This window comes from Daucus carota, chromosome 2, assembly GCF_001625215.2.
Source record: "Daucus carota subsp. sativus chromosome 2, DH1 v3.0, whole genome shotgun sequence".
NCBI classification, from domain to species: domain Eukaryota; kingdom Viridiplantae; phylum Streptophyta; class Magnoliopsida; order Apiales; family Apiaceae; genus Daucus; species Daucus carota.
The window spans coordinates 21,607,309-21,679,397 of NC_030382.2; the positions used below are offsets into that span (position 1 = coordinate 21,607,309).

General features: G+C 34.2%; 2 protein-coding genes across 4 annotated transcripts; one reads left to right on the plus strand and one right to left on the minus strand.

The window, feature by feature from the left end:
- Nucleotides 1-33,237: 33,237 nt before the first annotated feature.
- LOC108197260 (uncharacterized) lies at nt 33,238-38,717 on the plus strand. Of its 3 annotated transcripts, none has more exons than XM_064086968.1 (10): nt 33,238-33,929; nt 34,092-34,125; nt 34,203-34,278; nt 36,106-36,227; nt 36,316-36,676; nt 36,985-37,226; nt 37,427-37,630; nt 37,711-37,803; nt 37,885-38,001; nt 38,101-38,717. In XM_064086968.1, exons 5-10 carry the CDS (start codon nt 36,349-36,351, stop codon nt 38,140-38,142), a joined length of 1,026 nt encoding a protein of 341 aa, XP_063943038.1. In that variant the 5' UTR covers nt 33,238-33,929; nt 34,092-34,125; nt 34,203-34,278; nt 36,106-36,227; nt 36,316-36,348; the 3' UTR covers nt 38,143-38,717. The 3 variants fall into 3 exon arrangements, with proteins under 3 accessions (XP_063943038.1, XP_063943039.1, XP_063943037.1); XM_064086969.1 differs by having other exon boundaries at nt 36,991-37,226; XM_064086967.1 differs by having other exon boundaries at nt 33,241-33,929; nt 36,982-37,226.
- An 18,259-nt stretch (nt 38,718-56,976) lies between these two features.
- LOC108192576 (oxoglutarate-dependent flavonoid 7-O-demethylase 1) lies at nt 56,977-58,717 on the minus strand. The gene is made up of 4 exons (XM_017371993.2): nt 58,326-58,717; nt 57,935-58,182; nt 57,519-57,843; nt 56,977-57,405 (listed from the first exon to the last, which is right to left on the minus strand). Exons 1-4 carry the CDS (start codon nt 58,572-58,574, stop codon nt 57,163-57,165), a joined length of 1,065 nt encoding a protein of 354 aa, XP_017227482.1. The 5' UTR covers nt 58,575-58,717; the 3' UTR covers nt 56,977-57,162.
- Nucleotides 58,718-72,089: the final 13,372 nt, after the last annotated feature.

A 72,089-nucleotide genomic window follows, 5' to 3' on the forward strand; every position in this document is an offset into this window, starting at 1 on the left:
GGCTGTGGATCTAGAACATGAGGAGCTTGTGAGAAAGTTTAAGCTGGAAAATGAAGTTAGAAAGAGAAAGCTCAGGGACTTTCAAAAGCTTCTGGAGGACAAGCTTATTACTGAAGAGGAGATCAAGAGAGAAAAACATAAAATCTATGATGCTGCCTGTGTGTAGAAGAATCTTGATGTTAAGCACAAAGTTCGTAAGAGTCGGGACATTGCTAGAAGAATATTTAATGGACCTCAAAGGGAACCCTTCGACGATAGGAAGTTCATGTCTCTGATTTATGATCTAAGCGAGGTAAACCCTGATGAGGATTTATTTATGCATGCCCTTTCTCTTGAATTGTGGTACATTACAGTTGCAGTCAGGAATCTGCTAGATGAATGGGAGTTCATCATATACACAAGGAGAAACGGAACATTCAGACTCTCAGTTGAATTTCTAAAGTCATTCACTGTGACTGAGCTATGGGTGCTTCGTATCAAAGTCAAACGAAGCCCTAATTTGAATGAACTCTTACGAGACAAGCTGATGGAACATGCTGAATTCAATAGCCCTCAGATTGTCAAGAATCCTTATTGTCTAAAGTTCATCAATGACGACGTCATAAACACTATGTATCTGAATGATGAAGCTTTCCCAAAGTATCCCGTGAACCAACTGATCCTTGCATCTACTCTCCTGAGAACCAAGGGATTCGCTTCTAAGGAGAAGGATGATGCTGATAGTGTTATCTCTGACTATTGTCTTCGGTATGCTATTTCTAAATACACAAGGAAGATGAAGCAAGTCACGAAGACTCAGCCTGCTGATTTTAAGGAGGACCCGGTGGATCTGGAAGTAATGCACCAACTGGCTCAATCTAACGAAAGGAAGAAACGTGGTGAAGCCACTACTGCTGAACAGCCAACCAGGGAAGAACCTTCAACTCCTGTTCTTCATAGTTCTGATACTGAAGAAGGAGAAGTTGATTTGTAGATTTAGTAGGGTATTGTAATATTTGTTCTAAAAAGAACACCGCTTTTGTAATCTACTTATTATGTTTGAATCTGGTGAATGTTTAATGAATACCAGAAACTTTTCTATTTATCTTTCAAAGTTTAATCCTTTGTCTTATCAGTTAGTTGAGTTATCCTCTCGATAATTTGCATGTTATGTTAACAAACAAATAGGGGGAGATTGAAAGGCATATATTTAGCCTATTTGTATTTAAGAGTATCAACTCAACTCTGATAAGAAAGCAAGTAAATAGCAAGTACTGTTATCCGGAATCTGTACGAAGAACGTCAAATGATTTATTGAAGATTTTATGTTAGAAGAATTTCAGGATGCTGCTGCAAACCACTGGAAGAAGTTCATTAATATGATCAAGCCTCAGTGTAAAAATAATCTTTTGTAGCACGTCAAGAAGATTAGAAGATATAAAGTTTCAATACTTTATTTATTCAGAAGATTCCAATATTGTGTCTACAAATGAAGAAGAACTCAGAAGACGAAGAATCGACGAACAAGCCACAACTTATTTGTTTAAATGACAAGGAATACTTAATTGAGCTAGTTACAGATGAACCAGATAGTACATTTGTGTATCAGCTTATCAGATTAAATATTCTACGTCAAAAGAAGGTGGCTGTTCAATCAAGTTGAAGATCTTAATTGTTTAATGAAGACTGAAGACTCTGCTGATGAAGAAAAGAGATAATTGATTATCTAATTATTTTATTCACTTCTCAAAATAATTATATAGGATGTGTAATTTATTTATTAAATTAATTCTATCTCGAATTAATTTAATTTATGAATTTATGCATTTAATATAATTAAGTGGATATTAATTGGTTAATTAATTAAAAGAAATAAGGGATTGTCTTGTTGGATTACAAGGTAAGACAATCTGAAAGATTGTCTTGCAAAAACAACAAGGTATTGTCTTACTGTGTTAAATCACTTCCAACACACGGTAAGACAATCTCTATGATTGTCTTACCGTCCCTCATTGTCTTACCTATGTTTCCGTCCAAGACAATCTTCAAGATTGTCTTGCCGAATGGCTTGTAAGACAATCTTGAAGATTGTCTTACCGCTTCCTCCCAATTGTCTTACCGCCTAGGATTGTCTTACTTGGCTATAGACAATCGTTCAGATTGTCTTGCCTTGTATTTTTCAGTAAGACAAAGTGCTTAATAGTCTTTGCCATCTTTGCATTGTCTTGCCTTGTTCTTGGATTTTGCCTATAAATATGGCCATCCAACTTCATTTGTAAGTGTTCAAAGTATTGTAAAGCTTTCAAGTTGTGCTAAACTTGCTATTCGTTAAATCCACAGTTTACTATGCTTTGATGATTCGGTTGTTTTGTTCCACTAAGTTAGAATACTTTCTGTCAAATTTATTCTACGAACTAGTGGACATTAAAACGAACCATATTAATTATATAACGACTTTCATGTTGTTATATAATTAATTAAAATCTGATTAACAAATTTATATTCAATCAGATTATTCCGCCGCGATTATTTTTAAGTGACGATTGTATTCAACCCCTCCCCTTCTACAATCGTTCCAGGACCTAACAGTAATGATTAGAGAGTTATTTCCTTCTTCATGTAAAAACCAACATGGTATGACTAACATATTCGACTCCTGTGACATCCCACAAATCCGGGAGGCTAGATTTGATGCCACTAAAAGAAAAACAATTTAAAACCCGTATTTGCGGAAGAAGGTAAAACAGATATTTAAAAATCTAGAAATTTTAAAAGAGATTTAAATAAAAATCACTTTGACCCCCTAAAAACAGGATCTCTAATAGGTTATAGCACTGAAATCAGAAAACAAACTAACAATTCTTATCACAACTTAAAAATACATTATCAGTTAAACCTCGATAAGAAGAGTAACTGATAACCAAATAAATAAATCTATTATACAAATGAATTGAAATAAAGCAATTCTAACCAGAACTATTCTCACAGAGATCTCCATGGGAATCTCGCCTTGCATCAATCTTACGTGCAGCTCAATAATTGAATCATCTTAATTCCTAACTGAAAGATATAGAAATAATAGCAATGGTGAGCAAAAGTGCTCAACAAGATAAATTTTGAAAGCATAATAACGTAATTCCATAATATGCAGGAAATTTCAAATCCAAAAGATATTGGATTTCTATTTAAAACATTGATAATGCAATTCCAAACTGGAGAGACAGTTTCTAAACATGAGAAACATTTGAATCAAATAATTGATTCACTTTAAAATCTTGAAAACCATTTTGATTTGCATTGCAGCAAATCTCATAAAGAAGAAGATCTCAACTCATTATTGGCTCTAAAAACTTGTTCACACAAAATCACGCAAGTGTACATGGTCAAAAGTAATATAGAATTTAAATTAAGTTCGTTCCCACAGAGACTGGTGTATTCAGAATATGCAATTATGCAACAATGTATGGATATTATTCACAGCTAAGACAAGTATCAAATTGGAGGTTGTTGACTACTTTAACTAATTTACTCGAATTAATGAAACTAAGAATTATTAACTAAGTGATTAATCTTGAAGTACTTATGAGAATTAAAACATGGGATTCTAACTTCATTAACTACTTCATTCATAGTTATGTTGTTAGGTCCAGATACGATTGTAGAAGGGGGGGTTGAATACAATCGTCACAAAATAATCGCGGCGGAATAATCTGATTGGAGTTTAACTTGTTAATCAAATTTAAATTAATTAATATAACAATTTTTAAGTCGTTATATAATTAATATGGTTCGTTTTAAAGTCCACTAGTTCGTAGAATAAATTTGACAGGAAGTATTCTTACTTAGCGGATTAAAACAACCGAGTGATCAAAGCACAGAAAACTGTGGATATAACAATAGCAAGTTTAGCACAACTTGAAAGCTTTACAATGCAATGAACAAGAACAAATGAAGTGGTGAAGCCATATATATAGGCAAACCCTTGAACTAATATGACAAAGCTAGGCATGACAACTCTTAGGAAGCTCTATGACACTTAAACAAGTGCTATGACAAAAGGTATGACAATTAGAAGCATTGTCATGGCACAAGTGAGAAGGTATGACAATCTAAGGGAAGGTATGACAATCAGAATGACAAACCAAGGGAAGGTATGACAATTACAAGCATTGTCATGCTCTCTTAGAATAGGTATGACATCCGTATGACAAACGGTATGACAATCAGTGGGAAGGTATGACAATTGATACTTGGTGGCTAAGGTTTCAAGTGGCATGACAAACGGTATGACAAACCAAGGCATTGTCATACCTTGAGACTTCGGTATGACAATGACCAATTGTCATGCCTAAGTCATTCGGTACGACAAACCAAAGGTTTGTCATGCCTCCTGACTATGGCAGGTGACAAAGTGCGGTATGACAATCAATTAGATTGTCATACCGTGCTCAAAAACCATATAAAATGTATTTTCTTATATATAATTAATTCAATAATTATCCACTTAATTATATTAATTATATAAATTCATAAATTAAATTAATTCGAGTGTGAATTAATTTAATAAATAAATTACATAACTTATATAATTATTTTGAGATGTGAATAAATTAAAAGAATAATTATATTGAGCGCTTCTTCAGCAGCAGGTCTTCTGACTTCCTTTAAAAGATCTGATTCTTTGTCTTGATTGAACGACCACCTATTGTTGATGCAGAACATTTAATCTGAGTAGCTGACACACAAATGTACTGTCTGGCTCATCTGTATCTAGCTGAATCAAATATTCTTTATCAATTAAACATTTGAGAAGTGGCTTGTTCATCGAGTCTTTGTCTTCGTAGTTCTTCTTCATAAGTAGAAATAGTTTGGAATCTTCTGAATAAATAAAGTATTAAAACTTTATACCTTCTGGACTTCTGGACGTGCTACAAAATATTATTTGTACACTGAGGCTTGAACATATTAATGAACTTCTTTCAGTGGTGTGCAGCAGCATCCTGAAATTCTTCAGACATATGATTTTAATAAATCACTTGACGTTCTTCGTACGGATTCCTTCAATAGTGCTTGCTAATTTACTTTCTTTCTTATCAGAGTTGAGTTGATACTCTTAAATACAAATAGGCTAAACATATGCCTTTCATATGTCTTTATTCGCTATGTGATTATTGATAACTAATCAGATAACACGAAACTGATACACATTATCTTTTGATAAACGTATACCTTGCTATTCGACATCCACAATTCAGATAGAAGTCGAACAGACACCAATTATTATTAGACCCTATATGTCTATAAGATTTGAAAACATAACGGTTTACGATCAAGTTATCTATCAAGATTACATAGGGCGATGCAAGATGGTTAAAATCACACCACGAATCATGTATGTCGAATACATAAACCTATGCTCGCATGACAAGTTCTAAATCTATATATCCACTTTCTGTTCAATAAAGATTAACAAACAACTTAGATGTTAGCTACACATCCAAGACGAATAAGCACAACCATACGAGGAAATGAAATATTCATCACATAAATAGTTAAGGCAAGTCAACTACTGAATCCATAGATAAATCTGTTATAATATCATGACAACAATTAGTTCATAATCGAACGACTCGTCATCATGGCTTCGAATGTAAACATGCTAGTAATAAGTCTAAAACAATATCAAAGTACGAGAATCGAAGTTGAGAAACAAATCCGAAAACGAGCATCCAAAGTTATACCTACTTTGAAGAATTAAAAAAGAAAACTATGATACTAGATCTTTTCCTTGTAGCCGTCACGTGTTCTCTGACTTGATTCGATCTTCTTTTTCTTCCCATAAGTCATACTTTATGTGCTCTAGCAACCGAGTCATCAGAAACTCTGAAACGGGCCAAAAACGGGCCTTTTCTCCATCGGGGCGGCGCGGGCGCGCCACTAGGCTACTCACATGGCGCGGGCGCACTACATAGTGGCGCGGGCGCGCGACATAGTGGTGCGGGCGCACTACTAGGGCAGCCCCGTGCCATTGGGCAGCGTCTGCTCGCACCCTTCCTTCGCTCTTCGCTCAAATTCTTTGCCTTTCATTCACCATTTGCACTTGAAAACATCCATGATCCTCCCTATAGATACCATACACATATCAACACAAAACATATCAAAAACACCACATGCTTGAGGCCAAATCATCAATTTAAGTAGAAACGAAGGCTTCCAAGTGGATATAAAATCCAGTTATCAGCTTTAACTATCATTGAGCAACAAATTCTTTAACGACATCATGAACTTCGAATTGATCTATAAAACTTTATGAAATTCAATGCTAATAAAGAATAGCATTAGTCCGTAAACCATTTCACAACACTTTTAGGGTGTAATTGGAATAGTAACGTTATGCTATAGCCGATGATCAGTCGTGAGATAGCACCGGATCATGCATGAAGCATGTCACCAAATATGAGGAATTCCAGGCACACATTGGCCTATTTCGCTGGACCGGCGTCTCGGCCTCTTACGCATACGTTCCAATCACAAAATAGCAAGGTATCGAAATAATCAACAACCTTGTTTTATATCAAAATCATAATAATATCTATTAGATTAACGGTTCAGCATTTCTAATATCTTAACCAAAAGTTGTCTTCAGGAGAAACAATTTTAAAAAACAACATTTCATAAAATATTGTAGACAGTATGTGAGTGTACACATGCTCAAAATAATGATGTAAAACAGCTTTCATGCTCGATATATTTTAAGGCAATTCATAAAATATAAGTCAAAGAAAATGAGGTAGTCATGCTTGAGTCATAAATAGAAAACTTGTGTTATCAAAAGAGGGAGTTGGAATACTTGCTCTTTAAATAAAAGAGAAGAATAGGTTTAGTTGCCTTTGACAGATAAACATGTGACAACTTGGTCACTCTACTCAAGGTTCTTAGATTTCCATCAATTGCTAATTCTGAAATCACTACACTCAATAGACTATCTTACGGCACAATATCGCCTTATCAAAATATTCAAACTTGACCTGCAATAATATTGTCTTGCTTCTGAAAGTCGTTGATGTAGGCTTCTCGATAACTATATACGATAACAAAGTGATACTTCAGTTGGAGAACAATCTAAAGCGTCATCTAACTTGTAGAATCGAAATTATATTACTACCCTTCGTGATATAAAGATATAATATATACAAATCACGTACAATTAAACACGTAGTCACATTAACACATATCAAATAATGACATGCTTTAAAATTTATTGATATAATCAAATGAATCCTGTATAAAATCTTATATCTGATTATATACAACCACTAATCACAGCAAAAATATATCATGGATATAATCCAAATCTGAATTTCAAGTCCAATTATAATCCAATCATATCTCAACCACTCAGAATCTTGTCAAACTAACTTAATAAAATAACATAATTTTGGACATCATACATTTTAAAATCGAGAAATTCCACACAATAATCGAATTCATATCCTCACATGTATAAAGTTTCAACCGGTTGATTTGAAACCCTAGTTTCTTCTCTCTCTATTTTCCTCTCTTGATCACCGACTGCTAAACTGATTGTTTGTGTTTTCTGTGGTAGAAAATAAGTACTTTTTAATATAAAACGATAGTCCCACGTACTGTCTACACCGCTGTAAGACTTGTACTAATGCTGCTGAAAAAACAATAAATCATAGTTGGTAAATAAGATGTTAAAAATCTATTTATTTAAATAACATATTCAATCCCGAATCTTGAAAGCAAAGCAGTTTTGGCTTTAAAATTGTTTTGGGGACTTAAGATAAAGGAGCAGCCTTTGAGAAACCCTAAAAACGAGCAGTGTTTATGTTTATTTGCTGTATACACTTGCACAAAGAGTTCACAATAGAGGAGGAGAAAGAGATCGTAAAGAGGGATTAAAAATTAGAGATAAGAGGCAAAGGGGGAAATGAAAATTTAGGCTGGGAGATGAATCGGGGGAATGAAATGGATTAGCGGGAAACAAAATTGGATGTGAAAAATTATGAAGATAAAACATACAGAAATGAAAACTAATTCATTTTTTTTTTTGAAAATAAAGGTGTTAATCTAATAATAAAAAACCATACGGCATATACACCAATGATCGAGTCGAACAAACAGTAAATTGCAATCGTAAGTCCTCACAAAGAGACAGTGAAACGATAATTTGAAGAAAATATATATACAAATACAAGTACCCGCTTCCTGCATTCTCGTTGAATTACTGGTACCCTCTTAATCATGCCCTGGTAGAGCTATCGTTTGAGCTATCGACCAGAACTGTGATTCCATACAAACTTTCATCACCAAATCAAACCCCGCTTACAATTAAGAAGCAAAAAGAAAATCTAATTCAAGTACCCGCTTCATGCATTCTCGTTGAATTACTGGTACCCTCTTCATCATGCCCTGATAGAGCTATCATTTTAGCTATCGACCAGAATTGCGATTCCATACAAACTTTCATCACTAAATCGAACCCCGCTTACAATTAAGAAGCGAGAAACAAAGCTAATTCATGTACCCGCTTCATGCATTCTCGTTGAATTACTGGTACCCTCTTCATCATGCCCTGATAGAGCTATCGCTTGTGCTATCGACCGGAACTGAGATTCCATACAAACTTTCATCACTAATTCAAACCATTTTTTATTAATAATATTAAATAAATTGGTGAGGTATTAATTATAATAATTTTGTTTTCACATGTTATATATGAAAAGTAAATTTTTTTAATTTTTTTAAAAGACTAGAACTAATATATCTTTACATCCGTATAGTTGGATCGTTCAAAATATCATTTAAGAAAACTATCTTGTCAATCGGGAACTGATCTCATTTAAGGGAGTAGAACTTATCCTGGATTTTCCTTATAAATTCATGCAAGATAAATTTGTAAATTTTTAATTATTTTTTCAGACAACTTGAAGCAATATATCTTGACATCCTTACGGACGGATCGTCCAAAAAATCATTTAAAAAAATTATCTTGTCAATCGGGAACTGATCTCGTTTGAGGGAGGAGCACTTTTCCTAGATTTCCCTTATAAAGTCATGCAAGATAAATTTGTAAATTTTTGATTATTTTTTTACAAGACTAGAAACAATATATCTTAACATCCATACAGCTGGATTGTCCAAAAATCATTTAAAAAAATTATATTGTCAATCGGGAACTAATCTCGTTTAAGGGATTAGCACTTTTCCTTAATTTTTCTTATAAATTCATGCAAGATAAATTTGTAATTTTTTTATTATTTTTTCACAAGACTAAAATCAATATTTCTTGACATCTGTGCAATCGGATCGTGCAAAAAATTGTTTAAAAAAATTACCTTGCCAATCGGGAAATAATTTTCGTATTTCAAAGTATTTTCGTCTTATTATAAAAAGTTAATTTTTTTTCATCTTCTGTAAAATAGATAAAGATTTTCTTAAAAACCGTGTTGTATGAGTTTAAAGTAAACAACGGTTTTGCACCCAAATCCGGTTTAAAATATGTATTCTATGAAATAACACACACAATAGTTTGAGAAAGAAACCATTGTATGAGGTTTATAAAGACAAGGGTTTGTATTTTAAAACCTTTGACTGTTTCTTTATGTTTTTAAATAGTTAAAATGATTCATTTACTAGTTGTAAGTTAATAATTTTTTGGGTCGAACAATAGGTTTAGTAGTTTATGGATCCAATAAGAGTATTAGTATCCTTTGTTATTTTAAAAGTTAGGATATTAGTATTGAGGCTTTTCGAAAAAATATAAGTAGCTTTAGATTAAATTAAAAATGATTTTTTCGATAATCCAACCACATGGATGTTAAGATTTTTTTATTTCAGTTTTTTATAAAAAAATTAAAAATTTACAAATCCATTATGGGTGTTTTTTTAACTAAACTAATAAAATATGTTCAAAAGTATTTTTCATCGTATTATAAAAAGGTAATTTTTGTCATCTTTTGTAAATAGACAACAGTTTTCATAAAATTTATGTTGTATGAGTTAAAGGAAGATAATGATTTTGCACTTAAAAACGTTGTAAAATAAGCATTAAACATGTAGAAACCCTTTTCTCTTACATTATAGTCACACAACACTACAATCATGAACCCTTGTCTAAAAAGAACTCACTCATTAATAGGAAAATATACTTGTCTCATTACAACAACGGTTTCCAGAACCATTGTCTCATTTTGATTCTCACAATACTAACTAAAACAATTGTGTAATCGTTCACCTAAACACAACACCACTATTGAAAATAATTTTTTGACAAAAACCTTTTGACAACGCGTTTAAAACTATTGTCTGAATGATTGTCACTCAATACAACGTAAACCGTCATCCGAGCGCAGGGGTTAGACAACACCACTGTTAGAAAAACACTTGTCTGTTTTGGTTTACTAGACAACAGTCTTAAAAGTCTTGTCAGAATCATGGTTCAGACAATACTTTATGAATGCTGAAAATTAACAGTTCTTTGTCATTTTCAGGCAACACTTTTTCAACCAGGAGTTGTCTGATGAGTGTTGGCTGATTGTGTTTTTCTTGTAGTGTCATATCATATAGGCTATTTCATCCCATCATTCAAGGCCACGTAATTTACTTCTTTGAATTGGAAAGAATGAATGAATTTCTAGAGGATAATCCGTCCGTGTCAATGCAAACAATGGAGCAAATTATTAACTACCATACTCTTAGAAAAAGGGAGTTTGATGAGAGGTATGGAAGAAATTGGTTAATGCATGATGACTCAGATTATCCTGAAGAAGAAGAGGACAATCAAATTGGTGAGTCGCCTGATGATGTAATTAATCTGACTGCTGGTGATGAAAATAAACAACCTCAACAAACCTCACAAGGTAATCCTTCTACAACTCAACAACATCAATACAAACCTCCCAGCTATCAAGAACAAAGAAAAGAAGTGATAAGTCTGCACAGAGTGCTAAACAAGGATCGCTCAATGAAACCTGATCACACCTCTCGCGTTCTTGATAATCCCATAAGGTACAAGGATTTTTATCTAGAAATTCACATCAATAGTCTGAAGAAATTGAAGACCATTATTGTGAAAGGATTGTACATTAGGGTTGTTGGATCTTTAAACAATTAGGAAGCTCGGTTTGCTGAAGAGTGCGAAGTTGTACTAGCAAGCAGACAAAATGAAGATCCAAAGCTGGACGAAAAGAGAAGAGAAATCTTATACAGTGTCCCTGGAAGGAAATTTCGAATGAATCGAAATGAAATGGAATTCAGATTTTGCAACAGTGGACATCAGTTATTGTGCCTTGAAGCTAAGGATTGAAGAAATTGAAGATTTTATTGAAACTCCAGAAAAAGCTGCTTTGATTGCTGATTTGAATATCTTAGTGGATGAACTAAAGAGAGAAGAACAAAAAACCAAAGGAGTAAGGAAAGCTCAAAAATGAGCTAAGGTAAAATTCTTTTGATATGCTTATTTTAAAGAAGCATCTATCCCTCTAATTGTTCCATTTGATTGATCAATTGCTAAATTTTATGATCAAATGATTCACTATATCATAACATTTTTCGGAAGTAAAGTTTTAACTGTTTTCATCTATGTTAGTTAAGTTGACAGCATGTTTAGATTGTAAATTTGTTGTTATTGTCCATAAAAACAAATTGGGGGAGATTGTTTGGATTTATGAGGGATAGACAGCAGTCAACTTAACATTTTCATGTACTTAGATTTATCTAAGTAGAACATACAGTCACAGCCATAGTATGTCTTTGTAGTGTCGTTTTATTACTGTCAGTTGTAATGTTTGTACACTTGGAAGAAGTTCAATTCATAATTTTTCATGCCCCAGGGCGCGAAGATAAATGACAGCAAGAATAAAAGACTTCTATTGTCAAGATTGTTGACATCAGTGCTACACAAGGCAGACAGTTGCAAGGTCATGACAGCAAGTTTCTATTTGACAACAACATTGGCTGAAGCTCCGCAGACAGCAAGTTTCCGCTCTTATGGCAACAGAACATTGGTGTTTTTATCTAAAGCGTATTCAGGAAGCTACTATCATTCCAATCATCGTTTGACAGCAAGTTCTGATGTCTCAATGTCACTGTCGCTGGAGATCTTGGATTGATTTGATTCCACATCAAGTCAATCCTATGGCAGATAAAGATGTTCAACCTTAGGAATGCTGCATAAAAGATGTTTTATAGCAGACCTATCAAGCCTACAGCTTGAAGCTCAAGAATACAGAAAGTCGTGGATAGCTACCTGGAAAGGAGACAGTCACTATTCATTCATTTCTGTGTTACTCAAATTAGTATGTTCCTAGGTTGCTTTTCATACAATGTAACAAATGTTGAATAGCATTTTAGGAATTTCACATAGGATGTACTCTGTAAAGTAGCCGCAAAAGAGAAAGTCTACTTTATAGATCTGCAGAACCCGTGGTGGCCAAGTTAGGTTAAACTCCGATATAAGTATAGGAACCAAAGCTTGCGCCAAAAATGCGAAGTTGAGTGAATCTGAGAAGATCAATCAGAGAGAACACCAAGGGAGTGAAACACAAGTGTATTACTTGAGAACGAAGCTCGAGAATTATTTTTCGAGGTTGTAGCAAAACAACAAAATAAATAAACCATTTATTTTGTGAAGTTAAACTACAACTATTCATAACTTACTTTGCATCTCACTCTGCTGATATACTTAAATCTTTAATTGGTTGTTGAATTAAGATTTAAATTTATCAGTATTGCATTCAACCCCCCCCCCCTTTCTATAATACATTCGAGGACCAACAGCCACTTGAATATATATATATATATATAGGCCCATGATCAAATAGAAACCGATCTTAAAATAAAGACTAGAAACCAATACAAGTTAGTGATATTCTCAGTACAATTTAGTGATATTTTCTTTAGGATTTAATGATCTGTGTTGCGGGAATTAGTGAAAACTTAATCTCCAAATATGTTCCAGCTTAGAATCTCCAGATCTGTTCACATTTTCGATTCAGATGGTGGTGATAGTGGTGGAGATGGTGGAGGTGAAGGTGGAGATGGAGGAAGGATGATTTTAGCGGAGGTTTGGGCAGCTTGAAGTAAGGGGTTGGAGCGTTGCCGGAATAGTGGCGGCTCCGCATTTGAAGTTGAGTCGAGGTGGACAAAGGAGTATGAATGGGGCTGAAGGAGGTTGAAGCGGCGATTAAGATGGGGCTGGTGAAGATGGAGGTGGAGGTTGTGTTGTTAGAGAAATAATGGAGGTGGTGGTTATGGAGGGGGCGGGCGACATAGACGTGGTAGTGGTTATGAAGGAGGCGACGACGGAGGTTGTGGCAGTGGAGGTGGGGTTGGTGAAGATGGAGGTGCGTTTGGTGAAGATGGAGGTGGAGATGGGGTTGTTTAAGAATTTAGTGGTATTTGCTTTAGGATTTAGTGATATTTCAGCTTGATTTTTAGTTTCTAGGATAAGGAGGTTTCTAGAGTAAGACTCTCTCTCTCTCTCTATATATATATATATATATATATATATATATATATATTCTAAGGTAAAATTTATTATCTGCATGCATGGAAATATACTTGGAGCCACTTGGGTTCTTTAACCATACTTGGTTAAAATTCTAGTGATCCTGGATCACTATAATTGTTAACTACACTTGGTTAAGTCTACACTACTAGAATTTAGTTAATAGACATCGGTTTTTGGCCGATGTCTTTGTGCATCAGCCTCCGATGTCTAGGTCGGTGATGTTAAAGGTCATATACAAAGACATCAGCCAAAAACTAATGTCCTTGTGGCTTTTATCATTGGTTTTTAGCTTAAATACTGATGTATATCAATCTTTTTTGTGGTTAAACTAAATTATTTAATTATGCATAATGTAATATTATCTCTATAACACTAATTTAAACATGCGACTCATAAGGAATTAGATGACATAAACATCGGTTCCTTATAATTTCCGTTGTCTTAGATTCTTCTATACATCAATTTTTTGTTATGACCGATGTATATGCTAAGAATAACATTGTTTTCTTAAAAATTACATTGTTTGAATATGAAAGGCATATGTTTAGCCTATTTGTATTTAAAGAGGTACAACTCAACTCAAATAAGAGAGCTCAGTAAATAGCAAGTCACTGGAATCCGTACGAAGAACGTCAAATGATTTATCAGGATTTTATGTCAGAAGAATTCCAGGACGCTGCTGCACACCACTGAGAGAAGGTCATTAATATGTTCAAGGTGCAGAAATAATCTTTTGTGGCACGTCCAGGAGTTCAGAAGGTATAAAGTTTCTATACTTTATTTATTCAGATGATTCCAATTAATGAAGAACAACTTACAAGACAAAGACTCGATGAACGAACCACAGCTTAATTGTTTTAATGATGAAAAATAATTTAATTATTCAGCTAGATACAGATGAACCAGGCAGTACATTTGTGTGTCAGCTACTCGGATTAAATATTCAACGTCAAGCAAAGGTGGTCATTCAATCTATTGACAATTCAAGACGAAGATATTAAAGTTTCAAAGAAGACAGAAGGTCTGTTAAAGAAAAAAAGTGATTAAATATTAAATAGATTATATATATATTCACTTTTAATATAATTATATTAGTTGTATATTTTATTTAGTAAATTGATTCACTCTTGAATTTATTTATCTAATGAATATATTGAACTAATTTAATTAAGTGGATAATATTATATTTATTATTTAGTAAAGAAATCACTTTAAAGCACTACAACATTAGTTAGGCAAAGAAATGCTTTGTCTAGCTCCTTTAAAGGCACTCCAAGACATTGAAAAGTTTTGTCTAACCTTGTTCATAAAGCGCATGGACAAGACAACTTTTTTTCTTGCAAAGACAAGCTTTCTCACTCCAAGACAAGTCCAAGCATGCCACTTTTAATGCTTTATTAGAATGGTACAAAGACATGATATGTCTTTCTTGCTTTATTCAAATGATGACATCACAAGGAAGCTTCCTTGTCATTAAAATCGATGGGCATGATGTCTTGGAAGGCGACAAGTTGTCATGTCTTACTTTGCTTTGTCTCTCCTTTCTTTACTTTGTCTTGACTAGCACTAAAGTAGTCATACTTTGCTTTATGTTGTCTAACCTTGTCTTGTTTTGTCATGACAAAGCTATTAGTTTGTCCTAGCTTGCTGTACTTTGTCATATCTTGCTTTAGTTATCAAACCATTAGTCATCTTGTTAGTTCAAATGGTTTTGCCTATATATATGGCCACCATTCTTCATTTCTGGTTGTTCATTCACTTTGAAATTCAAAGCACTTGTAAAAGCTTTCAAATTTTTCCAAACTTGCTATTGTTACATCCACAGTTTTACTGTGCTTTGTTACTCAGTTGTTTTAATCACTAATCTAGAATATACCATGTCGAATTTATTCTACGAACATTAGTGGAGATTAAAACTGAACCAATTTAATTATATAATAACTTCAAACATTATTATATTAATTAATTAAAATCTGATTAACAAGTTATATTCAAATCAGATTTATTCTGCGATTATTTTGTGACGATTGTATTCAACCCCCCTTCTACAATCGCTTCCGGACCTAATAGAGTATGTTTTATACATCAGTTATTTGTAATAACCGATGTATATGCTAAGAATAACCTCAGTTTTACATCAAAAGTAATGTTAGAGTTGGCTTTTACATCAGTTTCTGTTTTAATAAGTACTCGAATTTTTTGCAAAAAAAGACAAAAAAATTAGTGCTGCCAAATATCTAATTCATTCATTGAAATCGCAATCCCAATAGATCCAATATTCAACCATATAATATACAATCAATATACCAAAGGCCAAACTACCAAAATCTAAAGTTATGCAAAAACTCCAAACTACAATAATCAGCCATGTCACACTTGAAAACAACAGATTTGTGGTGAGTCTCTATTATTCCTGCCACAACTATTGAAATAGCTAAGAGAACGAGCTCGGGTCCTATCCGTTGGAGGTGAGTGACTCCAGTACACAATATCCAGGGTCCTGGATTGTTAACAGTAGATGAATCTCTAGTCTCGATGACTGCATCATAAACTCCCTTGATAAACTCTCGAATTTTATCAGCATTGCTACAAAAGAAAAGATACAACTAATATCATATACGTAGCATATAAGAAAATTAAAGGACAATGAAAGAACTAAAAATAACAATATACCTGATTTCCACTTTTTGAAGAGCTTCAACTTCTTGTGAAGTAGATTTAGACATAGAAGCAGACTTTACACGGTGAGTAAACTCACGGCTGCAAACCACAAAACATGAATAATGAACAACATTTCTCCATTAACACAATGTTTCTACCCAACTTAAACACTTATTGAGCATCCATATACCATGTGCGGTTACGATTGCACCTGAATCTTTTAAAATTTGAACTTTGTGGATCTTAAAGGTAAAACATAATTTAGCTTCGGCAATAGTACAAGGATTAAAGAAACGGTTATAGTAGGCAATAAAATAGGTTATGTACTCACTAAATCCTGTTGCATGTTATGCAAAAAAATATCCAGAATGTTGAGCAAACATACTTGGGTCCCTGAGAATAGTTGATAACATATATTAGATGCTTGGGGTTGAAAATTTTGAATAACAGCGACTTAAATCAAATAAAGTTTACACTGATTAGTTAAGTTATATCAAAAACTAATAGCACTCTTTTCCCTAATATCAAGTAATATCACATATTAACAATTTCACATAGGCCTCACTTCCCAAAACACAACAATTTCTCTTTATAGATATTTCCCAAAAACAGTATCTTAAAAGTAAACATAAACTACAAGCAATACTCCTGATAAATAAACAACCTCTGAGTAAATTCGAACAATATGAAAAGATCTCGGTTAGTTAACATTGTCATCTAGACTTGTAAATAAGGTTGATGCTTGCAGCAATTGCAGAGTAGAATTTCCTGAACCTCTGTGCTTCATCGTTAAATAGACCAATCAAGAATCATGGCTACTTCCGAAACAATAACACTTGAAACAAATAAACAGCATCAGGGAACTGATTCATCCCTAACTATCTTTTTCTAACTATTATATGACAGTCTGAAAACTACATCTTAAAGGCGTCACTGTGAAACTCTAACAAGATAGGTAAAAGATAGTTATAATTGACTACATACATTGAATCATCTTGAGGAAGTAACAAACATGGTATTGCTTCAAAGTACACTCTGCTAGACATTCATTCACAAGAGATATCTAGTAATCCCGATCCACCTAAGGTTGAGAGAAACATAATTAATATATCCATCTGCAATTTTCATTGCTAAACATGATATAATAGTAATTAGAATCTCACTTAAGTCCATAACCTCAGCACAAAGAGGACACCTCTTTCCTTGTTCAGTAGTCCTCATTTCCTGAGTACACCAATACATGAAACAAATAAATTATTTTCACAAGAGTAACTTCAACGAAACGACAAAACATAAATTCACATAAAAAAGTCAAAAAATTCCGCAATAACTTCAACAAAATGAAAAACACCGACTCACATCAAACACCAAGCAATTAAGAAAAAATCCCAATGAGTCATATCAAACACGAAATTAGGGTCTAAAATATAAATAATTAAGCCCTGAGCGCAAAAAACATAGAATCAAAATTACTTAAAACTTAAAAATGACTTACAGTGATGTGAGATTGCAAATGTAGGCAAATAAAGAAATAAAAAATATATGTATGTATATGTATCGCAGAGAGAAACGAGAGAGAGAGAGAGAGTGCAGAGAGAGTTGAGAGGGAGAGTGTAGAGAGAATGAGAGTGCACAAAGAAATGAGATATTGAAAGAGAAAGCAACAAAATTAGACGCATCAAGAGAGCACCAGCGAGAGAGCAACAAGAAGAAAGCTAATTAATTACCTATGTAGAGAATTAGGGTTTCTTCGAAGCAACAAGACATTGAGCAGCACTTTTTGAGAGCAGCATAAATGCTTTGAGAGCAATTTTAAAGCATCGAGTACAATGATTAATTAGGTCGAGCAAAAGATTTTTGGAGGAGCTGGCTTCGACTGATTAAGGTTCTAAGCGTGAAATGAGTGAAAAGTGGCGAAAGAGAAGTTAGAGAGAAAGAGAGAAGTGAGAAAGAATTTTAATTGGGGTTAATATATGTTTTTAAGTGAATAGTGTTTGTATGATTTTGGGCTTAAAAGAAATTGGGGGGATGAAAATCTGGCTAAAGGGGGAATATCTTTGGTTTATATCCGGGAAATATTTTGGGGGGATCAAATAGGCTTGACGCGCATTATTTTTGTTTTTAATTCAAAGAAGTTAGACATCGGATGTGATATTACCCGATGTCAAAATTAACATAGACATCGGTGATTTTTAAACTGATGTTAATACACTCTTTTACATGAGGACCTAAGTCGACCGATATCTATACCGTGATGTCTATTCTACTTTTTCTAGTAGTGCTAGTGATCCTGGATCACTTGAAAAGAGTTAACTATGCTTGGTTAAACGTTACAAAACCAGGATCACTATACAGATTCAGGATCACTACTCAGAACTGGGATTACTTGACTAACCATGGTTAGATGTTGAAGCCTGAAAATAGAGCCTTGTGGTTTCATTTGAAACTAACTACACACTTTTTAAAGTGCACACACTATGCACATACGACAGCAAGAAAGAATATCTGTGATTACGAACGTATGTGTTTGGAGTGATATGTAGTCTCTGTAGCTGACACTTGTGTTGAAATTTGTAGCACCCGAGGATTATTTCTAATACAAGAATATTCCCCGAACTTGCTAGAGTTGTTTGATTATGATTGAATTAAGAACTGAAAGAATTATATTGCGTAATCGAATTAGTCAACGAATTGGTATAAGACGTATTTAACCCCCCTTCTACGTCTGATTGGACCTAACAAATGGAAAAGAATGGTTGCTCTCCATCACACAGTCCCGAATCCCCCTAAGTACCTGCCGGAAGAAGAATACGGCATGAGTCAAATGCCCAATATAATTTGGAAACATTTATGAACAAGAAACATTTAAAATATTTTTCCAATAATTTAAAAATAATAATTTTCAAATAAACAGGCTGCAACGAGGGGTTGGGATATTTCGTACCGAGATCAAACAGAACATATACAAATACACACATCATAGGTTACCCAATGTGTGCAACAAATTGGATAACGTGTACGGCATATACAATGTCACATCCAAATCACAAATCAAATCAAACTAGGTGCACCCACGTATCCTGAACAAATAATCAAAACAGCCAAACTCCTCATGGCAAGAGCTTTGATACGCCGTGACCAATCAGATTCCCACGAAAGTGTCATGTCGCCGGTGCCGCAATGACATGGCTGTAGTATCCCTACAGCTGGTCAACTCGGCATACCCCATATCTCTCCAAAGGTCAAATAAAAAAATTTTTAAAATTCCAAATATCACATGATACAGATATTTTAAATATTATGAACAATGATAAATTATAAAAAATTGTAGTCGCAAAACAAATATTTAAATATTTCAAAACAGTTTTTTAAAGTATTTTTCGGAAGTCAACACAGTCAAATGAATAGCACCGAACAAACTTAACGAACAATTGATCATAGCAGGGCAGATCAAATATTTTTAATAATGAAAGGAGTAGCTCGGAATAATAGGAATAGAATCCGTATCTCGAAATTAGCACACGAAACATTCAAGAGAAGTCGTAAATAATTCACTAAATTCCCGTACCCCGATCTAATCATAAAAGAAAACTTATTATTAATCCAGATAATATATTAACTTTAAAATCAATCTATCTTTATATATTATTGATATCATTTTTTTAAAACTACTAATTATATCATTATTATTCGTGTTAATATTCTCCACGGTGTAACCATTAGTTTTAAAATAAAGTTATTCAACTTGAAAAAGAGATTTTTATATTACTTTTTTTAAACAATCAATCAATATACTTATATAAAGGAGAAGCGAGGGGCGTGTAAGTGGCGCCTCTCACATCGCTCCGTTTTATTTTTCTAATTTTCTGGAATTTTTAGATGAAAAATATCAAAAATTAGAACTACCTTTTTTAGTTTCGGGTATATTAGAAGCAAGTTTCATAATCTGATTTTGTTTCAGATTATTTATGGAATATAGCAGCTTGAAAATTTTAATCTGATTTTGTTTCAGATTATTCAATTATGGGAAAGACATATTATTTATGGAATATAGTAGCTTGAAAATTTTAATCTGATTTTGTTCAGATTATTTAATTATGGGAAAGAGTAGCAAACAAGTCTCTCTCCACCTATAAATACCCGTATAGATCGTAGGATTTTGGATCATCTAAACACAACCTCCTCTATCAATACCACAAACCTACCTGATAGTTCTCCTACTCGATTTTTAAAGGAGAAGCGAGGGGCGTGTAGGTGGCGCTTCTCACATCGCTCCGTTCTATTTTTTAATTTTCTAAAATTTTTGGATGAAAAATATCAAAAAATTAGAAATAACTTTCTCTTGCTCGATTTTTAACTCGGAGATGTCGTTCTTCTGCAACGATAAGTGAAGGCTGTTACAGTAAAGGTTGTTGCAAACAAATGTAGTTATAGACCGTTATATTGGAGTCGGCAAATCCAAACACGGGAAAAGAATATAGTCTTGACAGGATATTGATGGTTGATGTCAATAAATTAACTATTAATGATGTATGTTTGTTGGTTATTTTTTTATAATATTTGTTTTGTTCATCGGACATGTTTGTTGTTGTTAATTTTTATATTATTTACTTTGTATACATGAAAAAATTATTCATGATTATCTGTTTGCTCCGTTCAAGCAACTTTTCCGTTCAAGCAACTTTTAAGAGGGTAGTTATACTTAAGTTAAATGTTTTTGTGCACAATCAATCTAAAAAAATTGGAGGAAGGTGACAATGAAAGAAAATGATTACTTTTCCAAAAAAACAAATAAAATTAAGATTCGTCATGCTTTAAATTGTTAATCACGTGTATAAATTTATTTTTATTTTTTCACCATGAATTATAGTCCAATTTTGCAATTGTATATATTAGTATTTGTATTACATCAAGATTTTTATAATATAAATTTATTTTATCCTACAAATATTAACTTGAAACATTAATATATTTTTTATAGACAGTCATAAAATTATTTTATCCTATAAATATTAATATTGGATCATCGATATAATTTTTATAAGCCGCCGCAACGCGCGGATTCTCAACTAGTTATTATTAAGATAGCCACCGCTGTATTTACAAAAGAACTTCAACCAGCGTCACGTATTAAATTTACCTATTAGACTTTTAAAATAATTATAAATTTAAAAAATTCAAATTTTGCGAAAAATTAAAGAACCTACATCAGTTGCCTGATTTTCTACATCTCCCTAGAAATCATAAATCATAAAGAACATAATTATTTTGTTAAAATAAAACATATCAATGAATTCATATCATAACATGTTTTTGAGAATAATTTTTTTGGGAAAATATAAAATTTAAAATCGGATCAAATGTCGATATATCCAAAGTTTTATAGCACATAACGATAGTGTATATAAATATATTAAGAAAATAATGATATAATCAAATAAAAATATTATAATTATAATTAAAAACAAATTTTAGAAAACATTTTTAAGCCAATACTGAGTCATAAGTAGTATTTATAAATTATAATTATTAAGTTGATTAAAGTATTCTAAAACCTGAATTACACCTTTATCATCAATTGAGTGTGCCTCGAGGATGTTTGAGAAGGCTAAAAGCTGTTATTTTCTATTTGAAATGAAAAATACTTAATGTGTATAAGCACATAACTTAATTTGTGCTCTCTCACTATTTAACACATAACAGCAAATCCAACACTATGCTAAGAGGTTCCCTAAAAATATTATAAAATAATATGTCTTAGTGATTTGGCACAAGATTTAGCACATGAGCTCCAATAGTACTCCCTATATCCATTTTCTATTATTATAATAATATTAAAAAAAGAGGGAAAGAGGAAAAAGGAGAGAGGGAAATGATGTGGAGTAGAGAGAGAAATGAATATTTTAATGATAAAAATAGTTTAGAAGTGGCATATTCTAAAAATAGGGAAGGGGAGGCTTGTGCTAGTGATTTAGCACATCACTAGCATAGTGTTGGAGTGCAATTTTATCTCATATTCCCTATTTTTGGATTTAAGACTTGATTTAGCACACCTATTGGACTTCCTCTAAAGTCAAGTGCAGCTAAACCGTCTCCTAGTCTCGCTCTGTCTTGTGCTTGCTTGCCGTAACGAAGCTCGTCCTTTATCATGTGATCCAAAACAATCTCTACGTGAGAAACTACTGCACGAAATAAAATGTCTCATCTGCAGTTTCTGCAATCAATCCAGTGCATGTTCACACACAAGCATAAATCTATACGCAGCTAATTAATCATTGCATCAATCAACTTTTTGACAATTTAGGCTTATATACAAATGAGTATATATGTTCAAATTATTCTCGGAGTGAGCCAGAATCGAACAGAGTGTCTGGGGACAATAGAAGATAAACTCACCACTTGAACTATCCGATCGTGCTAATCATTAATCAAGCATTAAATGCATAATCGCACTACTGGCCTTTGATTTTGATTTATGTTACTCTCCTCCTTTGTTGAGTAAAGATCTTGACAAATTGTTAATTACCGTATCTCTACAATATGTTCTGTTAGGTTGTTATTAGGTTTTAAGAACTTAAATTATGCAGGTTTTACCCTCTTAATATTTTGGAAATACAAGTAGAGATTATAAAATCGCTGAAGTCATTCTATATGATTATTAAGACCGGTGTGGATCAGTTTTTCTTTAAGATAAGATCATCAGCTTGACGAGATATTACATGTGTCAGAGGTCTTGATCTTACACTTTTAATAGTTTGCACAAGGTAAATCAATTTTCCACCGACACGCTGCAAACAGAGGTGTTGGTATTTATGGTATCTAAAGTTTTGAGCTACCCCGTAACAACTACATGGAGATATCAGACACAATGGGGTCGGTGAATGCATATGTAGCACCATTCTGTGGTTCTTAGCATTTGGACGATTCATAATACATACCATTCTGTGGTTCTTAGCATGTTTCACTGCCATGGTTGTTGTAGCTGATAAGTTACGATAAGGACGTGTTATCAATTTATATACGAAAACAACTCAATTTCGCACATTTTAATGTCAGTGTCATGCTATTTTATTTTAAGTTGGTACAACATCCACAAAGTGGGAACTAATAATTTTTTGGATGGTCAAAGTTTGAAATGATTTTTTTTTATTCACTTATAATTAACGGTTACAACTTACAAAATTTGTCGATTAAAAAAGATTTGTAGTTTAGATTTGCCCTAGCTCGGCAAACCCGGCACTTTATAGCATATTTTAATGTCTTTCTAAAAATAAACTTAGAAAAGAATAATCCGAATGTAGTAGGCAAATATAGACACTATGAAATATCTGTTCGACAGTCTAGATGTATTGGCGTGTAAACGTTCGTTCCTGATATATTTTAGAGCCCCAGTCATTTAACCTGATTTATAATGTGATAAGCTTAAAGTTTAAAATTATGTATGATTAGATAATATTGACTTATTAATGATTTATAGATTATTAAAATATAATTATTAAAATATAATAATAATAATAATAATAGTGATTTATGAGTAACTTATGACTTGTGGATATTTTTTATAGAAAACAAAAGTTCAAAAAATATAAGTTATCAAAACAAATACCCCAAACTAACTTTTTGCTTTAAATCAGTTTCTGAATTGTTTACTTTAACTGAGTTCTAATTTGTTACACTCAAACACACATTTTTCAGATTAAAATCAAAAATGAGTTAAAACCTCTGCTTTAAACTCTGGCAAATGGACTCTTAGTCTTGTCGAATGAACTATTGTATAGGTAGATAGTTGCTTGTAGAATTGCAATTCAATGACGTAATTGCATTATGTCAAAGTAAATGTTTAGTAGTGATATTGGAGGAGTTAATTATCAGTGAAAAATAATTAAATCTTATTTGCTCGGATGATATATATAATAATAATGTATGGGGTTTAAAAATTATTAAAAAATTTATACATTATCTTTTTTGTTGGGTTCCGTCCCAAATTCCTAAATAAGTCAAAAATCCTAATTGGAGAATGTATTTTATTTATGATAATTGTGGTAATCCGATTGTTGGTAGAATATTAATTGTGGAAGGATTTCTATCCAAGATAGGAAAAGATGGTAACTATCATAAATAGAATTTTGAAGTAAATTAGGATTAGAAAATTTGTGGTGCCTATAAATATAGTTATTTGTAGGAGTTTTATGTATTGCAAAATTTAAATAGTTGTGTGAGAGATACACAAGAGGGAACTTTTGTGATCAAGTTGAGAGATTTGTATTCAAGAGTGTTGAGTGAGGGAGCGACTCCAATCTTGTAATACATTCATATTTAGTGGATTAGTTGTTTTACCCTCCCTTCAGGGGTTTCCACGTTAATTGATTGTGTTGTTTACTTTCGTGCTTGTTATTGTGTTTGATTAATGTCAATCTTTAATGGATGCAATCCAAACAATCTGGTATCAAGAGCGTAGGTTCGAGAATTATATTCGACGTTAAAGAGGAGACAATCATGAAGTAGACTGTTTGCATTGTTAGTTGGTCCTGTATTTATTTTTTGGCTTGATGGAGGATCTGAAATCGTTGAGGATTGATGCACCCAAGTATGGTGGGAAGACGGATTTCACTATGTGGCAATTAACTGTCAAGGATGTATTAATTCAACAAGGACTTGATGGTGCTGTTACATATTTGATGATGTCACAGGTGCCTAACTTGTTTAGTGTGCAGAAGTAAATATCAGAGTTTAACTGAAGATCAGAGTTTAACGACTGCCAGCTGGATCAGAGTTTAGCGAAGATCAGAGTTTGCAGGCGGCTGATTTTCAGGAGCAGATCTGTATAAACAAGGAAGATAAAGATCAAGGAAGATTGTGCAGATCAGGACAGCAGAAGGATAGCTACTGATTAGATTATTTTAGGAAGCTAGATAATTATAAATTAATCAGTAGATATCATGTAACTGTGTATATAAACACAGCTTAGGGTTTACTCTATAGGAGTTAGAATATCGAGCATATTGTTCTTGTAACCCAGCAGCTCTTAGTGATAAATTATAAATCACTAAGAGAGTATTTGTAACCTACTGTGTTTTGTGAATAAGAGTTTACTTGGTTTATTCTCTTATTTGAGTGTTCTGCTATTGATTGTGTTTACTATATTCATTAATATAGTGAGTTTAATCGGCCTAACAAGTGGTATCAGAGCTAGCTCTGTTGATATACCTACAGTGAGATCTTAATCACACAATCATGTCTGAGAAATCACAAACTTCAAACAGTAGATATGAGTCAATTAGGGTACCGATCCTTAGGGCATCTGAATATCCTGTCTGGAAAGTCAAGATGGTTATGTTTCTGGAGGCCACAGATCCAGAATACTTGGATAGCATTTATGATGGTCCACACATGCCAACAAAGCTCTCTGTAGCAGTTGAAGATGAACCCCAGAAGATGATTCATAAAGAAAAAAGGACTGTACTCCTGAGGACATCTCATCAATCAGTAAGGATGCAAAAGTCAAGCACTTGTTGCATAGTGCTCTAGACAATGCTATGTCAAATAGAGTGATTGGATGCAAAACTGCAAAAGAAATTTGGGATGCTTTGAAAATCAGATGTCAAGGAACCAAAGCTATCAAGAAGAACAGAAGGACCATACTTACTCAAGAGTATGAACACTTTGATTCAAAAACTGGTGAATCTTTGACTGATCTTTATGACAGGTTTGTCAAGCTGCTGAATGATTTATCTTTAGTGGATAAAGAATATGATTTGGAAGACTCAAATCTCAAATTCCTACTTGCTCTTCCTGAAAAGTGGGATTTGAAAGTAACCACTATAAGAGACAATCATGATCTTGAAGAAATGTCTCTGGATGATATCTTTGGAAGATTGAAAACCTATGAACTTGAGATGGAATAAAGGAGCAAACGACATGGAGGGAAACCTAAGCCTGTTGCTCTAAAAGTTCAAGGAGAAACTGTTGTGAACAACAAAGGAAAATCACATGTCCCAAAGTCTAACACTGAGTCATCAAACTCTGATAATGACTCAGACTCTGATATATCTTCAGACTCTGAGGACAGTGATACTGAAATGATGCAGCTGGCAGCCTTGATGGTTAAAAGTTTCAAGAAAATGGCTTACAAGAACTTCAATAAAGGAAAGAAGTTCTCAAGGAAAGACGGAAACTCTGATAAGAAGGTCTTCAAAAAGAATGAAGGCAAGGAAGGAAAATCTGGAAAAGCTGATAAATCTAAGTATACCTGCTTCAACTGTGGTGAGAAGGATCATTTTGCACCTGAGTGCAAGAAAGCCAAGAATGAAAAGGGACAAGCTTTTATCACCAAGAAAGGGAGCTGGGCAGACTCATCAGATTCTGAGGAAGAAGTCAACTATGCCTTGATGGCAAACACAGACAACAGCACTGAGGCTGTTGAATCTAAGGTACCTCATCCCATTCTTGCTTTTGACACTGAAGATATAACTGAGTTAAGATTGTTTCTTAAAAACTTGCATGTCAGTTATAGAGATCAGACTTTAGAAAATGAGAGATTAAAATCTGAGATCTTAGATGTTAAGAAAAGGACTGATTATCTTGAAAAGAACTAGTTCAAATGCTAGAAGTTCAGAAAGAAAGAGATGATTCTATTTTCATAAAGAATGAGCTTTTAAAGAAAACTGCCTCTCTTGAATCAGAACTTGCTAGAGAAAGAGAGATAATCAGAACATGGACTAACTCAGGTAAAACCACTCAGAATATCTTAGAAAGTGGAAATTGGAAGAAAGGACTAGGATACACTGATAAAAATGAAGCTGAGTCAGTTAAACAAGGGACTACTAAAATTGAAAGACCCAAGGTTGCACCAGTTCGATTTGTTGCAGAATCAAAAGTTCTTGACAAATCAAAGACTGATAAACCAAAACAGGTCAACATAGGTTTAATGACTTAGAAACAGCTTAATCATAAGCTCAAGGAAGTCAAACAAGAAAACAGGATTAAGGAACCTAGGAAAAACAGAAATGGAAAGGTAGGAATAAAAAAAAGCAATAATTATATGCCTGTTCCTAATGCTCCCAGGACGACTTGTCATAACTGTGGAAATCCTAATCATCTTGCTTCTTTTTGCAGGAAGAATAAGGACATAAATTCTATGTCTCCCAAATCAGAAGTTATGACTAGGAATGTTAGATTTAGACCAGAAAATCTTTGTTTTCATTGTGGAAGTTTATGGCATTGTATTTACACTTGTAAGGAATACCGTAGTTTATACTATGATTATTATGAATTGAAACCCTCTTTGTAGAAAAAGATTGATTCTCCTGGTTTAAACTCTGTTAAAAAGTCTGTTAGCATAAACTCTGATTTAAACTCTGATAATTCATCCGCTGCCAGTGTTAACAAACTTAACAAGAACAAAGGATCCAAGCAAGTCTGGGTCCTTAAAACTAACCATTAGTTGTGTATGTGATTGCAGGGAAACAGGAAGAACATCCTAGTTCTGGACAGTGGATGCTCAGGACATATGACAGGAAATAAAGCCCTGCTATCAGACTTTGTCGAGAAGGCTGGCCCAAATGTTTCTTATGGAGATGGCAACATAGGGAAAACTTTGGGATATGGCAATATCAATCTTGGAAATGTCATCATTCAGTCTGTAGCTCTGGTCTCAGGACTTAAGCACAATCTGCTCAGCATAAGTCAAATCTGTGACAGAGGATATCATGTTGATTTCTTTTAAGAACACTGTGAAGTGATTAGCAAAAGCACTAGAAAAGTTGTTCTGAAAGGATACAGACATGGAAATATCTATGAAGCCAAAATCTCTTTAAACTATGATAACTATGCAATCTGCTTACTGGGAAGAGCTAGTATTGAAGATAGCTGGAACTGGCACAAGAAACTCTCTCACCTGAACTTCAACAACATAAATGAATTAGTGAAGAAAGATCTTGTAAGAGGACTGCCCAAATCAGTATTTACAACAGATGTTCTTTGTGACTCCTGTCAGAAAGCAAAACAAAGGAAATCCTCATTCAAAAGTAAAACTGAGTCCTCAACTCTTGAGCCTTATCATCTGCTTCATGTTGATCTTTTTGGACCAGTAAATATCATGTCCATTGCAAAGGAAAGATATACTCTGGTCATTGTTGATGAATTTACCAGATATACATGGGTATATTTTCTACATAGCAAGGATGAGACATCTTCTCTTCTGATTGAACATGTCAAGCAACTGGACAAAATTTCTAAAGATGCAGTAAAGATCATCAGAAGTGATAATGGCACTGAGTTCAAGAATTCAAAGATGGAAGAGTTCTGTAAAGCAAATAGAATTAAGCAAGAATTTTCAGCACCTGGAACACCTCAGCAAAATGGTGTTGTAGAAAGAAAGAACAGAACTTTAATTGAAGCTGCTAGAACCATGATGGAGGAAGCAAAATTGCCAACCTACTTTTGGGCTGAAGCTGTGCAAACAGCTTGCTTCACACAGAATGCAACTCTGAAAAATAAGCATGGGAAAACACCATTTGAGATGGTTAAAGGCAGAAAACCAAATCTGAAATACTTCCACATATTTGGGTGCAAGTGTTTTGTTCTCAAAAGTCATCCTAAGCAGTTGACCAAGTTTGACTTAAAAGCTGATGAAGGAATCTTTGTTGGCTATCCTCTTTCAACAAAAGCCTTCAGAGTTTACAATCTGAGAACAAGAGTAGTCATGGAATCCATCCATGTTTCCTTTGATGATAAGAAAATAACTGGGATGGAAGATTTTGATGAACATGAACAACTGAGATTTGAAGATGAAGATGCATTCTCTGACTCAATAAACTCTGATTCTGAGATCATATCAGAGTCTGTAACTCCAAATCATCAACCTCAAGCACATGTTGAGGGGGAGCACTTTCACAATGAACATCTGGACGAAAATGCTGAAGACTCAGCAGAAAACACAAACTCTGATACTGATTCATCAAACTCTGAAAATTCTACATCACAAAATCATGAGACTACATCTTCAGGGGGAGAATCAGAAACTCAGAATGCTCATGAAAACAGCATGAATCATGGGGGAGAAGCATAAGAGAATCAGAATGACACTGGAAATAGCATGGATTATGGGGGAGGATCAAATTCCAGAAGTCAACTGCCACATGAAAGAAAGTGGACAAAGTCTCACACACCAGATCTAATTATTGGAGATCCAGATGCTGGAGTACAAACCAGAACTGCAACAGCAAATGAATGCCTATTTCATTCATTTCTATCTCAGACAGAACCTAAGAAAGTGGAAGAGGCTCTTCAGGATGCTGATTGGGTGACAGCAATGCAAGAAGAGCTAAATGAATTTGAAAGAAACAAAGTCTGGACATTAGTACCAAGACCAAAGAACAGATCAATAGTTGGTACCAAATGGGTGTTCAGAAACAAGACAGACAGTGATGGCATAATTACTAGAAATAAAGCCAGACTCGTAGCCAAGGGATATTCTCAACAAGAAGGAATTGACTATGATGAGACCTTTGCTCCAGTTGCCAGATTAGAAGCCATCAGAATCTTCTTGGCCTATGCTGCACACAAGAAATTCAAAGTGTTTCAGATGGATGTGAAGAGTGCATTTCTCAATGGGGAGCTGGAGGAAGAAGTGTATGTTGAACAACCTCCAGGTTTTGTAGACTCTAAATTTCCAGATCATGTCTACAGACTTGACAAGGCACTCTATGGACTAAAGCAAGCACCAAGAGCATGGTATGAAACTCTGGCTCAATTTCTTTTGGACAGTGGCTTCAAGTCTTCAACAGAGGTACAATTGACAAAACTCTGTTTTATCTCAACCATGGTAATGACCTGCTTTTAGTTCAAGTTTATGTGGATGATATCATCTTTGGATCTACTAATCCTAAACTCTGTGAAAGATTTTCAAAGCTTATGCAGTCTAGATATCAGATGAGCATGATGTGAGAGATGAGCTATTTTCTGGGATTACAAGTCAAGCAGACTGATGAGGGCATCTTTATTAATCAGTCTAAGTATACTAAGAACCTGCTAAAAAAATTTGGAATGCAGGATAGCTCAGCTGCTACCACTCCCATGGCAACAGCCACTAAGTTAGATAAAGATACTGGAGCATCGGTAGAAATCACTAACTACAGAGGTATGATAGGCTCACTTCTATATCTGACTGCCAGTAGACCTGGTATCATGTTTGCTACCTGTCTTTGTGCAAGATTTCAAGCAGATCCAAGAGAGCCACATCTAGTAGCAGTCAAAAGAATTTTCAAATATCTCAAGGGAACAGTTGAGATGGGACTTTGGTATCCTAGAGAATCAGATTTTACACTGATTTGTTACTCTGATGCAGATTTTGCAGGGTGCAAGATAGACAGGAAAAGCAAAAGTGGGAGTTGTCAATTTCTTGGAGGCAGATTAGTTTCTTGGTTCAGTAAGAAACAAAAATCCATCTCCACATCCACTGCAGAGGCAGAGTATATTGCTGCAGGAAGCTGTTGTACTCAGATTTTATGGATGAAAAATCAATTGTTGGACTATGGGTTATCTCTCACTCAAATCTCTATTTATTGTGATAACCAAAGTGCTATTGCCATGACAGGAAATCCAGTACAACACTCTATGACAAAGCACATCAGCATCAGATACCATTTTATCAGAGAACATGTGATGGAAGAGACAGTGGAACTTCACTTTGTCCCTACAGATCAGCAGTTAGCAGATATCTTCACCAAGCCTTTGGCTGAAGCAACATTTACAAGACTTGTAAATGAATTAGGGATGATCTCTGGTCCTCTCTAAACTCTGATAAGTTACATTAGAATATATCTGTTGTTAATTGCTCCCACTAGCATGATTTATAACTGCATCTGTTATTCTCTGATTCAAACTCTGATATTTATGCTCTGACCTGACAAACTCTGATTACATGAAATTTTGACTGATAAGTGGCATTCCGGTGAAGACTATGTCGCAAATTCTTGAATTGAGTCATGATCGTCTCTAAAGTCTGATATTTGTGACATTACATATGTGGAAATCTATCTGACACCAAACATGATCTAAATCTGTCACTTAGACTGCCTTACTTCTTAAATATTAGATATGTAATCGGTGCAGAAATATTTTTACTCCCTTTATGAGTTCAGAGTTAATTGAATCTTAAGTATGGATCAATAAAGTTTACTTCTTCTCTTAAAAAAAATGCATTTATATATATTTCCCAGGTACTCCTTTGAGATCTTAGATACTCTGTGTAAGAAATGACCCAAGTGCATTGCTGGTATTAAGCAAAATGCATTAGAAAAACTTTATTTTTCTTGGGGACCTTGCACATTCTCTGATTACTGGAGAAATACACAGAGCAGTAGAAATTTAATCTGATGAAGGTTATAACTTACTTACCCTGAGAAGTTTCCATTCTGAAGATTATTAATGACTTAGTCAAGAGAAGAAAATATAAACTCTGATTCATACTGTAGTAGACTTGGCTTATGAAGTGTTTAAATTATTTTCTGGCAATCTGTTTCATTCTAATGAACTTAAGAATTTTGTCAATCTCTTTGCCAATATTGGAATCATGTCAACACACACCTTGTACTCCATATTTGTGATTAACAAATTTTGTGACAACGAGTGATTTTTGATTAAATTCAAATAATTATTTGTACACTCTGAGGATAAATTGTCGTCAAAACTCTCAATTACTATCACTCATCAGTACAACATTCTATGTACATTCTCTGTTTGTCACATAATCTAATATTTATTTAAACTCTGGTTCTAGTCAGCCTCTGCTCGACTTCGGAGTTTACTTAATAGATATTTGGTTGGAAAAATATCAGATTTAATTGTCAAATGGTACAAATCTGTTTTAATTCCTGAGTGGAGTAAAACACGGTAAATTATTGTGTTTTCTCGGAAATTGTTACACAATTGCACGATTCACACGCAACACTAATAATTACCGCTCTACTACTCGATTTGTTACCGTTAAGGGGCTGCCACGTGTCCCACTAACTCTGAAAAATCAGCAGATCGGGTATACATATATATATATATCAGGTTAAAAAGAGTTTTATCTTTTACTTTTTACACACGATTTTCACTGCTCTCTTTTCACCTCTCTCTCTCTATTCTCTCTTAAGCATTTCATCAAACACCCTTACTGCATTACTTAAACTCTCATTTTTTTTCAGAAACATGTCGACAACAGCGTTTGAGTTTGATGGAGCCAAGTTTGTGACTAATAACTATGCAGCAATCTTGGATAATGATGAAGCCCCTAAGGAGTTTCATCTAATTCAAGATTTTCTGGCCCATAGTGAACTGATGTATGCTCTGACTCAACCAGAGTCAATCTCTCCGTCTCAGGTGCTCACACTCTAGAGGTCTACCAACTATGATGATGGAGGTGATCATGGGTCTCCCTCTCTGACCTGTGACTATGAAGGTCAAGAGTACTATGTCTCTCCGGCAACTGTCAGGAAGGCTCTTCATCTTCCTGATCACAATAAGTTCGACTGCTCAGTACCCACTCAAACTCTGAGAGATATGATTCAATTCTTTGGGTACTCAGCCAGTACAGACAAGATGGGGGAACTCAAGCGTCCAAACCTTTGCAAGGAATGGAGCTTTTTCTATGACTGCATCACAAGGGCATTTGGGAACAAGTGCAGCAACTTTGATGCCATTCCAATTTTCAGCCAACAGATTGGGTATTCTCTGATCCATAATCTCAAATTTGATATTGCTACTTCCATCTTGAGGTTTATTGGTGATAGGAGACAAGAGAATATGAATGTTGTTTATTATGCTAGATTTTGTCAGTTAATATTCTCTTACTGCTTTCCAAATGTAACTATGCCTGAATCTGGTAATGAGTTGCCGTTTAGAATAACTAAACGTGCCTTTACTGATCTCATTAAAAAGGATAGCAAGAAACCCAATCCACTAGTGTTTGCTATTCCTATAACAGTACAAGACAAGTTGAGGGTAGCTATGCCAGACAAGTATGGCCCCCTATTCTCTGATGAGAATGTTCCACATCCATCACTACGCCATAAAAGGCCTATCGCAACGCGACCTTTGTAAATGTTGCTAAAAAATGTTACCTTAGCTACACTACTTTCACCCTTCCGCAACATAATATTTTTCATGTTAGCTTAGCCAAAAAGGGGATGTTGCCTTTGTTAGAAAGTGTTTAAGGGTGCAACATGGAGACAAATATGTTAGCTTAAGCTATTAAAATGTGAAAATAATATTTTAACTTAAAATTAAAGAAAAAAGTAATTACTTGTATTAAAAATAAAAATAGAAGTTATGTAATAATATAAACTAAAAATATAAAAAATTATATAAAATATTAAATAATTTAATAGGTGAATGATTTTATTTTAAATAATAAATATATGTTTATTTATTTAAAAAGTAAAATAAAATGTAAACAAAAAAATAAAATATAAACTAAATATATGTATATATGTTTATTTGAACAAGCGGGCGTGGTTCCCGGTGAAATCAGACAAGCAGCGGGACTTTGTTTCACTAACACCCCGCCCCATTTTTTCACTTCCTTTTCCACTCACACTCAGTCATCTCTCTCATTTTCCACACAGTCCTCTCTCGCTCTTCACCCCCACATCTCGTCTCTCTCTCTCTCTTTTCACCCCCACAGTCGCCTCTCTCTCTTTTCACCGTGTCTCTCTCGTCGCTCTGGTCTCTCTGGTCTCTCATCAGCACATCTCTCTCATCTCAGGTTTGGATTTCAAGTTAGGGCATGGTTTGAGGGCTCGATGCTTTGATACTCCTAACTAGGGGTTTCTCTCTTTAAATCAGGGCTTCATTTCTTTATTTTCTTCCATTTACAGGTCTTTCTTCTTTTAAACTACATCTAATCGTACTTTATCTTTGATTTCAGGTATTTTCAGTGGAGGCTTTGCATTTGGAATGAGGTATGGTGGCTTTGATTTAATTTTTTTCATTTGTATAAAGTGGGGGCTGTTAATCTAACTTTATTTTCTATTTTCAGGGCTTCTTCGGTTGATTTTAAGGATTTCATTTAAAGGATTTAAAATTAGGGTTTCAGTTTAAAGATTTTGCTACAGGTATCTCCCTCTCTGCTTCAACATTTTTGAGTTTTTGGGTTTGTTTTTGTTGTTATTTGTTTTTATTAGGGAAGTTATCTGATTTTTGATTTTATTAGGGGTTTGGAATTGCATTTTATGAATCTTTGTTGTTTTCATTTTGTGGCATTTGTTATTTGTTGCATTTTGTAGTTAATATTTGTTACTAGTTAACATTTGATTGATATTTTGTGGTAAGTGTATGTGTCCAGGACTTGTTATTAAATATTTATGCTTGAAATAGGTTGTTCTGGTGACCAGTTATGACTCTGTTTTGTGGTTTCTATATGTATGCTCTGTTTATAACTTAAAAAATTTGACAATTAAGAGTAGCTGGTGTTGATTCTCTGTTGAACATTTGTATATTTTTGTGCTCTGCTGCCATACATGTAAGATTCCATTGTAGATATTGTGAGCTAGTTGGTTAGATGCCATAACATATTATCTTGGCTCATAAACTCTATGTATACTCTATATATAACTTAAGGGAATTGCGATAAATTTCTATGTATGACTTACCTGATTAAAAGAATATTGTTGTTAATGATTTGTATGATTAATAATATGCATGTGTTTGGTCTTATATTTGAAAGTGAAACTATAAATTATGACATATATGTATATTCTGTTTATCTTAACCCCTGGGATGAGGTAGTACACGGCAGATATGTTAACCCCTGTATAGGTTACCATAATAAACATATAGGTTTTGAATGTTTTATTTTAAGTATAATCCATATATGATCTTCAATATATAAAGTAAAAGAATGGTCTTGTCTAGGAAAGGCATTGAAATCGTTTGTTTATGTGACCTAAATAATAAATAAACTGAATTGTCTTAATTGTAGTCTTAATTGTAGCCATGGACGATGTGGATAATACTTGGATAAACCTTCCAAAGTATAGTGTCGAGTACATCAGAGGAATAAAATCCTTTATTCGGAATGCATTCCCTAACGTAGCCGTAGGTGATGAAATGACATGCCCCTGTAGAATATGTAAAAACATAAAGTGGCATAGTCAGGACCTTATATACGATAATCTCATCTGCAATGGCCATTCGCCTTTGTGCTCTGAACGGATTGTGGGAATTGCACAGATTCCTCTCTAGCCAGTTAACGACGAGGATCTTGATTTAGGGGATAAAGAGAATAATTTAAATTTCGAAGATAACCTAGATGAGATGTTTCATCAGCCTAATGGACCAAATGTCGATGCTAAAAAATTTTATGCCCATCTTGAAGAGGGAAAGCAACCCTTATATCCAGGCTCCAAAAAATATTCAAGATTAAGTTTTATTATCCGACTTTATTCCTTAAAGTGTGTTCACGGAATCACGGAGTCTGGATTTGGGACTTTCTACGTAGAATATCCCACTGAAAAGATGATATATAATGTCATCAAAAAAGTGCCTAGGGACTGTTGTGATATCGAAAAAGATGATGCCAATGAAGGTCATGAAAATGAAGAGCCAATGGTGCATACTATTCCCCTTGTTCCAGAAGTGGACAATCAGGTCATAGATTCCAGTTGGTGTCGGGAAGATGTTCCAGCTCAACAAATTCTCATAGATCCGGATAGAGTCAAAGAAGCTGTCTAGAATTCTAAATGAAATTGTTTTGTTAACTTAAAGTTAATATCTTAAGATGTCTAAATATTTAAATCCTTGGTGCACCCTTTTTTGTAATTTGATCTAGTGATACATTTGTGTTTAAGTACTGTTTCCATTATAAACTTGTGTTTCAATTCTTAATTAAGTATATCCGCATAATTAAGTATATTATGCTCTGAATTTACCTGTGCTATTAGCTGGACTTAAAAAAGCTGAATCGAAGGACAAACAAAAAGAAAAGACGCGGGATGGGAGTGAAGATTATGATCCAGCACAGGATGATGGTAGCGATGCTGCTGGATCAGTGTCTCCACCAAAGGTCTGTATTTTTTAGAGTCGAATTTTATGGTTTCAAGCATTATAATTATAAATTAATTATTTGGGATATATGCCCCTGTATTTTGCAGGGAAAGAAGAAAGAAAGTAAAAAAAAGCTTGTCATGGGACGTGGACCAACAACACGTTCTCGAGCCAATGTTGGAAGCAAGACAACTGAGGATGGAAGCGATAAGGAACCGACGCATCATTCGGTACAACCAACAACAGTTGCAAATCCATTAATTGAGATACCCCAAGCAGATGATGGAAATGGTTCAATGACTGCTTTTTTGGCTCTCCGGAAACGCCAACAAGAGGAAGCTAAAAAGGAAAAAGAAGAAAAAGAAAAGCTCGAAAAAGAAAGAGTTGAAAAGAAAAAAGCTCTTGCAGATGCAAGTAAAAAGGTTGTTCAAGAATCTATGCCTGAAATAGAAGAGGGCGATGAAGAAGGTAAGCAATTCCTATTTTATTTTATTTCTCGATATAAGTTTTTCAAGTTTGAGTACATTTCTTTGTTGAATGATAGGAGATACAAGAAACACATTGCTTATTCATGATCTCAGTATGATAAATTATGGAATTTTTTTTTAAAATATTCTTTAATATCTCTAGTTAAACATGATAACTGTTATAATTCAACTTAGAGTAGTTAAAATTAAAGATCCCCATTTTGAATTTTTTCAACAGCTTATAACTCTTATTAGCTCTACTTAAACATGATAACTCTTATAATACATCTGCTGAAATTTGATTAGAAGTTGTAGTTCCATACCGCCCAAGAGGAAAGACAAGAATGGATAAAGTTCATACAAGAAGTTTTGAGCAGAGAATTGTGATTGGGATGAATGAGCTGGGCCAACCCATAACAGAAAATGACAAGGTACTCTCTGAGCTGAGTAGCTTTTTGGGAACACTGGCCAAGCGATGTGTGCCACTGACTTATGTAACTTGGCGCAAAGTTCCTAAAAATTTGAAGGAAACTATGTGGAATTATGTCAAGGTAATTATTGTTGAATATATCAATATTTTCTTGTTCTTTTTATTAGTAATGCATAATTCAAAGCAGTATGAATTAGGAACATCAATTAGTTAATTTTCATTTTGATTGGCTTATAGAAATGTTAGGTGATGATAAATTTAATTAGAGAATGTGAATTATATGAGTAGTTCGATAAAGTAATTCTTATTAATATTTGCAAGGCCCGCTATATTATTCCCGATGAACTGGAAAGTTGGGCAATTGAGACAATTCATGCATCCTGGAGGGGGTATAAGTGTCGAACTAAGGCAGCGCATTATACAGCTTTTGAAACTGATGAAATTAGGCTACAAAATAGGCCTGATGATATTCCACTTGAGAGGTTCAAATTGCTGTTGGAATATTGGAATGATGAAAGTATTCAGGTATACTTGTGATTTTAGGCACTAAATATTGTCTTGGGAACATAGTATAAGTTGCTCAACTTTCGTTTAATTTTTTGTAGGATAAAGCCAGGAAAAATTCAAATAGCCGCAAGTCATATACCGAGACTCACACTCTTGGTCCTAAAAGTATCGCACAGCTTCGACACAAAATGGTATATGGTCATCTAATTTAAATTAATGATTTCTGGCTTTCTTGTTCGATAATTTATGTCTCGTATAATCTATTTTTGTAGAAAAAGAATGCCCCAGATGAGTCTGAACCATGTGATGCAGAGGTTTTTGTGAAAACTCGGACTCGTGATGCAGGACGCGAGTACAAGACCAGTACTAAAACAATGAAAAAGAAAATTGTAAGTATTTAACTTAATCAGTTACACATAATATTTGCCCTTTCAGTTTTCTCTGTTTTGCATTTGCTCGTTTATGTTCATGTTATTGTACTTTTGTAGGATAAAATTAACAAAAAAAATCAACTCCGGGGAGGCTGCTGATGAAATGCTTTTGGATAAAGAGCATGGCCCGACTTGGCTCTTAGGGAGATGCAAGAAGCCGCAAAAACTATCAGCTGCTGCTCCAACGGATACATATGTCAAAGAATTGACAACAAAAATTAAGGAAGGCCTTGCTGCTGAAGTCGAGGAAAAAGTGAAGAAAATCCAAGAAGAGGTAGATGAGCAGGTAAACAGGAAGGTGCAACAAAATTTGGCATCGGTCCTTAAGAAACTTGGTGAAGCAAACCCCAACATCACAATTGATGTTACAGAGCTGTGTGCACATGTGGCCAGTGACAATGACGATGGCACACCAATGACTAAAGGCACCAGCTTCTAGTTTGCTAATAGTATGGTTGTTTAGACTTTGGTTCGTTGAAGTTATTTTGACTAGCTAATAGTATGGGGTTATATATCTAGACTTTTTGTTATTAAACTGTTAGTTTGCAGGTAGTTGGTCGATTCTGGATATTATGTTGGTTTAGCTGTGGATTTGATGTTGGAGTAAATTGGATTTGATGTTGGTTTTTGTATGTTTACAATGGTTTGTTGAAATGATGGACAAATTTTGGGAAGTATTGTATTTTAACAGTAGAATTGCAAAATTTTTTGGATAAAATGTTGCAGTAGCCTATTTAAATGTTGCAAAACTTGTATTTCAAAACTGTTGCAGTATAGGAAAAATATGTTGCCAATTTAGCTGCTGCCACCTGGCAACTTGATGGCCCCCACGTGGGCCCCACAGTGGCCCCCACGTGGGCCCCACAGTGGCCCCCACGTGGGCCCCACGTGGGCCCCACTTTTAAAAAAAAATAAAATTACTCTAAGGTAACATAATTTTTTGTTGGAGTAGGAGAATAAAATGTTAGATTAAACACTCTTTGCTAACATATCTCGGTTGTTGCTGTAGGGAAAGGATATGTTGCCTTAGACCCCCTAAGGCAACGACAAAAATCCTATCATAAAATAAATGTTGCCTTAGCCCTTTTATGGGCCTTTAGCAACATATTGACCCCATTCTGCAACAATTTTTTTATGTTAGATAAGGCCTTTTATGGTGTAGTGCATCTTCTTCATCTGCTCAGCCAGATGCTGCACCAACCTCTGGTCCTTCCCAACAAGGGCCAGTTGTAACATCTGACCAACCACTATCCTCTGGTCCTTCTCAAAAAGGATCAGTTGTAAAATCTTCACCTACAAGAGTTCTCAGATCCACTAAATCTCCTACTAAACCATCTCCTCCACCCAGGAAAAGAAGGTTTCTTCAGAAAATCTCTGACTCTGACTCTGATGAAGAACCTCCACAACCTCAACCAGTCAAGAAACAAAGGAAAAAGATAAAGCCAACAATCATCACTAACCTGACTGTTGATCCTCCTCAGTCAGAAGATCTTAATCAGGCTTTGATTATATTCTCTGATCAACAACAGACTGCAGATCCAGTAATGATTGAACCTCTTTTTGTACTGCCACTTGAGGAAACAACTGCAGCCAACATTCAAATGTCAGAAACAATTTCTGAATTCCAAGTTCAAACAGATGAAGTTCAACCAGAGGCTGTGTTGAAGATGAATCAGGAATCTCTGATTCAATTTGAAGACAATGTTGCAGCTCCTGTTCAGGAGATATCTAATGCTGCAAACTCTGATGCAGCCACAGAAGCTCTGGCTTCTCATACTTTAAGAATCTTTGTAAATGATGATGATGATGATGATGCTACAGAGGTAACCTCTGTTCCAATTCATGCCTCAGATTCTCTTCCAGTCACTATCTCTGCTACAGTCAGAGAATCTACTCCAGTAAGAGTTGATTCTCCAGTACATGATCTGTCTCCAGTTAGAGAATCTTCTCCTCTCAAGAATCCTACACCAGTTCATGCATCTCCTGTCCAACATCCTATTTCTGCAAGGAGCAAGGTCTGTCAACTGACATATTTCCAGAGGATGTGCAGAGCTCAACATCCATCTGTGGAAGACAGACTTGCCTCCATTGAAGCTGCTCAAAGGTCTATGCAGACTACTCTGGCTGATCTGAGCTCCTCTGTTGCTCAGCTGGTTCAATTTCTTACCTCTGCTGATGTCAAAAAGGGGGAGAAAGTACTTAAAGACAAATGCAAATCTGACCAGCAAATGAAAGAGAAAAAGTCAGATGGTGATGAAGATGGAAAAGAGATTGCAGATGGAAACTCTGGCAAGCAGCAGTTAAAGCTGCAAATCAAAGAAAAAGAAAGGAGTGATAAGGGTGGAAACTTTGACAGACAAAAAGAATCAACTCAAAGGCAATCCTCTCTGAAAATGATTGCTTTTTCTCAAGCTCAGAGTATAAATGAAGCAGTCAGAGTTTTAGAAAATATCTCAAAAGAACTTTCTATTGTTAATTCTGAAGTTGTGCAGAAGGATGGAAGTCTGATCCCTGAATCAGATAAACTGATTGAAGCTGGAGATCCAGAATCTCAGAAATTCTGCCAAACTCTGAAGTCCAGAGGAAAAGAAACCACCTTGTTCTACAAATCTCCTTCTCTACAGGCCATTGATGAATTATGCTAATATCAACAGACCTAGAACCAGGTCTCAAGCAAAGCCTGAGGCTGATTCCAAGGATAAGGGAAAGAAACCTGTTGATGGAGTTCCCACTTTGAAGAAGAAATCGATTGTCAAGATTGCATCAGAGAATCCTTCTCAGAGGATGATAAAGTTAAGCAAGGATGCAAACATAATCTCTGATGTGTCAGATCAAGTAGAAGAAGAGAAAGCTGGATTGACTAGAAGAAAGAAGAATGCAGAATCAGAAGTTAAGCCAATCTCTGAGTTAACCTTAACCTCTGACATTGCTCAAGTTAAAGTTCCAGCTACAGAAGAAAAATCAGAGGCTGTTGAAGCTAAAGCTTCATGGTTAAAAACAAACTCTGGGAAACCTCAAGGCCAGCAGAAGAAGAAGAGTCTCTTTGGAAGCCTTGGTACAAGTCTGTACAAGGAAAGCTCAATGCTTACCAGGATCAGAACTCATGGAACCAGAGGAAAGGAAGCATATGATACTACTGGTCTAGGGCACTGGAAAGAAAAGTTGGATACAAGCTCAGGAACCACTTTCAGAGATCCATATCCTCTGACTGACAAGGTGGGAGAAGCTGTCACACAAAAGGACCAGGACAAAGTTGAATCAGTGCAGATTCTTATGGATACCCATGATGGTACTGGAGACAAAGAAAAGATAGCTATATTTCTCGAGTCTGGCAGAGTTTACAGAATCTCAGAAGCTGACTTATTGCTGAAATCTTTGAGTGAGCTGGAACATTTTCATTATATGCTTGAGATTAAGAATGAAGCTACTCAAAGATGGTCTGATCTGATGAAGAGGACTATCCATGAGAAAAGAAGATTCTATGGATTAAAGTCCGATGAAGAATACACTCCAAGAATAGCTCAAGATGATGGTTCTGAAATCTATATGGAGAAGAACAGCTCTGTTATGGAAACCATTGCAAACACCAGAATCTTGGGTTATAACAATGATGTAGACATACCAAGGGTCATTCAGCTAGGAGATGCTATGAGAAGAAGCAAGGTGAATGCCTTGAGAGTAGCTATCTATCAGACTGGGGAAGATACTGAAGAGCTCAGAAATGTCAAAGTCCAGACGATACAAACCTTGAAGCAAAAAGAAGAAGATCTGATAAACCAGTTTGTTAGAGAAAGCTATGGGTATAGATTGATTTGATAGATAGTATATGCTGGTTTTGTAAGTTGTAATTAGTCCTGTGAATTAATTATTTCATGCATTTGTCCTTGATAATTTTTGACATCATCAGCATATATATATAACTTGTTCATTCTGTCTAATGTACAAGTTGGGGGATATTGTTACATATTTGATGATGTCACAGGTGTCTAACTTGTTTAGTGTGCAGAAGCAAATATCAGAGTTTAACTGAAAATCAGAGTTTAACGACTACCAGCTGGATCAGAGTTTAGCGAAGATCAGAGTTTGCAGGCGGCTGATTTTCAGGGGTAGATCTGTATAAATAAGGAAGATAAAGATCAAGGAAGATTGTGCAGATCAGGACAGCAGAAGGATAGCTACTGATTAGATTATTTTAGGAAGCAGATAATTATAAATTAATAAGTAGATATCATGTAACTGTGTATATAAACACAGCTTAGGGTTTACTCTATAGGAGTTAGAATATCGAGCATATTGTTCTTGTAACCCAACAACTCTTAGTGATAAATTATAAATCACTAAGAGAGTATTTGTAACCTACTGTGTTTTGTGAATAAGAGTTTACTTGGTTTATTCTCTTATTTGAGTGTTCTGCTATTGATTGTGTTTACTATATTCATTAATATAGTGAGTTTAATCGGCCTAACAGATGCATTAGAGAAGACGAAGCCAAAAGAGATGAGTGATACAGATAGGGGCGAAAATCCAGAAGAGAGCGGCGAGTACAATCAGGCTGACACTTGCACCCGAAGTGAGATATAACATGTTGAAGGAGTCGACACCAAAAGAAATATGGGACAAGTTAGCAAGCATATACACTTCGAAGTCGTTGACCAATCGACTTAATTTGAAGATGGAGTTGTACTCTTTAAAATTGGATGAAGAAGGTAATCTCCATGATCACATTAGTTATTTTAATCAGCTAGTATGTCATCTGGCTAATGTTGATGAGCCGATGAAAGACGAGGAACAAGCTCTTCTTTTGTTGTCATCATTACCGAAGTCCTTTAAATATTTTAAGCAGAAGTTTTTAGTGGGGAGGACGTCTCTTAAGCTTGATGTTATGTTAAAAGCGCTAAGAGATAATGAGAGGATGACAAAAGATGCGGTTTCTCAAAGTGGTGAGACGGTTTTAGCAGTCCAAGGTGCTGAAAGAGGGAGGAGTCGGGCGCGCAATGACCCGCAAGGAAGAAGAAAATCTTGGCCGAGTAAGAAGGATATGAGCACTGTTGAGTACTATTATTATGGGGAAACGGGTCATATGCAGATGTTTTGTCCAAACTTTAAAGAAGACTTGAGATCCTTTAAAGAGATTAATGGAAATAACAAAGTTGAAGATGCGCACTCTACACATGTGAACGAGGATGGAGAGTTTTTGATGGCGAGTGATGATATTGTTTCTGATTCGGTGTTGAATAAATTAGAATGGGTGATGAATTCTGTTGCTTCCATATATGCACATATGTAAGGATCGAGCGATGTTTGAGCCTTTATGCACGAATGAAGATCTTGATAATATCATTGTGGGGAATGATGAGAAGATGAAGGTTCAAGGCGTTGGAACTATTTGTCTTAAACTCCATGATAATACAATCAAGAAGGCTCTCAACATGAGATATGTACCAGATGCATCAAAGAACGTGTTGTCTTTGAGGGTGTTGGCATCATAAGGGTGCATATTTGTTGGATGAGGGCAAAGTTGCAAGGTGTATAAAGGAAAGAGCTTGATTCTACAAGGGGCGATGAACAAGAAGCACATCTACTGTTTAGATGGTGGAGCAAAGAAGATGAAGATCGAGAAAAAGGTGAGATTCTCAGATTCAGCTGAAGTTTCAGGTAATTCGAGCCGAGGGAGAATTTGTTGGGTTCCGTCCCGAATCCCTAAGTATGTTCAGAATCCTAATTGGAGAAGGTATCTTATTTTATGATAATTGAGGTAATCCGATTCTTGGTAGAATATTAATTGTGGAAGGATTTCTATCCAAGATAGGAAAATATGGTAATTATTATAAATAGGATTTTGAAGTAAATTAGGATTAGAATATGTGTGGTGCCTATAAATATAGTTATTTATAGGAGTTTTATGTACCTCTAAAGTTAGAGAGTTGTGTGAGAGATACACAAGAGAGAACTTTCGTGATCAAGTTGAGAGGTTTGTATTCAAGAGTGTTGAGTGAGGAAGCGACTCCAATCTTGTAATACATTCATATTTAGTGGATTAGTGGTTTTACCCTCCCTTGAGGGGTTTCCACGTTAATTGTTTGTGTTGTTTACTTTCGAGCTTGTTATTGTGTTTGATTAACGTCAATCTTTAGTGGATGCGATCCTAACACAAGTGGTCGTATATAATAAAAAAATCAAATTTTGAAAATAAAAATAAGTCACTAAAGTGATAAGATTTTCAAACTTCTCAAATTTCAATTTATAAGTCAGAATTTAATTCCAGAAATAACTGACAGCCTTGGCCAAACTGACTAGGGTTCCATGCGCTGTGATGGACATATGTATGGGGCTGTTAGGACAAACTTAAAAGAAGTAGGTTCTTTCTTAAACTAAAGAAGTGGAGTAGAAGCGAGAAATAGAAGTAAACCTTTTAAGTTGTTAAAGTGGTTGGTAAATTTAACATTTAAGTTTTTTGTAATGTTTGGATAGTTTGACTTATAATTTGGTGCAGTTTTTGGTATTAAAAGATATTTTATTTAAAAAAAAATTATATTGATAACGAATAAAACTTTGTAACAAATTAAAATACAAAATAATTAAAATATATAAAAGTAATAAAACTTGATAAAAAATAATTAAACTTTAACAAAAAATAATTGAAATACAAAATAGTTAGTCTTGATATTTTTTAAAATAGTATTTTCATTGATAATTGATAAAACTTGGTAACAAATAAAATAAATTGAAAAAGTATTTTTTTTATGTCAAAATTAAAAAATATCATAGAGCGAAGGGGTTAGATTGTTTTGTTTCTCAGGAGACACGAGGGAAGCACAAAAAAGAGGCACAAAAAAAGTAAGGGAACAGTGCTTCTCACTTCCTCCATTGGAATCAAAAAAAAAAAAAAAAAGGCACTCCGACTTTTTTGGCCGAACAGACCTCGGACTCCTGAAGTAGGCTTCTTCTTAAAAAAAACCAGTACTTCTTCGATCAAAACACCCCCATAGTGTCTATTGGCAAATACTACTTATGGCTTCTTTGAAAAAGAAGCCGGCTTCTATTTTTATTGACTTGTTTGTGTAAAAAACGAGAAGCACTTATAAAAAACTGAGAATTCTAATTTTTTTTTTGTTTCAAGACTTGTACTTCTTTCCCAAACCGTTTAATTACGTATAATTCTTAATTAATTTCTCAATCCTAGTCCACTTCTTTACTTTATGCTAGAAACATTTTTTTAATTTTATCCAAACGGCCCTAGGATTGCCATATATTTAAAAACACTTCATTTTTAAAGAAGTTTCTTCTACTTTTTTAAATCTTGTGAAAAAGGTCATAAGCACTTATAAGAAATTGAGAATTCCTAGTTTTTGTTTAAGGATTTCTACTTTTTTCCAAAACACTTTAACAACTAATAATTGTCTCACTTCTAATCCAGTTCTTTACTTTAAGTAAGAACACACTTTTTAAGTTAATCTAATCCAAACCGAATTGCGTGCAAATCTTTAATGATCGGGTGAAACACAACAAATTAATAAGTTACAGAAAGATACTCTATCTCTTATTATCCAAAATGAAACATGTGAATGATCATAATTAATTATATAATTTAGTACTCCCTCTATCCCATTTAAGTCCATATATTTTTTTTTCACTACTCGATACACATTTCAATACTCTAATAAAATATAGATCCTTAACTTATTTTTAAGATTTTTTTTCTGAATAAAAATTGAGATGTTAAATTTTTATTCAAAAAAAAATCTTAAAAATAAGTTATAGAACAATACTTTATAGGAGTATGTGTTCATGAATACATGCCAATATGAAATTTTATAAATTTATTTAATTATAATTAGTGCATTATTTTTAGTAATGGTGAACTTTACATACAAAAACTTATCAATTAAAATATGTTAAATTAATATAGTTTATTACTTAGCACATCCTCACTAAAATACAGTGGATAAATCGTTAATTATATTAAAAGAGGTTGAGTAATAAATATATAATTTGTGAAATTAATTAAAAGTGAGTATTATAATGTTTTATATATATATATATATATATATATATATATATATATATATATATATATATATATATTGAGATCTGTGGGATACTACTAAACTTGAGAAATTGGAGTCCCTAAGAACTACCGTTGAATTGTAAACAGATCATGTGGGTCAGATTTAATAAAGACAAATACGGCTGACCCTAACGTTTCTTGAAATCTTATCCCGCATCTTCAATTGAAACACAAACAACGGCCGTTACAAAGATTGCCGGATTTTCGCTGTCCACGACCCTTGGTACGGAACTTTAGAGACTCAATTCACCGACTGGGGAGGATTTTGCAGGACGCTGCAAGTTTATGCGAATTGAAGTTCAGGTATGCCCACGATCTCCTTATTATGTACTTCAATTTCATTGCATGCCAAGATTCTGAGCACTAGATTACCAGAATTTATGATCCCCGACAGCTGGTTTAATGGGTTGTCCAACATTTGTCATCTCTACTTCGTGGTGGACCTCTTAAATTTTTTGGGGCTTTGTTTAAAATTGAACTGTGTGTGTGCTTCAATTGACATTGTAAGCATATGTAATAGATTTAGACCTGTACGAATGGTCATTATTGCTATTTGGATAATAAGTGTTGTGTTAAGACTGCAGAACAGTATGTTAATATTTGGGTTTTTGTGTTTTATTAGATTCTTCATATTCTAAATGCAGTTTGTAGTTATGTTCAGTATTTTTTTATTGTTTTTATCTTAAAGATGCAGATTATGTGATACTGAATTTGGTTTGTAGTTATGTTCTGCATTTTTTGTATTGAGTGATAAGTGACCTGAGTTTGTGTTCCCCGGACGCCATGTTTGTTGAGTTGTCCTGCAACTAATTTTTTGTGTTGATGGGTTGTCATCTCCTCTTTTCTGGGCTTTGTAAATCTAGCATCTCTATATGTGTTTTGCACTTGATATTAAGTTGTGGGACAGCACAAACATATTTAATTATTTTTTGACTTTAAAAATTATCACTGGTATTGGTGAGAAAGTGTTGTATTTAAACAATGCAGAACATGTTGTTGTAATTTGGGTATTGGATGTTCTCTTTGAGTCTACATGTTCGAACTGCATTTCATTGTTCTGTTCCGCATTTGATTCGTGGGTTATTTGTAAACATGTAGATTAAGTAATAGGGAATTCTGTTTGGGTGTTATGCAGTGTAGGTTTTGAAGTATATATTTAATATTCTACTCCATGACATTGCCATTTCCATATTGGTTGCAACAGTCGTATTTGTAGCACACTTATTGAAGTTAAAAGTTGTGTGATGGGTCTTATTTTGGAAATGAAGTTTGTTCCCTTTTATGTGTCTTGCAGATTTATAATAACCATTAACTACTGTTGTAGTACAAGTGCATTTGTGCTATGTTTAATAGGTTGTTGCCAAGTCTGTAGAACTCGGTGACATGGATAATGATGAGCATGAGGTATGTGCACCTTAAATGTGATGTAGTTTTTAATGCTAGTGAGAAACCAGAGGTGTATAAAAACACTAGTAAAGACATATGAATAGAATGTGATTATGTTAATAAATAAATGTGTAAATATGGTGAAAAAAGTGGTTTAAGTTTGTTGTGTACAGAGTCGGGCCTGAGGATGTGCGGGGTGTTCAACGGAACAGGGCCCTCAAATATTAGGGGCAAATTTTTTATGTAAGTGTGTGTGTGTGTCTATATATATATATATATATATATATATATATATATATATATAGTCAAAATGAAAAAAAATCAAAAAAGTAAATTTTATTTTTAAGATGAAAAAATTGTAAATAAAAAAAATAGAAATTTTTTATACACTTCAATAAGTTTTAAATGTTACCTTAAATAGGTTATATAAATTCTAAAAAATACTAATATCAAAATCATGTTAATAGAAATAAATACTTGCATTGAAAATAATCGTGCTCTCGAGGTAAAATTCTAATTTAACTAATAATTTAAATAACTTCATTAAAGTTAATTAATTTAACTATTTATACTGTTTTTTTTCTTTCTTGATGAGCATTTGCAGTATTATATCACTAAAATAATGATTCAATCTTTAGTAACTAATTTATTTTAAATTATATTCATTTTTAACTTATATTTGTGTGTGTATCAAGTATGAAACAAGTAATTTAAATATAAAATAAATTGAATAATGGGTTTATATAATTTTAAACAAGTATACATATAATATAAATTAAAATTGTATATGTATTCATCCATAGAAAATAGTTTGTTAGAAAATGTAGACTATAAAAATATTATTAGTGGGTTTGCTTCAAAAAAAGCTAGAAGAACAGTTTTCAGATAATTTTATGTTATATATGTACTTGTTTTATTTTTTTTACAATTTTCAATTAATTTTTATAACATGAAAAAAATATATTTTATGCACTTTAATTGTAATATGATTTTTACAATTTTGTGTCGATTTTTATTATTTCATATACTTATATATTTTTAGACTATTAGGGTATAGGGCACATTTTTTGCATATTGCACAGGGCACTGGCACGGCTCTGGTTGTGTACACTAGTTTGTGTCTTTGTGTTAACCACTGTGGAGTATAAATATACAAGTAAAGACGAACTAGCTAATTTGCATGTGCTAGGATTGATTATCAACCGCAGTGGGTTATTTCTACGGAAATACGTCTTTAGAGCTCTAACGTTTAATGCCATGTCTAGTAGATTGTGTGAAATTCCAAACAGTTTGTTTATAAATGTTGTAGTACTTTGGGTGTTGTTGTGGATTATCGGTTCTTTAAAAGTGGCTCTGCGTGCAGGACATTACTGAAGCTAGTTTAAAAATGTCCAGCTCTTAAGTTTTGTTATTGATCGAGATGTCGTTTTGCAGGAAATGTAAGGCTACTTGGAATTGACCCGCTGAAAGAAGCGCATGACAGAGAGCAAATAAAAAGTAATAATGTTAAAGGATGAGGCTACTCGGAACTGTTCCGCTGAAACAAGCGCAGGACAGAGAGCAAATAAAGAGTAATAATATAAATGGAAGAGTAAGAAAACCAGCCAGGGGGTCCAATTTCTAAGTTAAAAGCCGAGAGACAAGACAGAGGGTGGGGGTGAATGGATGATATCCAGCACTCGAGTGGTTCCTCACGATCGTGTGAGAGTTTCCGCACGGCTCATCTAACATTAACCATTGCAATACCTCTATGTCTTCGAGGCTTTGTCATCTTATGCCCCTTCTGCGTTACATCGACAAGATATTCTTAGGCTCTCAAAATTGTTATCATCTCTAGAAAAATGCGGAATAACGAACAATTATTATTGATGCCCTCATATCGAAATATATTTTCCATTCAACGTTATTCTTAATATTTTCTCCGAGATAGTTCAACGGTTTAACGAAATTAATAATTTTCAATTTTTAGGATAGTGACTATATAGTTTTATGCTGATGGCATAGAATCATTACATTCACTAAAATAATTTGTTGATGGGCGCTTTATTAACATGGCATGTCGTTGTGATTTGAGAGGTATATAAGCAATTTGTTGTGGGTAAATGGATGATATCCAGCACTCGAGTGGTTCCCCGTGTGAGAGTTTCCGCACGACACCTTAATCTAACATTAACCATTGCAATACCTCCATGTCTTCGAGGCTTTGTCATCTGATGCCCCTTCTGCGTTACATCGACAAGATATTTTTAGGCTCTCAAAATTGTTATCATTTCTAGAAAAATGCGGAATAACGAACAATTATTATTGATGCCCTCATATCGAAATATATTATCCATTTAACGTTATTCTTAATATTTTCTCCGAGATAGTTCAACGGTTTAACGAAATTAATAATTTTCAATTTTTAGGATGGTGACTAGTTTTATGCTGATGGCATAGAATCATTACATTCACTAAAACAATTTGTTGATGGGCGCTTTATTAACATGGCATGTCATTGTGATTAGAGAGGTATATAGAATAAAACTGAGCTAAATGGCAAAACACAAGGTAGTTACAGAACAAGAGAACTTTCTTCCCAACCTCCTGGAAACACTCGAGTAGTTATCACTAGCGCGTGAATCAAGTAACACGCACAGACTCATTACAAAGGCGCGGCTTATAGTTTTTTAAAATTAACTCACATATCCTATCAGCCGTTGGATCTAAATAAAAATAGAGGGCCTGGATTGGGACTCCAAGACTCCAACAAATTAGAGGACTCCAAATAAATTTTGTCATATATATATGTACATATATATAACTATATAACTATATATATATATATATATACATATATATATACATATATATATATACATATATATATACATATATATATATACATATATATATACATATATATATATACATATATATATATATATATATGGGTTGCACTCCAAAAAGAACACTTTAAAAAAAGAACATCACAGAACACTATCATAACACTTTATTTTTCACAAAGAATGATTTGTTCAGATTATAATTGTATAGTTAAACACCACTTAAACTTAATATATGAAATCTAACATCCAAATTCATCCACATTATTACTATGAAAAATTATAGAATCCAGAACAGAATCCAAAATAGAATCATATATATATTTTTTGCACGAATAATTTTACATAGAATCATGTTATTTTTAACCCAAATTTATTATTAAACATGACGGATTCTATTATATTTCATAATAAAAAGTCAATCAACTTAAAAATTGAAAGTATTTTAAGCTTTAGATGAGATTCTATATTTGATTCTAAAGTGTTCTGTGTTGTTCTTCTTTTAAGAGTGTTCTTTTTTAAGCAATGCCCTATATATATATATATATATATATATATATATATATATATATATATATATATATATATATAGTCCTACTCCAATAGAAACCAAATTAGCCTAAAAACTAAAAACTAGTTTCTGGACAGTTTTTTATCACTATTTTTAACTGCAGAAATCACTAATTTGTACATAACATATCACTAATTTATATATAGCATATCTCACGAATATAAATATATATATACACACATATATGCAACGTATATGACCATCATCTTCACCCAAATCGTAATAATGGACCGCTTACCACCATTACCAAACGTTTCTATGACTTGCCACCATTGTCTAACATCATCAATAGTCACATACACTTTCTATCATAACTTACAAAACTAGCGACTACTTACTATCATCATACACAATAAACTGTACCCTCCCACACATGATTCCACTGAATCCCTCCATTTTTAAAATTTGATTTTTACCGTCAATCGGTTCACGTTTTTTGAAATCTGATTTCACTATGTTTTTCATTATGTCGTAAGCAATCAATTTCCATACCATATTTGATATATTTCGATGTGATTTATTAATTTCTATTTTGATTTTTAGTTTTAATGCTAATAGAGATTGGTAGTGGAGTAACACCCTATATACATATATTTTGATGATAATTTAGTCTCAAGTAAGATTTGAACAATTAAGTAACAAAAATGGTTATTTAATTATTAAGAAATATATATAATAAAACCTTTTATCAGGGAGATGTAATACACCAATCAATAATCAAAAAGATCTCACATCATTATGAATAAATAAAATGACAAGAGTGTATATACTCAGCTAATAACTCTTCCATTTATCAATCATTATGTGCGTTTACAATTACGAGCACATTATTTTAAGATGATCTATCATTGATATTATAATTGATTAAAGTAAAAAAAAAATTAGGATTTTAAACTTACATAATAATTTGAAATCGTGTAGTATTAATTTTGTTGAACAAAATTTTTATAGACCATATTTTCATTATAGTATTGAGAACCAACATCGTAGTTATTCACTGTTTAATTAAATTCAACTGATTGTTAATCATGTTTAATTAATTTCTAAAACATGTTTGGAGGCTGCATCAATATACTTATATAAAGGAGAAGCATGGGCCATTTAGGTGGCGCCTCTCAGAGAGCTTTGTTTTATTTTTCTAATTTTCTGAAATTTTTGGATAAAAACATATCAAAAAATAAAAACTGTCTTTTTTAGTTTCGAATATATTGGAAGAAAGTTATATTTAAAGAAAGTTTGAGAACTACGTTTTCAATATATCAAAATCAAATCAGAATCTGAAACTATCATCATATTTCTGGAAAAGGTGTATATCAAAAATATAAAGTTTTTTTTTGATAAGCCGGTCTTTTCTCAAATCAACCCCTATAAATTGAGATCAAATTTCATATAATTTAACACAAACAATTTTTTTTGAGATTATTTGTCTTCTCCATCTAATACAATAATGAGCTACACTATGCTAGATGCTTTGAATGACGATAGAGATTTGGCGGATAAGAGTAAGAGTTTGTCAGATGTGGGAGTCGACAAATCCAAACACGAGATTGATGGATGAAAAGGTTATAATAGATTTTTTTTTGACAAACAAAGGATTTTATTAATACGAAGCGCAAACCCAGCCGGGACAAACCCCCGAACTGTCAACTACAATCTGATTGTGAAACAAAAACGAACTAAACAAATAGTCGTTTTGTTTTCAGATCGCTTAACAAATAGAATATTCATATTCTTTGATCTAAAAAGTATTACAATGATATTTTGAGCAATCCAACCTACATCAGTTATGAAACTAATAGTATCGCAATTGACCTTCACATAAGCATCATCTGTAGCCCAATGTTCAGAACTATTAGTCAAATCAACTGATCCTGGAGCACCAAACGTCCCCAAAACATGAACAATTATTTGTTGTGAAAGGTGAGCTCTTGCGGTATCCACCATTGTTCCGAAATCGATGCGAGTCTTACCGATCTCCCAAAATACCGTATAAATCCTTTTCAGATTGATAATCGAACGACACATCAAGACACATAATAATACGAAAACATAAGACATTGACATCCCAAAAAGATGGGCACACACTGACATCCCAAAAAGATGGGCACACAACCTTGATAACAAGGTACTCAAACAAGATTAGATCTTAGTTTTATTGAAAAACTAGTAAAATAATAGAGGGGATGAGAGAGCGAAGGGGTTAATTGGTGAGAAGATGAAGATCTGGAAGGCGGAGAAGTGACGGCTGAAACCCTAATACGGGAGTCGACTCTCAAAACGAGAGAGAAAAGAAAACCCTACTTTTGATAGTTATAATATATTTACTTTTAAGGATATATGTTTGTTCTTTATTTTTTTATAATATTTGTTTTGTTCTTCAGATATGTTTGTTATTGTTAACTTTTATATGGTTTACTTTGTATACGGGAAAAAATTATTCATGCAAAACTTAACTCGGTTCAAGCACCTTTTAAGTGTAGACTGTTTATACAGTATAAATAAAGGTTGTTGCAAGGGTAGTTATAGACCAAGATCTCATGGATTCAAATTGATATTTTTGCAGACAATCAATCCAAAAACGGAAGGGGTACTTATAAACCCTTGCATGGATTAGAGTTCATACGTCGCGAGATGATTAATGTTCGTACAACTAGAACATAATGTTTATTCCTATTAAAGTTACGGATGGTTTCGGAGTGTATCTCATATCTTTTAGACTTTTATGCACCTATGTTAAACACAACCAAAATTAAGATTTGTCGTGTTTTGAATCGTTAATTACATGCGAATTTTTATTTTCATTTTTCACATATGAATTATAGTCTAGTTTTTCAATTTTATATATTAATATTGGTATTGAATCGAGATGTTTATAATATAAAATTATTTTATTTTATAAATATTAATTTTGAATCATTAATATAATTTTTAAAGAGTGCCGCGAATTTATTTCATTTTATAAATATTAATAATAAATCATTAATATAATTTTTATATCCCGCCGCAGCGCGCGGCTTCTCAAACTAGTTTAGATATGTAGTAGAATATAAGGTGGTTACATAATTTCTAGAGCACAGTAACTACAGTCAAGGGAATCAGGTACGTTTTGTGTTTTATGTAAATGGTTCCGTTTTTTAATCATTATGCACGTCTCCTTTCATTATCCATCATCATATATCATACTTCCTTTTCATCTTGAAGTTAACGAAGTCCATCGTGTGCTATGGACTGGCCCAAACCGGTTGATAAAAGGGTTTATGTGAGGAGGCCCAAAGCAACAGCCCAGTTACCAGTTAATCAGAGTCCATAAGAGAAGAGGGCATTGTGGTACTTTCATGTAATAGGGTTAGTAAAGGGGGATGGATACGTATGGTAGGGTTATCGAAAGTCTACTGAGTAGTGGCTAGTATTTTGGAGACGCCCCCTTCTCGAAGTGTGGGGATTGTAATCGTATTTGCTAAACAGTACTGTGGTGGAAGTGTTAATTAATTTGGTATTGCTGGCTTGATTCGTCCTTTAGCTGTACTCATTTCACAGCAATTGGTATCAGAGAGTACGATCTTGGTGTCTTGGGTGCTCCACCTTCCAATCAACATCGCATCGAGGTTCTTGAGGCCGGATTGGGTGATTTACGGGCAGCGATGGCCGAACAGATCGCCATAGCTGTCACATCGGCTACTCAAGAGCTACAACGTTCGCTAGTTGACCATCTCACCTTGTCAATTGACCAGACGTCTCAGCGTTTGGAGGCTCGTATTGCTCGCTCTCGTGAACAAAATGAGGGTATGTTGAACTCTATCAAGGATGAGCAGATCCGATTCCAGGAAGAAATGAAGTCGTCGTTATCTTCTCTTCGTGGTATGGACCAGACCTATCGCTTTGGAGTTTCGGGTTCGGGGTCGCCACAGAAAACCCATGGCAGTCAGTTGTTGGGTGATGTGGGGGATGAGAGTCGACCTGAGGGGTCGGTGGTTGGGTCGGGTCGGATGGGTGGACACCCCGGAGCTTTTGGGGCGGGTGGTGACGACGGGTACTCGTCACAAGAACAACGAAGGCAGCCCTTCTTCTCCCTTCAGCTACTCGCTTAATCGATCTCACAATGATGTTCAAAGCATCAGTCCATAAGAAAGTCCAAGAAAAAAAATGTCGACATATATGTACAATATTGTGTTGCTGCATGGCTGATTTCTGCCGAGTTGTGTCTTGCTAAGTAATCGTTTGATAATCTGAGTTTATGGTTTTGCGGTCGTGTGCGGGAGAGATAGCATAACAATGGTGGCGGTGGCTGAGGGTTGCGGCGACGGCAGTTCCGGAGATTCGGGCCCAGAAAGGAAGGCGTTAATTGTGCCTTAATTAAAGGCGTTAATTGGGCCTCATAATTGAGGCGTTATTTGTGCCTCATAATTGAGAGCGTTGATTGTGCCTCATAATTGAGGGCGTAAACGGTGCCTTATTTAAAGGGCGTTAATGTGTCTTAATTAAGGACGTTAATATTTTATTAATTGTGCCTTAATTAAGAGTTTAATTGGCTCGATTATGAGTTATCATAATTGCATATACACGTGTTTTTATTAATAATAAATTATTGGATATATTTTTTATTTTTATAATTTATATAATCTAATATATATCGACTTATATTTTTCTTGTTTCCTTTGTTTTATTTTCAGGATTCTTGGAAGAAGACGGGTTTTTCTTTTCGGACATTAAAGTTTTATTGTCTAAATTTCCCCGGTCATCTTGCATGTCCGACAGTTAGATAATAAGCTTTCTTGAATGAAAGAATTATCACAGTGAATTGCCGATTCATATTTATGAGATTTATTCTCATTTTCAAAAAAAAAAAACCACATTAGTTTTCAAATTGTACTCCACTAAGATTCAATTGTAGTTTTTCAATAGTTACTCATGATTGTCAAATCCAAATATAATTTGATACGACCAGTGTTTTAACAATCGGATTAATCACTGTTTAATCGCTAGTTGGACAGGAAACGTTTCAATTAATCGTTATTTAGACCAAAAATGGTTTTTTTGAAAAAGTTGGTGAAAATCGGTCAAAAGTCGGTATTATCGGTCAAAAGTCGGCAAAATCAGTCAAAAATCGGTCAATCACATTAAAATTAATTTTTTTAATTAAAATTTTGCATTTTAAAAAATTAAAAAAAAATAATTAAAAATAAAAAATTATCAAAACTATTCAATTATAATTTTATAGATCATGAAAAATTGTACTTTAAAATAAAATTATGTATGATATAATTTTTTTTATTAGATTATGCCATGTAATAATGCAAAATACTTAAAATTATATTTTTTTGTTTGTGCTAATATATATACATGTGTATCTTTATTTCTGATATATAAATATTTGCTATTTTAATTATATAAAATTATAAATCTATTATTTATATATATAATTAAAAAATAATATTAAATTGATTCTGATAAGTGATCTGATTAAGCAATCTGATTAATCCCTGATTATCCGATTAATCCCTGGACACTGCTTCCACCGACTAAGTCCGATTCCCGCTTTTTACATTGTTGAAAATGTAAAAATTAAAAAAGATAAGAACAAAAATATGTTCTGCAGCTAAATGCTAAACACAACTGAAGTAGTGGTTGAAAATTAAAATCAGGTCAGAACTTCAATGTACAAGCTGATTGTCTCACAATATATACAATGCGTTTTAAAGTGAAAGGCTTGATATGTAACTGTCGATTATTTAGAGAGAGGTGCGGAATAATGCACGATAATGCTAAGATTACAACTGCTGAATATACACGCCTACAAAACTGTATACATGATTTTTATAAATTAGAAAGTAAAATTATTTAATTTTTTTAATTAATCTCAGCCATTTATTAATTTTCTAATCCCATGATAGAGTTTCTGATCTACATGAACTACAAATATACATTGTACTACAATGAGCCCAATTCTACTTTTTCAGATGAGAAGTGTACTGAAATGTAACACCAAATTTCAATTTATTTCACTGTTAAGTTTTGATTTATTCACTTTTTTTAATTTTTGTCGTAATTGCCCTCAACAGAAGTACTACTGCATACCAAATAAGTAATTTACAAACGCATACATCTATATTGATGAAACCAAGCTGTTATAAATTATTCCATACAATTACATATATATATGAACTAAACAACTTAAAACATGTGACCACCATATAACTTTATTCGATATATAGCTGAAGGCAGATTTCAAATATAGCAACACCCTCGGTCTCGGATTGAAGGACATTGGTTTATATTCTTAGAGTGTCCAAAAAAGATTTCCCATTAAGTTTCTGAGCAAAAAATCCCTTCAAGAAATCGTCAGTAGCAGTGCTTTGAAACTTTGGAGGAGTTTCGGACGACAAAAGGCTGGGCGCAGGACCGAATTTTCCATTAAGGTTAGGGGATAAAAAAGTAGCCAGGGACAATCTTTCTTTCACAGAGTTCACAACGCCTCTATGTTCAATACTAGGGTACGCTCCATTAGTCACAATCTAAAAATTCAGAGCAACAAGTACTGATCAAGCCAACAAAGTCTAAATGCCGTAAAACTATAGAACCATTAAATATAGAACAACATTGATGGTGTAGAGTATAGTAGACATACCTCCAAAATATCTCCAATGTTTATAACAAAAGCAGAAGGCAACGGTTTAACTGGGATCCAGATGTCGTCCCTCCTAACCTGGAGGCCTTCGGTTTCGTTAAGTTGAAAAAGAATGGTGAGGCCAGTAGCATCACTATGAGGCGTGAGTCCAATAACCTGTTCTGGTTGAGGGCATGGAGGATAGCAGTTCATCCTCATTGATTGCATGCCTTCATTAAATAGCACTTCCATTTCTTCAGGCTTCATTCTGAGAGCTTTTGCCATTATGTTCAAAATTTTCATGGCCAGGCTCTTTAACTCCATTGAATAAGCCTCGATAGCAACTCTGCATATATTCAGGTGTGGAAATACAACTTATATAATAATACTATAAATTTCTGTTCGATGCTTTGAATGATAAGAAATTTCATGGTCACCTGAATGAAAGAGGGAGTTGCGGTAATAAGTGAGGTTTTCTTAGCTCGGGAGGAAGGGTGATCATGAAAAACATGTCGGCCCAATCAAGCTTCTGTTCCTCCGAGACTACAAAGACTTGTCCATATCCCTCTATATCTCCATCCAGTTGACCAAACTTTCTCTTCTCTTCTAGTGGCAGCTTAAAGAACTCCTCAACCTCAGTTTTCACTCTGTCAAGTAATGAATCGCTCACCCCATGGTTTATTAGCTTCATACACACATAAATCTTGTTAGCCCTTCTTAGTATATGGAGTATGTAAGATAAACAATTTTAAGTTTTACCATATTCAAGGTCCGTGGAATTTAATAGAAAGATGTTGGCAAACTATAGTTACAAATAATGATAGATACCTGAAAGAAACCCCATTCCTTACAGGCACGGTCTAATTTATTCAGCTCAGTCTCCATTTTATCTCCGTGAAGTAACAGTTCCATGTCAATTACAGGGACTTCAAGTCCGGGATTGGACCTGGAAAGAGCTGGTTCTTGATCGGGACGTACGTATCGGGATGGCACTGCAGCCATCTTTACCTTGGCCAGTTCATAGACTGAAGGTACCTCCAGAGAGCTCCCTAGGTTTGTTACTCTTGCCACTTCCATATCTTACAATGCTCTTAGATCTCCTTTTCTGAGTTTGATTGTTTTATAAACTTTGTTAAACGCATTGTATATTTGGATACATACCGGAGTTTATATAGACAAATGTCAATTGTATTTGCTCTGTATTCTTCCAGAGTTCTTATATTTAATTAATTAAGATACATAAGTTCTTAAAACTTTTGTTACAACCAATTATCATGTTTTATACGTAAGTAGGGCTGTTTAACGAACCGAGCTGTTCGCGAACAAGCTCGAGCTCGGCTCGTTAAGAGCTCGTTCGGCTCGGCTCGTTAAGTTAACGAGCTCGAGCTCGAACACAAAAAATTGTTCATTAAGTAAACGAGCTCGAGCCGAGCTTTTAGTATGTTCGGCTCGAGCTCGGCTCGAGCTCGTTCGGCTCGAGTTCGGCTCGTTAAAGCTCGAAAAAATGTAATATTTTCGGGGTTTTTTTATAATTTATATATGTTATTGGACTCAGAATTCAACATAATATATATATATATATATATATATATATATATATATATAGGGGAGGGTTCTGGTACAAACTTGCAAACTTACAAACTTTTTTTGTTCAACACATATATAACTTGAGTTCAACATTTTTTTAACATATTTTGTTGAACATGGATTAAAATAGTGGTGGAGAAGTACATAAACCAATTTTTAAATGTAAGAACTAAGGTAAACATGTTATATAACTAATATTTATGTTTCTAGACCCTACCCAAACCCCAGAGGTATAGTTTAAACATCTTTTTAGATATATTCAACACAATGATAATTAGTGTTCAACACCCGATGTTGAACCCCAATTATAAATATGTTGAAAACGCGATTTATTTATGCGTTATTTTTAAAAATTGTGATGTTTTTTGAAGAATTTTCAACATGGATAATTTATATAACTAAGGATTAACACGATGGGAGAATAAAAAAAAGTTTGTAAGTTTGTAACTTAAAAAAGTTTTTATTTGATCCTATCTCTATATATATATATATATATATATATATATATATATATATATATATATATATTTTAGTGATGTAAACAAAATTTTAGGAAATAATAATTTTATTTGGTTTTTAACAGGCAAGTAGAAGTTTGACTAGTACCGCTAACTAGTGTTTAATCCTAATTTAGTGTTTCAATATTTTAAAAAATATTTTTTACCGATCCAACTGTATGGATGTTAACATATATACATTTTAGTGATATAAACAAAGTTTCAAAAAAAATTGAAATTATTAGGTTAGCTATTTTAAGAGTCAACTAGCGGTTTGTCCTTATTTTTTTCTGGCTCGGCTCGACTCGACTCGGCTCGGCTCGTATTTGTTCGCGAACAAGCTCGTGTTCGGCTCGTTAGTTAACGAGCCGAGCTTGAACACAATTTTTGTTCGATTAAAAAGCTCGGCTCGGCTCGGCTCGGCAGGAAAAAAATTAAAGCTCGGCTCGGTTCGGTCAAAACTCGGCTCGGCTCGGTTCGTGAACAGCTCTATACGTAAGTGCCTTCTCTTTCTTTCTTGCCGTAACGAAGCTCCACCTTTCATATGTGATCCAAATCCACATCTCATTGAAAACTTAATATCAAGGCAATACGGGGTTAGTGGGGTTTGTCGGCCGTATGGGTTGAAACTTAAATACGATATGAAAATTACATGTAAATTACTTGTAGATATGTATAACTATGATATTTTGCCCGCTTCCCATGGTTGAATGTTTTAAACTTTCTTTTTATATACATTATAATAATCATATTAAATACTCATATATCTATATCTAAATATATTTATACAGGTCAAAATTTTACTGATTTTATCTCCATTTTCTTTAAAATTAGGAATAAATTGAAAATAAGATTAAAAAATACATAAATAAATTTAGGATGTGCATGAAGCACCATCCTAATTTTAATACTTCTTCGAAATATATTAGTACAAAGAAAGTGCATATAAAATTATTTATTATTGATGATTAAAACAATGATTATAATATAAGATAATCACTTAGTTTAAATATATAAGTGATTTATATTGCAAATTAAGTTATGATATGATTCTCAACTACCCCTTTCAAAATATACAGCTTATTTTAATATTAATTTATGAGTAAATAACAAATTATAAATTTTTTATAGAGGAGAGTTGATTATTTTTGCATAATTATTATACAAAGGTTCCTCTGCATGGTCGAGCGGCCATACCTCGACTTTTAAATATATTTGTTTTCAATATTGTTTTGATTCAATTCCAATAATATAATAACTGATTTAAATACAATGAATTGATATATGAAATGCTTATTATTTTAATATAATATATTTTTCATAATAATATATTAAGTGCTTATATATCTATATCTAAATTCATTTATGCACATCAAAATTTTATTTTAAACTTTATCTCTATTTTCTTAATAATTAGAAATAATTTGATAAAAAAAGTAAGATTATGAAATGCACAAATAAATTTAGGATGTTCACGTAACACCATCCTAATTTTAATACTTATGAAAATATATTAGTATAATAAAAGCGGATACACTAAATAATATTTGAGCAAGAAACCACTAAAATAAAAAATAAAATGGAAACCAAGATAAACTATACCTAAATGATCTCACCCACCCCTTATATGTCATCGCCTTCCCCCTATATGTCATCACCCACCTAGGGCCCACCCCTCCCCGCAGTCAATCCAGCCCGGGCCCGCTAGGGCCTCGTCAAGGCTCCTCACAAGCCCTGGACAGGCTCCAGACAGTCTTAAAGAGCCAAATCTTGGCCCCACCATGGTCCCACTAGGCCCCGACCCGGCCCTATTATGCCCCACTTAGACCCCGTCTAGGCCCATCTCGGGGCCCATCCTCGATCCAAAAACCCGCATCATTCTACTTAATCGCATTGGTTTCTATTATATTTCAATTCTAGTAGTTTCTATTGGAGTAGTACCCTATATATATGTATATATATTATCTGAGGTAATATTATTAACAAATTATTAATTTTTGTAGTGTAAAATCGATTCCTGCATAATTATTATAAAAAGGTTACTCGGCATGGCCGAGCGGCCATGCGTCGATTTCTAAATACGTAGATTTTAAATATTATCATGATTTTAACTTATCAAATTTACAAAATAAAAGGCATATGTTTAGTCTATTTGTAATTAAAGAGGTACAACTCAACTCTGATAAGAAAGCAAGGTAAATAACAAGTATTGTTGAAGGAATCCGTACGAAGAACGTCAAGTGATTTATTGAAATTATATGTCTGAAGAATTTCAGGATGCTGCTGCACACCACTTGAAGAAGTTCATTAATATGTTCAAGCCTCAATGTACAAATAATCTTTTGTAGCACGTCCAGAAGTCCAGAAGGTATAAAGTTTTAATACTTTATTTATTCAGAAGATTCCATACTATTGTTACTTATGAAGAAAAACTATGAAGACAAAGACTCCACGAACAAGCCACATCTCAAATGTTTATTTGATAAATAATATTTGATTCAGCTAGATACAGATGAACCAGACACTACATTTATGTGTCAGCTACTCAGATTAAGTGTTCTGCATCAACTATACGTGGCCGTTCAATCAAGACGAAGATCTATAACGTTTTACAAAGCCTGGAGTCCGTACTGCTAAAGGAATATAATTTTATAAGTATTTATTTAATTATTTCACTTATCAAAATAATTAAATTAGTTGTATAATTTATTTATTAAATTGATTCACCTTCGATTTAATTTAATTTATGAATTTATATAATTAATATAATTAACTGAGTAATTATTGAATATTTATTCAATAAAAACAAATGATTTAATGCTTATTTGGCTCGGTATAACATTCCTAGGGAAAGTCATACCGTGTTAGTAATTTAGGCATTCTCCAACATGACATATAATGTCATACCATGTGACAGTGGCAGACATTATCAAATGTCATACCGTGTCAGTGGATATGACATTCTCTGGCATGACATTTGAATGTCATATCGTTTAGCACCATATGACATTCTCTGGTATGACTTAAACAAAAGTCATACCGTGTCTATAGATTAGGCTTTCCTCTTGCATGTGTATGACTTGCGTTAATATGACTTAAAAAGTCATACTGAGTGCTACCGAATGACTTTATTTGTTTAAGTCCTGCCAAATGAAGAGTAGTGGCCAAGGAAAAATGTCATACCGCGCTTGGCAGTATGACATTCTCCAAAGATGTCATTCCTTCTTTGTTTTATGGCATGGCTTTGTGTAAAAATGTCATATCTTCCATTGTAATGTCATTCCTAAGCTAGAAAGACATTCCTTTCAATGTCATACCTAGTTCCATGTGATTTGCCTATAAATATGGTTTCACTTCTTCATTTCTAAGTTGTTCAAGCATTGTAAAAGCTTTCAAGTTGTTTGTAACTTGCTATTGTTATATCCACAGTTTTATGTGCTTTGGTCACTCGGTTGTTTTAATCACTAAGTTAGAATACATCCTGTCGAATTTATTCTACGAACTTTAGTGGACATTAAAACGAACCATATTAATTATATAACAACTTAAAACATTGTTATATTAATTAATTAAAATGTGATTAACAAGTTAATCTCAAATCAGATTATTCCGCCGCGATTTTTAGTGACGATTGTATTCAACCTCCCCCCTTCTACAATCATTTCAGGACCTAACAATTGGTATCAGAGCGAGGTTGATACGATTTTTCCGTATTAGATCCTATACACACTCTGTAACGTCTAAATATTTTTTATTTGAATTAATTTTATTCAAAAAATTAATTTTGATTTGAAATATTTTTCTTTCAAAAATCCAAATCTCATCCAAACACTATTCACTTTAAATCCTTAAACATGAGTACACAAAAGATCAGTAGCATCAAAATATCCCACCGTTCAGCAAGGAACACTTTAGCCTATGGAAGAGGCATATGTTATTATTCCTCCGCACCACCAACAGAAAATATATCGGGATTCTGAACAAAGGTGTTTCTATTCCAATGAAGCTCATATTAGCACACGAAGAGGATGGTGTGTTAATCCCTCATAAAACTGTTCCGAAAGAACTTTCTAAGTACACAGATGAAGAGAGTGAAGAGATGAACTTAGATGACGCTCTTCAACTGATTTTGGTTGAATATCTAGATCCGGTTATTACAATGCTGTTGTGAATTGTACGAACGCAAAGCAAATCTGGGATGCACTAGAGATTATAAACGAAGGCTCAGATGAAGTCAGAGAGAACAAGAAAGAAATACTGATGGCTCAGTATGAACAGTTTGGTTCCAATCCCGGAGAAGGGATTTCAGAAGTGTTTATCAGACTTAATAACCTGATTAATAATATAAATCTGAATGGGAAATACTACGACAAGAAGTAGGTCAACATGAAGTTTCTCTTAACACTTCCTGAACATCTAGAACACAGATTCACTGCAATCAAGGAAAGCAGAGATCTGAATGAGATTTCTCTGGAAAGACTCTACGGAGTTTAGAAAACTTATGAACTCGAACAAGTTCAAAGTAAGCAGAGATATGGTTGGGGTAAAACACTGAGTAACTCAAGAGCTCTAGTTGTTGAATCATCTACACCAGAAGAAAAGAAAGATGTTGTTGTTCCTTGTAAAACCACTCAGGAATTTGTTGTACCTGAGATGGGTCAGACTGCTTCTTCTAGTGGTGATGATGAGTTCTATACAATGGAAGAACTAGAACAGTTAAAAGATCAATCTCTATCACTGTTTGCCAAGAAATTTGGAAACATGAGATTCAGGAAGAACTCCTCCTACAAGTACAAACCTACTGCCAACAGGTTTCAAAAAGGAGGTTATTCATCTTCTACGTCGACCAAAGGAAGATACAAGACTGGGATGGTGGACAGAAGCAAGTTCAAATGCTTTAACTGTGGTGAACCAGGACACTTTGCAACTGAATGCAAACATCCCAAGGTTCAAGGAAAGAGAAAAGATTCCTACGATGAGCTGAAGCAGAAGTATGATGCATTAGTGAGAAAGCATCAGGGTACTTCTGGAAGTCAAAGTTTCAAGAGCAAGTCTTATCTGGCAGAAGCGAAAAGCTGGGATGATACAGACAGTGATGAAGAAGAGCAGATTGGGAATGTTGCTCTAATGGCTAATGCTGGATCATCTTCACCTCCTCCTTCTGGAAGCTTTCAGGTAGATCCTACATGCCCTAAACTTTTTATGCAATTAGGATTAGAAAGAGATGATGCTATAAGTAAGTTGAAAGCTGCTAACCTTAAGATTAATACTTTAGTCTTAGATATTCATGCTTATAAAATGAATGAGATGAAACTATTAAAGCCTAAAATTGAACAACTGACTATGGATTTAGAATTACAATATGCTTAAGTTAGAGTTTTAGAAAAATGTGAGATTGCTTTAAGACTTCAGCTAGACGAAGAGAAGTGAAATGTAAAGCCTTTAAGGATGCCTCCACTATAGTCAAAGAACTTAATGATAAACAAGAGATCAAGAGAACTGTTGGAATAGGTTTTGACTATAACAAATCTGTAGCTAAGGCTAGTAACATTACTCCCTTTAAAAAGAGTACTGAGGAGAGAGGGATTCCTTTTGTTTTGAAAGATTCCCCTCAACCATTGTTCAAATCCTCAGAAGCTGAACCTCTGTTAGAAACTCCTGTTGTCATCAGATATGAACCTTGTTGGAACAGTTGAATTCTCCAATTGCACCAACTCCGCGTGTCTGTACGAAGTTGATGAAGGCACTGACCAACAAGAGAAAACATGAAAATGTTCCCCTTGTCGTGACTCCATACTTGTTGGAACAGTTGAATGCTCAGCCTCTACTGCATCAGTTTCAAGTGGCACAACCTCTGCCTCAGCAACAACTGCAACAAGATCAATAGGAAAAACAGCAACAACCTCAACCACAACCTGAACAACTACAAGCTCAACAACCAGAACAACACCAATCCCCACACCAATCACTATACCAATCACCACATGATTCCCCTCTACATCAAACACATTCATTTGCAGAGGAACCTCAGGAATACAACTTCTTCGAAGCACAACCGTCTTCATCTGAACCTCTACCACAACAACAACACACCTAATATATACCACAAACACAATCAACCTCACAACCACTACCTGCTGACTCAACCTCAAATCCAGAGTTGCAGTCCTTTCGACAGGACCTACAGGTAGCTCAGGTACTTTCTAACCTCTCATCTAATTTTGATATTGATATGTCTGATTATGATTGTGACCTTGATTTTGTTTTCCAGACTACCAGCAATGAACCTGACAACACACAGGTTCATAACCAAGCTGATGACCTTATTCAACCAACTCTTTCTTCTACAAACACACCAATCAACACTACTACTCAACCCATTCGTAAGATTGCCAGGAAGAGGAGTACTAGCAGTTTGTCGAGTCAACCCGCAGCTCTGTCCTCCATTAAGAAGCCAAGGTTGGAAGCCCTGGAGACAACTGCAGCCTCATCCTTGCCTTCCCAAAAAGGCTTGCACATGGAACAGGCAATGAAACAGTCTCTGGACTCATTCTCTCAACAGAATGAAGCCATTGAAGTTGACCGCCCTGCCATGGTACCCTGTACAGAGTCAAGCACTGCGCTAGCACTCACACTAGTGCAAGACCAAACAGATACACATGTTACTATGTTTACTGATTGCACAGTTTTTCAAAACCAAGTTAATATGTATGAAAACTATGCTGATCGCACTTTCTTTTATGATCAGGAGGTACTTGGCAGCGTGCAAGTAAGTCTGCCCTCACAGGCATCCGGAGGACAATTTGTTCCTCCACTACCTTTCAACCCATCTCAGGGGACATTGGTAGTTTATACAGGTACAGCTGGAAGAGTGAATACAATGAGTGAAGAAAGGCAAACACCGAGCGATACACATGCACGTGAGGCTAGTGAAATAGCTTTGAGTGTACGTGAGGTGAGTGCACACACTAACCCGGCTCTGTTTGAGGAACAAATGGCTAAGCTGAAAGCTGAATTAGCCCGGATGATAGCAGAAAATGAGAAACTAAAGGGTTCAAAATTGGTGACCCTAGAGAAGAAAGCTGATGAAAGGCCATCCAGTTCTTCCAGGGATGAGCTTAAGGAAGAAATTCATGAGTTGACTGTCGAGATGAGATCGAACCATGCTCTTTATATGGCAAAATTTGATGCAATCGACAGTAAATTGGATCAACTCCTAAGGAACTCAAAGTCAAATGCTGATACCTCCAGAGAGGATCCCTCAACTAAGGGGGAGAATAGAGAAGATAGAGGAGATGGAGACAAAGGTGACAGGGATGACAGAGGAAATAGTTCAAATCAAAGCAATAAAGGGAATACTTCTGAATCTGCTCCTGATGATTTCGAAAAGTCAAAAGGCAAAGAGCCGTTACATCAATCTGAGAATGTCTTCAATTATGATAATTATGATGACTTTCCACAAGACATGGATGATGATGACGTCTTCGATGCTACTTACCGTCAAGCAGAGGAAGAAGGCAAATTTGAGGAGAGCTATCTGTTCGAAGATGAAGAACCTGTTGATACTGAACATGAAGAGAATATCCGGAAGTTTAAAGCTGAGAATGAAGCTAGGAAGCGTAAGCTTCGTGATTACCAGAAACTTCTAGAGGACAAGTTGATAACAGAAGAGCAAATCAAGAAAGAGAAGCAGAAAATCTATGATGCTGCGTGCAAGCAGAAGAATCTTGATATCAAAAGGAAAGTTGGAAAAAGCTGGGACATCGCAAAGAGGATTTTCAATGGACCTCAAAGGGAGCCTTTCAATGACAGAAAGTTCTTATCTCTGATCTACGATCTTCGAGAGCTAAACCCTGACGAGGATATGTTTATGCATGCCTTTGCTTTAGAAATTGATTACTTGACTGTTGGAGTCAATAACTTGCTAGAACAGTGGGAGCTGATTGTATATACACAGAGAAATGGTTCATTCAGGTTATCTGTTGAATTTCTTAAATCATTCTCTGTATCTGAGCTCTGGGTACTTCGCAATAAGGTAAAGCGATGCTCCAACCTGAACGAACTTCTTCGTGACAAGCAGTTAGATTGTGCTGTCTTCAATAGTCCACAGGTTGTCAAAAATCCATATAGTGTAAAGTTCGTTCACAAGGAGCTCTTGAGCATTGTATATCTAAATGAAGAAGCTTTACCTAAGTATCCTGCTAAGCAACTGGCTCTAGCATCTACTCTACTTTGAACCAAGGGCTTCGCTTCTAAAGCCAAGTCTGATGCTGATGATGTGATCTTGTCTTACTGCACCCGAAGAAATATTTCTTAATACTTTCGAAGGATGAAGGGTGTTACTAAATCTCAGCCATCAGACTTCCAGGAAGACCCTGTGGAGATGGAAGTGTTACATCAACTGGCTCTGGCAAGGGAACGTAAGAAGCGTGGTGAGTCCACTACATCAAAAGTGCCAACCAGAGAAGAACCGTCAACTCATATTCTTCACGATTCTGATATCGAAGAAGGAGAAGTTGATCTTTAGATTTGATAAGGAATTTGTAATATATGTTCAGTAAGAACATCCTTGTGTAATCTAATGTACTTGTTTGAATTCTGGTCAATGTTTAATTAAATACCAGAAACTTTTTGCTATTTACAATTCATGTTTAATCCTTTGTCTTATCAGTTAGTTGAGTTATCCTCTCGATAATTTGCATGTTATGTTAACAAACAAATAGGGGGAGATTGAAAAGCATATGTTTAGCCTATTTGTATTTAAGAGTATCAACTCAACTCTGATAAGAAAGAAAGTAAAATAGAAAGCTCTATTGAAGGAATCCGTACAAAGAACGTCAAGTGATTTATTAAAATCATATGTCTGAAGAATTTCAGGATGCTGCTGCACACCACTGAAAGAAGTTCATTAATATGTTCAAGCCTCCGTGTACAAATAATAATTTGTAGCACGTCCAGAAGTCCAGAAGGTATAAAGTTTTAATACTTTATTTATTCAGAAGATTCCAAACTATTTCTACTTATGAAGAAGAACTACGAAGACAAAGACTCGATGAACAACCACTTCTCAATGTTTAATTGATAAAGAATATTTGATTCAGCTAGATACAAATGAACCAGACAGTACATTTGTGTGTCAGCTACTCAGATTAAATATTCTGCATCAACAATAGGTGGTCGTTCAATCAAGACAAAGAATCAGATCTTTTAAAGGAAGTCCGAAGACCTGCTGCTGAAGAAAGTGCTCAATATAATTATTTTTTTAATTTATTCACACCTCAAAATAATTATATAAGTTATGTAATTTATTTATTAAATCGATTCACACTCGAATTAATTTAATTTATGAATTTATATAATTAATATAATTAAGTGGATAATTATTGGATTAATTATATAATAAAAATACAATTTATATTGTTTTTGGGCACGGTATGACAATCTAATAGATTGTCATACCGCACCCTGTTGAGTGCTTATGACAGAAGGCATGACAATGTCTTGGTTTGTCATACCAGTTGAAGAAGGCATGACAATCCCTCTGATTGTCATACCGAAATCAAATGGTATGACAATCCTAGAGATTGTCATACCGTTTCAACCCTTAGGCTCCAAGTTACGTTGTCATGCTGCATTGTCATACCGAAGTTTGTGTGGTATGACAATCCTTCAGATTGTCATACCGACCCATTTGTAGCATGACAATAGCTTAGTTTGTCATACTGATCCATGTAATTGTCATAGCACTTTGTATGATTGTCATAGCACTTTGTAGGATTGTCATGCCTACCTTTGTCATACTAGTTCAAGGTGTTTTCCTATAAATAGGCCTTCACCTCTTCATTTGTAAAGTGTTCATTGCATTGTAAAGCTTTCAAGTTGTGCTAAACTTGCTATTGTTATATCCACAGTTTTCTGTGCTTTGATCACTCGGTTGTTTTAATCCGCTAAGTTAGAATACTTCCTGTCAAATTTATTCTACGAACTAGTGGACTTTAAAAACGAACCATATTATTTATATAACAACTTAAATATTGTTATATTAATTAATTTAAATCTGATTAACAAGTTATACTCCAATCAGATTATTCCGCCGCGATTATTTTGTGACGATTGTATTCAACTTCCCCTTCTACAATCGTATCTGGACCTAACAATGGATCAAATTAGAAATATTTATTCGGATAGTTGTTGGGAATAAAATATATAAGTAGTGACTTATAACATCCATTTAAGCGAGATTAGAATAATAAGTAAGTAGAGTTCTTAGATTAATAAAGGGGGAAATGAATAAGGGATGATTTTATTTGAGGATCTGAGAAATATTTTCTTAAATCAATAATAAGAGAAGAATTAATGAGAAACGATCTAAGTAATATAAAATGAGGAATTATAAGTAGATTTTACGATATCATCATTTTAAGATAAGATTTATAAATTTATTATTTTGTGACATAGAAGATTGATTATCTGGAAGGCGAGCTTGATTATTCAACTTAAATTGGAACGTTGTGCACTGTAAGTATATATTGTACCCTTAGTGTTGATATTTTATGATGTTTTGATAAACAATTTGTTGATGATTTTCTGATGAGAAATGAATTCTTACATTGTTTCGGTGAAGCGTAATACTTCTAGGAAGTAAAGCTAAACCAATTGTTTAGCTGGCCGGGATCCCCAACAGTAAAACTTGTGAACGTGTTTGAATACTCAAACTCATCATTCACATGAGAAAATATTTTGATGACTCTGATCAAATATTGATTTGGTTCATTAAGTATTGTGAATAAAACTCAGTTGAACCATACAATATATGCTAATGTGCCTTATGAGCTCATCCCCTTTTTATGTACTAACCTTACAGGGAAGAATTCTGTAAAAAGATATTCATGAAAGGTTAAAAATGTGATGAACTGAAGTACTAGACTTGGTGGGATTTGCGAGTACAAGTTTGATGTAATCGATAGGAGTATTTTTGAACTTTTGGAGGTGTGATGTAAGACTTTTGACGTAAGGAAAAATATGCCTTTAAGTTAGGTTGAAATGTTAAGTTTGAGATTATGAATATATTTTAGTGTGTTTAGTTTAATGATATCCGCGGGTCGGGTTACCTAAGTCATCCCGGGCCGGGGGCGTCACACCACCAATCTATAATTGAATCCTAAACTTTCATGACCATTTTGCATGTCCAGAATAGATGATCTCTGGTCTCCTCCCATTGTCCACATAGGCTGCACTTATTATCATTTTTGGAAGAAATTCTCTCATTAAGCATTTTGTTGAGAGGAAGAATGTTATGATAGTATTTCCATTGTAAGATAGATATCTTAGGTGGAGCTTTGATAACTTTCCTCGAATATTCTATGTATATTTATTCTAGCCCTCCTATTAAGTTGTTTCCTTGTTTTGTGGTACAGATATTACTCCCAGCAGACCATATAATCATATCATGTCTTTTTGTCATTTAGATCTGATCAATTATGTCTTGTAGTTCTCCTTCCAGCTCCTTCTCCCATGATCTTAACTCTTTAATCCATTTATTTCTCCCAGGTTGTCCTCATTTTAGCTTAAAATCTTTGATTGTATTGCTTTTGAAAAAAGTTGGATTATAAAGCCTGAGGTATAGAATTGCTAGTAGCTTTTCCTTGCACCATAAATATGTTGGGTTTCGAGGAATAAAACACAGCGGAAACAATAATTTAAAACGTGAAAAATTCTGAATTTTCGAAACCCACTGCAGGATGCAAAAAATAATATTTAATTCGTAGTTCGGATATACCTGGAGAAGTTTTACGAATTGAATTTCTAATGAAGTTCCTAGCGTTCGTTGTAGAATCATCAATGTTCTTGTATTAAACTTTTCAAACTAACATAACTTATATTTAGACAACACAAAACCTGACTGAGATACTAAATTATCTCTTTCTGTTTGGAAACTAGCATTAGTGTAACCCTTTACGACTAGCTTCGCATCTCTTCCATACACCAATAATGAGCCTTTTGTCCTTTTAAGGTAGTTAAAAAATATTCTTGACTACCGTCGTGTGACCTTCACCTGGTTTACACTGGTATATGCTCGTCAAACTTAACGCATACGAGACATCAGGACGAGTATATATCATTGCATATATAATAGAACCAATTACCGAAGCATATGGAACTTTACTTATACGGCCCTATCCAATGATTTTGGGAATTCTTCCTTTGAGATCACTATCCCATGAGGCATAGGGACGTATCCCCTCTTACCCTCTTGCATCCTAAAATGGCGTAGTAATTTAACAATGTATGTACTATGACTTAGGCGAATCAATCTTCTTGATCTATCTCTATAGATCTTGATTCCTAATATATACGTCGCATCGCCTAAGTCCTTCATCGAGAAATTATTTTCCAACCAAGTCCTAACAGCCTGTGGAGAAGCTATGTCATTCCCCATCAGTAATATGTCAACCACATATAATACTAAGAATGACAAATGGCTCTCACTAACCTTCTTGTAAACACA

Coding starts and splice junctions, on each gene's coding strand:
- LOC108197260 (XM_064086967.1), top strand. CDS start 36,349: ATGGGACGTGGACCAACAACACGTTCTCGAGCCAATGTTGGAAGCAAG. Junction 37,227..37,426: donor CTATGTGGAATTATGTCAAG/GTAATTATTGTT, acceptor AATATTTGCAAG/GCCCGCTATATTATTCCCGA. Junction 37,631..37,710: donor GGAATGATGAAAGTATTCAG/GTATACTTGTGA, acceptor AATTTTTTGTAG/GATAAAGCCAGGAAAAATTC.
- LOC108192576 (XM_017371993.2), bottom strand. CDS start 58,574: ATGGAAGTGGCAAGAGTAACAAACCTAGGGAGCTCTCTGGAGGTACCT. Junction 57,844..57,934: donor CAACTCCCTCTTTCATTCAG/GTGACCATGAAA, acceptor GAATATATGCAG/AGTTGCTATCGAGGCTTATT. Junction 57,406..57,518: donor ACATTGGAGATATTTTGGAG/GTATGTCTACTA, acceptor CTGAATTTTTAG/ATTGTGACTAATGGAGCGTA.